We start from the raw sequence: 72,034 nt of genomic DNA, 5'->3' as shown, positions 1-72,034 counted from the left end.
GCAGGAGGTCGCAGGCGAAACCCAGTAAGAGAAGCAGCTATCTCTTGGCTTGGCCCCCAAACTCCCCAGATCTAACCCCTCCTGACTTCGTATGGGGTTTTGTTAAAGACATTGTCTATTCACAGAAACCCAGGAACATTGATGATCTGAGAGTAAAAATTACTCAAGGTTTTCAACAAATCATCCCTCTTATGTTACAACGGACATGGGCTGAATTGCATCACCGTTATGAGTTGTGCAGAGTGCGAAATGGGGGTCATGTTGAGCTCTGAGGAATCTCCCATCTTTTAGTGTTGTATGCACAAAAGTTTCAACAAATAAAGTTCAGAAGTCAATTTTTACTGTGTTTTTATTTTATCCATACCCAAACGGATCAACCTGTAATATCCAAATTGCAATTAAAACTGAAAAAATGATTACTGAAGATTTTGAGCAAATTGTTAGTTTGTATTATTTAATCTATTGGAATTATTCCGAAAAGGCTGAAATTCTTGGAAATACCTGCATCCAACTTCAGATCTCTGCAATTTTATAAACGTGTGCAATATTCCATCGTGTCCTTAAAAATATGAATATAACTAGTATGGCTACTCATCTTGTCAATTTGGTTGTCTCTATCTTTAGCAATTTTTTACGATCATAATAATATACAGGCTAGATCTCTAACAAAATGATTGTTCGGTTGTAAGCTCCTTGTCACTTCAGCATGATCTGAGATTGTCTCAGTAATTGGCGTGGTGTGAGGTTTTGAGTATTTTCACCGTGACCTAGACGTAGAGACATGCAGCGTTTCGGAGCTACAAGTCGGCTCCAGCATCAGGGAAGGCAGGGAAAGGGCAACGGGACACCTATCTGTTGGATCTATTATCAAGAGCTGGCCCAGTTCTGGAGAACAGATCTTGGTAACGGATGCAAAAGATAAATTGTCCCTTTCTCTATGTTCCCTGATGATGGAGACGACATGACGCTCCTAAACTTGCGTGTCTCTCCATCTAGGACACGGTGAAAATACCCCCCAAAAAATCTTGCATCACTTCTCGTTATTTCATTTGGTGAATTCCTAGTGAAATTTTTAAAGGAAGAGCGCATTACACGATTTACATATTCCCCTCTCCGCCATGAACACACCTACGAATGGCTGAAAGAGTTTTAATCAGCTTCTATACTAAAACTTTATACAGAAATAGGTCTCCGCCATGAACACACCTACGAATGGCTGAAAGAGTTTTAATCAGCTTCTACACTGCAGCTTTATACAGAAATACGTCGATAAAATTCAAATTTAATCAACACCAGTCGCCGATACGGCGGCCTTGCATTTTATTTTCCTCTTGGAAATAAGCTGTCACTCGTTTTGCGAGGTAACAATCAATGGTCGCAAAATTAATTAGGAAAATAAAGCAGACTACAAAATAACTTTTCGTCACTATTTACAATCCAAATAAAATACTTTAAACACTTAAAACAGTGTGAGGTGCCTCAGTGTCAAAATATTGCACTCGCGTTCGGAAGGTTTCGTATTCAAATTCCGAGATTGGCCAATCCGATCTTTTTTTTTTTTTTTGGTAGTTTCCTCGATGATAAAATAATTACAATAAACTAGTTACAAAATGTAAATGTCGAATTTCTTCTTGCTTCCACTACAAAGATGCAGATACCTGATGGTGGACGTGTATCATCAGTGGAGACTCGTGATATTTTTTTGTATGTAGGATATGAGATTGAAGACTGATGACCAAGACAGAAACTAATAATAATAATAATAATAATAATAATAATAATAATAATAATAATAATAATAATAATAATAATAATAATAATAATAATAACAGAGCATACGCAATTAATTTCTTGCTACAGTTAAATTCTTCTAAATGATCAAATACAACTTCAGATATTCTTTCGGCAGTCCTGTCATCTGAAAGTCCTGTTAATTCTTATTATAGCTTATTTTATTTATTTTTATGTAATTTTAGTTTTTATTCATTCTATTTTTTATATTATATCATTTTTAATTATTTATTATTTCGTTTATTCTGTTTCTTTAAAGTGACCAATGAACTGCATTTAAGGAGGCTACAAGGGTACTTGAAAATTCGTATTGTAGTCTTTGACAAGGTCTCCACCACCCAGAAAGAGTATTAGGATATACGGTCACATCCTCAAACGCGGTTAAAGTTAAGCCATACCCTGCTCTCCGCACCCTCTCCTGTCTGTAACTTCACTGCTAGAAAGAACCGTTTGCTGTAAGATATTTGGATGGTTCCTCGGAAAGTATTTCTAAGGTCTGAGATGTGCAGTGGCAACAACTCACGACAGAAAGTGGAAGTTTGAAGAAAATTATTACGTCGGGACGCATTAAGAATGTTTTTTTATCCTCAGAGGCACGAAATTAAACTGTAGGATCATCCTCATATCCTTTATGGAGGAATCGTCACTGTGTATCATATTTGCCACTAAATGGCAACAAGTAAAATGGAAATTCATTACCTTTCCCAAAAGACGGCCGTGGTATGACCACTTAATCAAAGCCACTACAATTACAACCATTTAAAATACCTTAATTTAAGTAATAATAAACCGGCAATTTCTCTTATGACAGCTGCGAGACCGATCACAAGATCACGGACCTCAGTTCCGAGTAGAACAATTTCGGAAGAAATGTTCCGATACGTCATTTCGGTGTGATCAGACTGAAAAGTAGCTCTGAATATATCAGTATTAGTAATAATAATAATAATAATAATAATAATAATAATAATAATAATAATAATAATAATAATAATAATAATAATAATAATAGTTATTTATGATACAAGTTCGTAAACGTCCTCTTTTTGGCACGAATGTAAAATTTGTGAAACGAGACGAAGCCAAGTTCCACGAGCACACGAGGGTAAAGAAAATAATTTTACGAATGTGTATCATACAATGTTTTTGGCACACATACATGCAAAATGCTGCTTTTCACAACACATTATTGGTTAGAAAGTACTTCTTTGCTGTACGCTACGACAAAAACATTATTACGATTAACTTCTCCGTACGAATACCACAAAGTTGTTATAGGAACATAATATAGTTATAAGTAGACGTACTATAAAGTGAATGTAATATTAGTAGGCCGCGACTTCTAGCCTACAAAAATATCAATACTCTGTGAGTTATTTAACAAGTTAATTAATATTCATATAGAATTTCCATGTAGTTGTGCCAAAAAAAAATATTGTACGTAACTAGTACGAAAGTGTTTTTCGAGCACTAGTTTCGAAATGTCTCACTCGTACATAAAAGTATCACTTTCTGTCCTAATTACGTAAATAACTGTTCTATGATAGCACAAATTTATATTAAATAAATATTTCAGAGATTATAAAATCACTATTTCATCGCCTTCTAAACTCAGAACCATTAAGAAATAAGTATCCATGGAATTACAGTCTCTTTTATTCATGATCACGATTTCATGGCCGTCTATATCGGCCATATGGTCAATATAGCGGTTAGGAAAATTTGAATGCTATATATTTTTATAGTGAGTACTACATATGTAGCTTCAGAATAATACGGGCTAAAAATGTAAATATGAATATTAAATAAGTTACTTATTTGTATTACGTGTAGACTAATATTTACGTCATGAATCATCGAAATAATTTAATTGCATTAATTTCTTATTGAATGAAGTTTGTACATTGAATATTGCATTTTATTTGGCAGTGTGTAAAAATTAATAGCAGTGCATGAAGTGATTAGCCTACTTACTTTTTTACGCACTAGTGTTTTAAAGGCTCACTTTACGCACCGATAACAGTGGATAAAATACAACTTTACGCACTATCGTAGAAAATGACAATAATTTATAATACGAACTCAGAACCGTTACCATATTCTGAAAGTATATTAGCCTATACGCAATTCTGATAGAATATATTATCCGATTTTAAATAGTATTGTAGAAATCGAATCAGAAACGTCTAAATCTCAAGTACGTTGAGAAGCCCTTGAATCATAATTCATCATAATGAGAGAAGATCTTGACATATGCATTAATTTTCTTCTGTTCGACACCTATAATAATTGTAGGCTATCTTCTAATTGCAGTAAAATACACTAAACTTTATATAAACAAAAAGACTTCCTTCTGTTTTTACTTGAACGTTAATTCATCAGAAAATCAATAACAAGAGCAAAAAGAAGCTTATCAGCTAATTGTTCCCACGTGGCACCTAATGTTTTTCTTTTTTATCACAATAATCACATAGGCCCAACATTAATGTAAGTTGGTCAGATATAAACATGCAATACAGCTAATTGTGACTAATGACACATTTACTGTAATGTTTTATCATTAGAAGTAATCCATTCATATTTGTTGTTAGAAATGAAATATACAGACACAAAATACTAAGGTAAAACATATTCAATATATTTACTTACTTACTTATGGCTTTTAAGGAACTCGGAAGTTCATTGCCGCCCCCACATAAGCCCGCCATCGGTCCCTATCCTGTGCAAGATTAATTCAGCCTCTATCATCATATCCCACTTCCCTTTGCTGTGGTCGTGCCAGAGAATCAGTCCCATTCCGAGGCTTATTTTGGGTTTTCGTAACAAGCTATTTTGTTTACGGTGATGGGTTGTTAGCCCTTCGGCCAACCCCCAAGCTAGAGGACCACCCCTTATCGGCTGCCCACGACTGCTTATTCAATATATTCGCAGCTACCCTCATAACTGGAGGCCGTCTTCTCTATCCGCAACCTGAGGACGCGCCATGTCGTGGTGATAGGGACCCACAATATATGGACACATATTCAATATAGTTTAACAATATTAATATTTAACGTTCTAGTGAACTGAATATACAATTTAGCTTTCTTTTACGCTTTTGAGCCCAAAAATATAAAATGAATGCTAAAATTGTTCTAAAGTACTCATATAATTTAACAAAAATATTATAAATAATTTTACTATGTAAAATTCTCTTTACATGGGATAGTTTTAGTGAAAGAAATTTCAATTTAGGTCAATTTGTAATGAAGTTAGGTCTATCCAGATTTTTATATTTTGTGTAGTATCGCAAATTATTTCCATGGTTTTTATTATTACAGTATCAAAAACTTTGCCATGGTATTTATTTGTGTAGTATCGCTAATTATTTCCATGGTTTTTATTATTATAGTATCGAAAAACATTGCCATGGTTTTTATTTGTATAGTATCCTAAATTATTTCCATGGTTTTTGTTATTATAGTATCGAAGAACATTGTCATGGTTTTTATTTGTGTAGTATCCCAAATTATTTCCATAGTTTTTATTATTACAGTATCGAAAAACATTTCCATGGTTTTTATTATTACAGTATCGAAAAACATTGTCATGGTTTTTATTATTACAGTACCGAGAAACATTGCCATGGTTTTTATTATTACAGTATCGAAAAACATTGCCATGGTTTTATTTGTGTAGTGTCGTAAATTATAAAACATTGTCATGGTTTTTATTATTACAGTATCGAAAAACATTGCCATGGTTTTATTCGTGTAGTGTCGTAAATTATAAAACATTGTCATGGTTTTTATTATTACAGTACCGAGAAACATTGCCATGGTTATTATTTGTGTAGTATCGCAAATTATTTCCATGGTTTTCATTATTACAGTATCGAAAAACATTTCCATGGTTTTTATTATTACAGTATCGAAAAACATTGTCATGGTTTTTATTATTACAGTATCGAAAAACATTGCCATGGTTTTATTTGTGTAGTGTCGTAAATTATAAAACATTGCCATGGTTTTTATTTGTGTAGTATAACAAATTATTTCCATGGTTTTTATTATTACAGTATCGAGAAACATTGCCATGGTTTTTATTTGTGTAGTATCGCAAATTATTTCCATGGTTTTTATTATTACAGTGCCGAAAAACATGCCATGGTTTTTATTTGTGTAGTATCGCAAATTATTTCCATGGTTTTTATTATTACAGTATTGAAAAACATTGCCATGGTTTTTATTTGTGTAGTATCGCAAATTATTTCCATGGTTTTTATTATTACAGTATTGAAAAACATGCCATGGTTTTTATTTGTGTAGTATCGCAAATTATTTCCATGGTTTTTATTATTACAGTATTGAAAAACATTGCCATGGTTTTTATTTGTGTAGTATCGCAAATTATTTCCATGGTTTTTATTATTACAGTGCCGAAAAACATGCCATGGTTTTTATTTGTGTAGTATCGCAAATTATTTCCATGGTTTTTATTATTACAGTATTGAAAAACATGCCATGGGTTTTATTTGTGTAGTATCGCAAATTATTTCCATGGTTTTTATTATTACAGTGCCGAAAAACATGCCATGGTTTTTATTTGTGTAGTATCGCAAATTATTTCCATGGTTTTTATTATTACAGTATTGAAAAACATTGCCATGGTTTTTATTTGTGTAGTATCGCAAATTATTTCCATGGTTTTTATTATTACAGTATTGAAAAACATGCCATGGTTTTTATTTGTGTAGTATCGCAAATTATTTCCATGGTTTTTATTATTACAGTATTGAAAAACATTGCCATGGTTTTTATTTGTGTAGTATCGCAAATTATTTCCATGGTTTTTATTATTACAGTATTGAAAAACATGCCATGGTTTTTATTTGTGTAGTATCGCAAATTATTTCCATGGTTTTTATTATTACAGTGCCGAAAAACATGCCATGGTTTTTATTTGTGTAGTATCGCAAATTATTTCCATGGTTTTTATTATTACAGTATTGAAAAACATTGCCATGGTTTTTATTTGTGTAGTATCGCAAATTATTTCCATGGTTTTTATTATTACAGTATTGAAAAACATGCCATGGTTTTTATTTGTGTAGTATCGCAAATTATTTCCATGGTTTTTATTATTACAGTATTGAAAAACATTGCCATGGTTTTTATTTGTGTAGTATCGCAAATTATTTCCATGGTTTTTATTATTACAGTGCCGAAAAACATGCCATGGTTTTTATTTGTGTAGTATCGCAAATTATTTCCATGGTTTTTATTATTACAGTATTGAAAAACATGCCATGGGTTTTATTTGTGTAGTATCGCAAATTATTTCCATGGTTTTTATTATTACAGTATCGTGAAACATAGCCATGGTTTTTATTTTTGTAATACAGCAAATTATTTCCCTGGTTTTTATTATTACAGTATCGATAAGCGTTGCCATGGTTTCTATTTGTGTAATATCGCAAATTATATGCATGGTTTTAATTCTTACAATATAACAAAACATTGCCATTGTTTTTATTTTTATTTCTGTAGTCTCAAATTATTTCCATGGTTTTTATTATTACAGTATCGAAAAACATTGCCATGGTTTTTATTTGTGTAGTATCGTAAATTATTTCCATGGTTATTATTATTACGGTATCGAAAAGCAGTGTCATGGTTTTTATTTGTGTAGCATCGCAAATTATAACTGTGGTTTTTATTATTACAGTATCGAAAAACATTATCATGGTTTTTATTTGTGTAATATCGCAAATTATTTCCATGGTTTTTATTATTACAGTATCACAATGTAATTTAAAATAATATAGTCATAATAGCAAATTACTTTTTCAGCATTAAATATATTGTATAAGTTAAGATTGAAAAACGCATGAGAGAACGTAATTTTGACTAAGATGGGCATAATAGCAAACTACGTGTAAGAATTAGATTAAATAAAAATAGTAGCATTATTTAATAAAAATAAGTATCGAAAAGAAAAGCTAAGGGTGTCAATAGCTAAATTAATAGTAGTATCATCAAACCAAAACAAATATATTTGCATGAATAATACCAAAGTATTGCTACTAACGAAGATATGAAAAACGCAAAAATTGTTGGTTGTAAATATTGTCATTGTAATTATAATTGATAAAAAAGCAATCCTGATAAAGAAATTAGTGTCGAACATGTAACAGTAAGATTTCCACTTGTCGTGTATGTTAACTGTTCGTGACTACAATGTAAATTTCTTTAAATGAACATTACAGCGTTGTTTTTCAATTTTTTATGTAATTGTACCCATTTCGCTTCCAAAATTTTTAAGTGTCCCCCACAGTAGATAATTTATCGTAAACTTAACAAGCTAATTTTGAAGTGTAATTACCATTACGAAAGTTATCATTACACAATCATTAAATCCATGTTACTTTTCTATTCTAATAGCCTAATTCAAGAAGCAACGCAATGAATACCAACTTATTAAAATGCGAATATGAAAGTAATATTATATTTATTTATAAATATAGGAAAAGTGTTTCAGTAATAATTATTATTACTTAAAAAACTACATAAAATGAAGTTTAGAACTTTGTATGGTGCGGTGTTAAAAATTAATTAAGGCGTTAAAAATGAAAGGGTAGTTATGAAAAAAGTTTATTTCATGCAAAACCTGAGCTCTTTTCGCGAAATAATGTGAACCATTCTCGGGTTAACAGTACTTATAGCTACAATTAAATAATAATAATAATAAAAATAAAATAATAATAATAATAATAAATAATAATAATAATAATAATAATAATAATAATAATAATTTTTATTTGAACGATAATAATGGTACACTTTTGGTTAGCGCTCCCGATGAAGCAAAAGCTTGCGGCCAGGAGTGGAGTTTACATTAAATAATTAAAAAGTAATATTACAAGTTTATAAATTTAAGCCTACACTAAAAAATTTAATTGTTTTTAAGTAATGAAATATATGTAAGCAAAAGTAAAGTGATGAATATCAAAATAATAATACAAGAAGTACAATGAAATTATATCAGGTAAAACACAGAAGAGTTGGTTAACTAGAAAGTACAAGGGGCGATGGCCGCTTTAAACAATAATAAAGTAAAGTGAAAAAGTATTAAATAATACAATTTTAAAATAAATATAAAATATTATACAATACTATATAATGGAGTAATATATTATATACATAGATGGTATTTTAGTTCTATTTCATTTATTGAATTTTGAAAGATTCATGACAAAATATATATATATATTTTTTTTTTTTCAAAAATAATTTTATCATTTTCTGGATTTAATTAGTTTCATACCTTACTTTTAATTTCAGTTAGGTGTGAAAAATCAGACTCACACAATATATATAGACGATATTCCGTTAAAATGATGCACTGGCAACAAAAGGTCTTAATTCCTAATGAATATACTATATTAACAATAACATGTGCAAAAAAAAAAACTGTACCTCTTCAGTCCTCTGCAAGTACCCCGGAAGTAAGTGTACCACTGGTTGAGAAGCACTGCATTAGAGCACAAAATAGTCCGCATAGTGTTTTTCCCCACTAAAATGCTGGTATAAAAGAAAACCGTGCTTATATGTGCGTTGTGTGAATAAACATTAACAGAAATAAATACCGGTAATGCTGAATCTGTTTAGAACTTTTCTTTCGTGAAGTGCTACAAAGTGCGAAAGCTACAGCGTAACACGAGGAGTATTGTTTGCAAAATGCTTTAGTCTTCACTTACTGTAGTCCTTCGTGCTGGGTGAGAATGGCAGTGGAGTTCTGTGCGCGATGCAGGAGTTTAGTGTTGATTGTGTCACTGGATACTATCATAGACCCCGACATTTGTTGTGTATTGATCACATGCCTACATACAGCTGACTTTATGCATGTCAGTCATAATCAGAGTGTGGGGGTTGAGGCATCACTTTTTAATGACCATCCTTACATTTATTCACATCTACTTTAACGAGTCACCTTGTACGTTAGGTGATTTGTTATTCTTTCAGAAGAAGAATAAGTTACGTCTCCGGGGTGTCTCATTGTACGTCTGTCTATCTAGGCAGCTAAGGTTCGCTGTTGTTAACGTGTCTGAGGTTAGGCTCTCACCACAGTCTAGTATATACAGTCACGAAGCTTCAGTTGTGAGGGTGAAATCTAAACAAAGAAATAGATTGCTGCATCTTGAAGATGATTTACGTGTTGGCTTGTCAATCATAAAGTCACGTATAGATAAACTCTGTGCAATCCACAAAGCGCAGGCTTCACATTATTTTAAATAGGTGAGTGTCCCGGTACTATTTCGCATTGTCTGTAATGAGGAGATAGTAGCGATCCTAGTGGTTAGCAACTACCTATAGATGCATATTTACTACGTATTGAGCTTCGTGACTGTATATACTAGACTGTGCTCTCACTCACAATGCGCCTTTCTCTTCGCATGCTACATTCAACCATTAGTGGGATTGTTGACGCTACTCGTCATGGTAACCACAGGGATCAATATTGAAGTGTCAGTAAATGGGACAGTTCCTACGCATGAAGGACTTCCTGAGTGATGACATATAATAGCACTCGGGTATAAATATAGTACTGGAATTTCTTACAGAAACTTGAATACTCGAAATAATTGATCATGCCACGCAAATTCTCATTCAGTTCAACATATTGTCCTAAATACAAGAAGAGTTCTCTTCAAGTGATAAAATGGATCTTCTAATTCATTCCATTTATGGTCTTCATTTAAGGGGTTACATATACCTTTCACTAATTAAAAACGTTTATGCTGTATAAATTTAAGTCTTCCATTTCCTTAAGCCTATTTTGATTAAATTTTATACGCTTAATGTGGTTCCCAACCGGTGTCTCGCGCAGCCCCATGGAGTGTGTCGCGAAATTTTGGAATTGAAAAATACATTTTATGCCATCCAGAAAGTCTCTTTGCAACGCACTTCTTATTTACAATGAAGTCTTTGATAAGATAATTTTGTTTTGAGACAAACTTTACCAATGAAATAGTGCCTGGCGATAATTCGAATGAATGTGAACAACTGAAACAATGCTTAGTAATTCGTTTATTCTTCCTACTTAGTAATAAGCGACGTTTAGAATCGTCAGAACAAATTGATCAGTTTCAGTATGTACGTGTGAGCGGGTGATAGTGCGACTAGGCTATTTTATCAAAAGTTCTTTATTTAGATTTTATCATTTACAAATGTTTAATTCGAAAAAGACAATCTGAATCAAATTCTGGGTTAAATGACAACAGTTCTAATTCAAATAATGTGAGAGAAAATAAAGACATTATTACAAAAACAACCCTTGTCAAAATTGCTATTTTTCAAGAGAAAATAAATAGAACAACACATGTCAGCTATTTCCGTACAACTAGTGTTTATCCTTGTGGCTATTGCACCTGACATGGGTAATTTTTGGAATCTATAAACATTTGAAATAGTAGCAAATGTGTCCTTAATTCAATTTCATTAAAAATGACTAGGACTGTTTTTGTAATGTCTTCAAATTCCCTTCAGAGTTCACAAAAACGCACCGCGTTTCGTAACTATAGTGATGAATACTTGCAATATGGTTTTACGTGGCATGGATATGAATATAAACAAAATCCCTAGTGTCTTATATGCGAAAATGTTTTTGTCAAATCAGTCGATGGTGCCGAATAAACTAAAAAGACATTTAGAACTGCCGTTTTCAACGCCATACTTATGTGAATTAGCATTTTCCACCATAAAAAATAGTGAAATCTAAACAAAGAAATAGATTGCTGCATCTTGAAGATGATTTACGTGTTGGCTTGTCAATCATAAAGTCACGTATAGATAAACTCTGTGCAATCCACAAAGCGCAGGCTTCACATTATTTTAAATAGGTGAGTTTTCGAAAACTATAACGAAGCACTACTTTTATTATTATTCATAAAAACAAATAAGTGTGCCCCGATATCTTGGGCGTTCAGTAAAGTGTGTCGTCAGTGGAAAAAAGTTGGGAACCACTGGCTTAATATACAGTATTTGCCTACATAAAAAGTTTTTGGAACTGTAAATTTTTAAAATCGTAATTTTACGATTCGTACCAAATTGCTATTAAAAATTACTGCCAAGATTATCAATATATTTTAGCTATTGTTATTACTATTTTTTTCGCCTTAAAGGTAACATTCATAATAACAACTCTAACTTATGGTTAGAATATCTGCACTGCAAGAGAATTAAAATAATTTTTCTTTATATATTTTAATTTAGTAGGAGGAAGAAGAATAAAGTGCCTAAGATTTACTGATAATATAGCGTTATTAGCAGAAGAGGAGAAGATACTAAAGGATATGCTACTGGAGCTAAATGACAGCTGTGAGCAGTATGGAATGAAGATAAATGTAAACAAGACGAAGACCATCGTCAAAGGCAGAAAATAAAAATAAAGAAGGTAAACTTGCGAATTCTAAATGACGCAGTAGAGCAAGTGGGCAGCTTCAAATACTTGGGGTGTACTATAAGCAGTAATATGAGCTGCTGCTAGGAAGTCAAAAGGGGGATAGCAATGGCCAAGGAAGCTTTTAATAGAAAAAAGAGCATCTTCTGTGGATCTCTGAAAAAAGAACTAAGGAAGAGACTAGTAAAGCGCTTTGTATGGAGTGTGAAATTGTATGGGGCAGAAACATGGACATTAAGATAAAGTGAAGAGAAGCGAATAGCGAATAGAAGATTTGAAATGTGGATATGGAGAAGAATGGAACCTCTGAAGTGGACAGACAGAATAAGAAATGAAGCTGTGTTGGCGAAGAAAGAATGATTCTGAAACTGATCAGGAAGAGGAAAAGGAATTGGTTAGGTCATTGGCTGAGAAGAAACTGCCTAATGAAGGATGCACTGGAAGGAATGGTGAACGAGAGAAGAGTTCGGGGCAGAAGAAGATATCAAATGATAGACGACATTAAGATATATGGATCATATGAGGAGACAGAGAGGAAGGCAGAAAATAGGAATCATTGGAGAAAGCTGGGTTTGGAGAACACTGAATGAATTAATATTTAAATTTTTAAGAAATCAGTGGCGTAGGCAGAATTTTGTGAAGAGGGGGTAATTATTATTATTATTATTATTATTATTATTGTTGTTGTTGTTGTTGTTAAATTGTTTACAATTCACATTTTCGGTATTTAAAATTTTGTATTATTATTATTATTATTATTATTATTATTATTATTATTATTATTATTATTATTATTATTAGTTGAGTTTTCTTAAGGGGATGTGAAACTAGTTCCGGGAAGAAAGTTCGCGACTGCATCGTCACACTGCGCAATGAAGAAATATTTGTCAATGTGAAATTTTCACTAACCTTGCGAGAATCGCTAAAATTGAGCTTTGCAGTTGCTTAGACATATTAAAGAACCCTAAACGATAATGTGAAGTTTATATTAAATATATGAACTGACAAATGCACAAAACTTTAAACGAATGTATCACAATAAAGTCAGAATTCAAATTAACAAACGGGTGAATACCGCTCTTAAAATGAGTTTAAAATCGACAATGCACAATATTTAACATCTGCACTGCAGAACTATCAAAACAAACTTTTCAATGTGCTTCACAACAAGTTAAATTTCATAAAGTATCAGCTTCATTTCACTACAAGTACTGGGCGGTAGGTTTCTATAATAAAGAGAGCATTGCTGAAATTCGAACATACCGCAGCACCAAGAACAGGCATTATACTGAAGGAGAAAGTAGATTTTGTTACTCTGACAGTGAAAAATTAGAGAAGGGGAGATGATTTGGATAAAAAAAGTAGCTACTTAAATCTGAATAAGTAACTTTTTAAAAAAATTCAAGGGGGAATTCAAACCCGTTAAACTCTCCTCTCCTTTCCGTACTTCCCTGATTTAGGCTATATGTATTTGTTTTTAATTTCTGTCAATGATAGGTTAAAGATTGAATTTCAGTTTGTTGATCTTACTAACAAAAAGTGTCATGCAAATTTTCATGTAATTATATTAAAATGTGGAATATATTATTTTAAAAGTTTTGAAAATACAGTTTTGAGAAATTGAGCGATAAAATTGCATATTGCTGGCTGGTACCGGGTATTATGTTTGCTTGGAAGAACATTTTAATGCATAACTTAGTCAATTTTATAGATACGGTATCTTAAAATTTCTTTCGTAGATATAAAGCTTAAATTGTCTAAGTTCCAGTTCATGTGTGGCACAATACATAGAACTTTAAGGAAGGAAACGAGGAAAGAAACAAAAATTAAGTTTTATAAAACAACTAGCCGTACCCGTGCGCTCCGCTGTACCCGTTAGAAATAAATATAAAGTAATTACATAATTAAAATAGAACATTTGATCCAGTGAAGATTCGTGTTTGATAGAAGGATAAATCGTTTAATATGTTACTTAATTTAAATTGTATTTAAATAATTAAAATGCTATCATTTTGGTCCAGAGACCACCCATTTGGTGTAATGACAATTCCTTTAACATGTTTCTTAATTTTTATTACATGCATCCATACTTTAATGAAGACTGACATATCCTTTAGATTTAATGTGTATACTTTATTTTACTTGCTATATGTTTCCATTGAATTATGGTAACTTAATTTTAACCCTTGTCTTGTACGTATTCAGTAAATGGCGCTTGGCCCACTATGGTTCTGAACCCTTCAAATAACTTAAATTATATAATATAATATAATATAATATAATATAATATAATATAATATAATATAATATAATATAATATAATATAATATAATATAACATAATATAATATAATATAATATAATATAATATAATATAATATAATATAATATAATATTATATAAAAATATGTTGATAACGGATGTACACCGATAAGTAAGTTTTTTATTTGTTATGGGAGCTTTTGAATCTCAGGAGGAACAAGTTTTATTTTACAACAGCGCAACATAGTCTGCTTAGTTCATTACCCAATTTTTTTGCATTGCATTTAATGCATATGTATTTTATGTATTTTAACACGATTCAATTGAGCATAGTTAAAATTTGGATTATAAAATAATGGAATGCTAAGCTAACATTTTATTACTGCATACTAAATCAATACATTCTTGTGGTTCGTTAATTCTCTGAGACAAACATTATTTTAAGAAATACAGGAAACGAATACACAGAATAGCCTATCAAGTATTTTAATCTTACCTGTCCTCAATTCACTCCGAAGTTACTGTAATAACATTATAGCATTATGTCCATAGAGAAACTATACTTTCCAATGGTGAAATAATAATTAATTACACAAATCGGTTAATTTAGCTTCCGATAATATTTCATACAAACACAGAAACATTCTCTGTAGGCTATGATTCATAGCTTTCGATTGTTGTTGACCAAGGCCCCTTATAGACGAATTCATTTGTTTATTTCATTACACCGCCTTAGATGGCAGTTATTTTAATTTTGAAACTCATTTATCTCATTAAATATCAGTCCTATCAAAATTTTTCAAAGAATAAAACTTATCGGAAATTATTTTTAAAGAAATTGTTGTTATGTAACATTTTTCACAAAAATCAATAATAAGCGAGATATTTCGATTTAATTCAGGCCCCCTTATAACCCCCCTTTTACCTTTCTAAATAATGTATTTTGAATGCCATATAACCTAAAATCTAAGTTACAACGAACTTAATTTATATTCCAATTTTCATCGAAATCGGTTCATCCATTATCGCGTGAAAAGGTAACAAACATACAGACAGACAGACATACAAACAAAAATTTCAAAAAAGCTATTTTCGGTTTCAGGGTGGTTAATTATATACCTATGTTAGGACCAATTATTTTTGGAAAATCGAAAATTACCAGAAAAATTTCGGCTACAGATTTATTATTAGTCTAGAGGACGGTACCCACAATATTATATGGAGCTAGAGATGAACAAAACTAACTGTCGCCCTCGCTCGCTGTATTCGCTGCATTTGTCTTTCGAGTGTCATCTCGTAATTCTCGGCGCTTCGAGTCTCGCTCATCATTCTCGAAATAGCATTTGGTCGGCGGCGTGGAAAGATTTCGTAATTTTGAATAACATACATCATTGAAATAAATAACATTATAATTGAGACAAAAAGACAAAACAGAACAGTATCTTAGTTACCAAAATGTTTTGGTTCTATTATATGATATTACCTATGATTATATAAATAGAAAAAAAAACAATTTATTCTCAAATAAATTTGTATTTCTAAGAAACATAAAAACATAACGTTAAATAAAGCGTTAATATTTTTTTACTTGAGATAGATTGTACACTTGATCCCAGACATACGAAAAAATTCTAGGCTTTTAATAAGGGCCTAGTAATTAAATAAAGATTGGAGAACGGATTATTATAGGTACACTGAAAGGTAAAGATGATGTTCCAAATAGGCTACTTGATTTATGTAATAGTTTCCAAAGTAGATAAAAGTTTAAAAGTTCAGTCTGGTATAAACAACTATGGCGATTCAAAATTGCTTCACGTTCGGGACTTCGGGAGTGATCAACTCTCGAAGTCTTGAAACGCTCACAAGCAGTCTTTACGTCAATGACGTGACGTATACAACATTGTCGTGCAGGTTTTCGGCTTTTCGGGCGCAGTTAGTCTCGCTTTCTCGATCGTTGTTCAACTCTAATGGTAGCGAAAGTTGGGTGCGGTACTAAAATAGAAAGAGAAAAGTAGCATACATGCAGTTTAAATGGAAGTTCCTGAGAGCTACCGTAATAAAGATGCACAAAATTAGATAAAATTACGAAAGAAGTAATATGGTAGGAAATGAAATCACATTTTGTTACACTATCTACACTTTTCGGTTTAAATATTGCGATTAGCGTACCAAGGATATAGCAATATTTAAATCAAGCAGAAAACGTATTCATAATAACTAGTTGTTTTACTGCCAAGTTGCTTCGTCTATGCGTTCATGATTTGTTCCTACAGTTTGATGCTTTCAAGATGACAAAGTCGGAGGATTTCACTGCTTTCTTTTTCGTTTATACAAAAATTCATTCATTTAGTGTTCTGCCCAAGGACATGTCTTTCACTGCAAACCTAGCTTTCTACAATCTTTCCTATTTTCTGCCTTCCTCTTCGTTTCCTCATATGATCCATATATCTTAATGTTGTCTATGATCTGATATCTTCTTCTACCCCGAACTCTGCTCCCGTTCACCATTCCTTCCAATGCATCCTTCATTAGGCAGTTTCTTCTCAGCCAGTGACCCAACTAATTCCTTTTCCTCTTTCTGATCAGTTTCGGCATCATTCTTTCTTCACTCACTCTTTCCAACACAGCTTCTTTTCTTATTCTGTCTGTCCATTTCACGCGTTCCATTCTTCTCCATATCCACATTTCAAATGCTTCTATTCGCTTCTCTTCACTTCGTCGTAATGTCAATGTTTCTGCCCCATATAATGCCACACTCCATACAAAGCACTTCACTAGTCTCTTTCTTAGCTATTTTTCCAGAGGTCCGCAGAAAATGCTCCTTTTCTATTAAAAGCTTCCTTTGCCATTGCTATCCTCCTTTTGACTTCCTGGCAGCAGTTCATGTTATTGTTTATAGTACACCCCAAGTATTTGAAACTGCCCACTTGTTCTACTGCCTCATTTAGAATTCGCAAGTTTATCTTCTGTATTTTTCTTCCTATGACCATGTTTTTCGTCTTATTTGCATTTATCTTCATCCCATACTGTTTACGGCTGCCATTTAGCTCCAGTAGCATATCCTCCAGTATCATTTCCTCTCTGCTAACAACATCATATCATCAGTAAATCTTATGCAATTTATTCTTCTTTCTCCTACTATCACTCCTCCTACTTTCTGAAAACAGTTCTTTACTAAATCCTCCAAGTAGATGTTGAACAGGTTAGATGATAAAGGACATCCTTGACGTACTCCTCTCCTAATTCCACTTCCTTCTGACATTTCTTCTCCTATCCTGACTTTGACCCGTTGTTTCATATGAAGATTACTGAACGGCCTTCTCTCTTTCCAATCCACAGCAATTTCCTTTAGAATCCCCATCAGTTTATTCCAATCCGCTCTGTCAAAAGCCTTTTCTAGTTCCACAAATATTACATATACTTCTTTATTCTTCTCTAGGTATCTTTCGCAGATTGTTCGTAGCAGTCCAATTACATCTCTCATACCTTTTCTCTTCCTGAAGCCAAACTGCTCTTCTTCCAACTGTTCTTTCATCTTAGAATATAAACGTCGATTCAGTATTCGCAAGAGAATCTTCGTCGAGTGCGATATTAGATTGATAGTCCTGAACTCCTTACCATTCTTAATAAATTATATCACAGTACAGCAGATATCAAGATTTTTCTTTGAAATCAGATTTTATTTCACTTCTATTTGTGCGTGTCGAATCTACAGGCATTATTATTTGAAGCAAAACAATGATGTAGACATGCTAAGATACATCATCAACTCTCTTACAAGTTTTATACACATAGATCTGCACGAGGTTAGTTTGAAGGGTGCTGCTCAATGGCTGCCTTTGCATAATTCTACACCAGACATCAACCATTCGGTGTGCATGTTAGTGTGTATAGTTTTGATTACATGACGGAGGTCTTGACCTACTGCTTAACTTCGGTTGGCCTTGGCACCTACTCGATTGTTGCAGTATTCAGTGGATCAATAAAATCAATACATTGATTGTTTCGGAGCCCTTTTACTATGGCAGTAATGAACGAGACATTATCACTTATTTCCTTTTACATGATGCCATATAATTACACAGCACTGTGTTGTATTATAGAACGAATTATAAAAGTTTCGATCAGGTACCTAAATCTTTTAACATCTACTTGAGTCATATATTAAACAATCCGTACTCCGCAGATTTTCTGTATCTCATGCTGGTAATGTATGTTAAGTGTAGGTAAATAGAACTCAGGAGCCCACTATAAATAAATTTTAGCTTTTTACGTAGCCATAGGCCAAGTTTTCAAACAGCAATGCCAAAGTTAATAAAGGTAATGGATGTTGCATGACTTTTCTTACTGTAGGCCCACAGCTTAACTATAAATTCAGCTGACACACAATTTGGTAATTTACAATGTTTTATGTTTTCTTTTTCTTTTCCTTTCTTCATACTGTTCATTCTGTCATACATTTTAAATGTTTAGCCCCTACGTTATCGGTACGAACGAAGTCTGAAACTTAATCAAAAGTAAAATGACAAAAGAACTTCGCAATTGACTGATGGCAGAAATTTATGAGATTTTACAATCATTTCAACTTCAAGCTTTAATCAACTGCTCTAAAACTGGATGCAACATATTGGCTTTATTAATCAGTCGTTAGTTACTAGATTAATAGGTTACAAAAGAGCTATATTTTCCAACGGTCTATGATCGGAATAAATGTAAAGTAATTACGCCAAATTTCGTACTGACACAGTTTTTGACTGGGCATGGGAAATTCGGGGAATACTTAAATAGATTCCATATTAAAGACGATGCAACTTGCATTTGTGGGGAGGAATCTCAAGATGTCAAACACGTATTATATGACTGTCCAGTCTTTTGCCGTGAAAGATACGAGTTTGAGTTGTTACTGTTATACATTTACCAAACCGTTAACCAATATACTTACCAACTCTAAATCATATAATTATTTCATGTCCTTCTTGAATAGAATATTCGTGAAACTGTAAAATGTTAAATTATTCTGGGGGAAAAAGCGTATTAGTTCTAATCAACTATTATAAAACTGTAAATCTTCAATTTCGCATACTATTGTATTATTGGTTTTTATTTATTTATTTATTTTTAATTATGTGTTTAATTTCCAATTTTGAGCCATTTCTTGTAATACCTCCTTATTGCCAATTGTTGTTAGTAAATAATGCATTTAATTCGTAAATTTCAAGTCATCTCTTAACATAGCTATTTATTGCTTTTAAAATAATGTGTTTAATAACTATTTTATTTATATATATTTCTTCCTCTAACCATTACAGGTTGCCATTAACAAAGAGAACCGTGATAGAATAAGTATAGAGTAATGTCTTGAGGCTTTATGAAACATATTTTGTTGTTACAGTGAAAAATAAATTGAAATAGATTGAAACACAAAATAATATACGAAATAACGTCAAGAAGATGTGAATTACAGTCATGGTCCCTTTGAATGATGCCTGAAAATAGCTATTAATCCTCTGCGTGTTTGTTTTTTTAAATAATGTGTTTAATGTGTAACTACAGTCAATGTATTGTTATTAGTATCTCTTTGTTGTTACCTATTGCTTTAAAAAGAATGTGTTTAATTTGTAATCTTAAGTAATTTTTTCTACTATTCCTTTACTGTACTGTTTACATTTGTTTTTTAATCTTTTGTATTGCCCCTACCATTATATATTGCCCTTCAAGAATTTCGGTATTCGTTAGTTGTAAGTCATTACTTATGTTATATTTTAATTATTGTAATTGTTCCTGAATCACGTATGTAACTTGTAACCGTAAATCATTGCTTGTGATATCTCTTTATTACTCTTAACTGTTTCATTGTTCATGAATTAAGTATTAATTTGAAAGTGAAAGTGAAACTTTGTTTTATTACTCTACTATCGGTTATCTTTTTAAGATCGTGATTTACTCTGAAACGGTTAGACATTCTTGTATACCTTTTATATTGATTACTCCTCAAACATCTCATTAATCTTTAACAGGAGCCATTCTTTCACTAATATGCATTCTTCTACATACGAGTAATTCATGTAGGCCTAAATTGTAACTGTGACCACTATTTTATGTTATCACTTTACTATTGTTTATGGTTTATAAAAATGTATTTTGATGCCAACTATAACCCTAATATACCTCAGGGTGAAATAGGGTTTATTAAATTGGATAATAAAAAATAGGTTACATTAGGTTAGGTTATGTTATATTAGGTTAGGTAGGTTAATCAAATGTATGAAAAAAGTGAAAATATATTGCAACTATTTAATACAATAACAAAAACATAGTAATTTGAAAAATCCTTATCCTAGTTATCTATAACTTCGGATTTCGAGATCTGACCACATGCTTGCAACCGGCTGAATAGATAAATAGATAGATTTATTCATTCCATAATATTCCTACATTTGCTTTATAGCATAGAATAAAGAACATGTACAATTCTTACGTTTAACACCATTAAACATTGAAAAGTTACATAAATAAGATAGGGGCTTGACTATTATTTGTGAACTCACTTTTAATATTTTACTTGTCATTTCATCATAACCCGAGGAATTTTTAGATTTTAATTGCTTTAGAATTGTAATTATTTCTCGTGGATTTGTTAGAAAAATTTGAATATTTGGGAAAGTTGTAGGAACAGATACTTTCAAACAATTGTTAACCTTATTATTATTATTATTATTATTATTATTATTATTATTATTATTATTATTATTATTATTATTATTATTATTATTATTATTATTATTATTATTCTGTGGGATATTTAGATTATCAGTTATTGAGAGAAAGTATTTGTTGAATACTCGTATGTTCGCAACTTCTGTTGTATCTGATGTTTTTATGTTATTTATTACAAGAGTGTAACTTTGTTCTTTACTTCTAAACTTTCCGCTTTCCATTTTATTTTGTTCCAAGTTGTTTTGATTTTATTATTCGAGGTATTAATATATAGTCTCTATAATAAAATTTCAAGCTCAATTGCGAGCAGTGAACTAAACAAAATTGAAAGTACAATGAAAAAATTGCTGTTACATCATATGCAATATACTGTATACAAATTAATGCCTTTAATTCTTACATAAGTTAGTGGTATAAATCTGTAGGACTTGTGGATGGAATATAGACTGCCATATATGATATATTACCAACCGCGGGTCCCCAGTGATCCGTGGAGCACAATTTGGGAACCACTGCTCTAGCCTGTTTAGTCTTTAGTGAATCATATGTAAGGCAGCAATGCCTGTTGGTTCATGGGAGTTATTTCATTGCCCTTCTGCCATCTTGTGGGCAAGGAATATGTGCAATTATGAGAAAAAGACATGTGCAATCTATTTTAAAATTAATTGGTGTCTTTCTATTAGCGTAGGCCTATTATTATTATTATTATTATTATTATTATTATTATTATTATTATTATTATTAGTATTATGTAATAATAATAATAATAATAATAATAATAATAATAATAATCCGTGGCACCACAGTCCATAAAGGGCCCAGACGACCAGTCGGCTGCTGGCCTCACGTTCACATGCCGAAGCAGAGGTGGACGATCATCCAACCAGAATGGAGGTATCGTGTGGTTAGCACGATGATCCCCCCAGCTGCTATAGCTGGCTTTCGAAATCGGATTTCATTACCTATCGTAGCTCCCCAAGTGCATCACGATGCTGGGTGGGCACCAGTCCCATACACTGGCCGAAATTTCATGAGAAAATTTATTCTCCCATTAGGACTCGAACCAGCGCGCATTCCGTTACGTGAGTCCTAGGCAGGATGCCTTAGACCAGTGATGTCAAAGCAAGCGCATTTTTCTGACCTTAACGTCGTGCACGAGCATTAAGCGCTAGGTATGATAGGAGGAATAAGCAGCCTGTTGGATTACGAAAACAGTGGTGCACAAATTTCAAACGGAACATGAAATTTTATGTCGTTATTTTTATATGGCTTCTTTCTGTTTGTTATTTTCTATATTGTCTGTAAAACAAAAGTACTAACACCTATTTCTTAGCCTAATATTGCAGTTGTGTTTTAAACGTTATTAACATAATAAAGAGTAAAGAAGGAATATTCACACAAATTCCATAATAACTACAACTATACTGTACTAAGTGAATTAAACACATCATTCATAAAGAAAGTGATATCCCAAAGAAAGACACTGAATATGACATGATAAGTTGAAATTGATATTGATGGTATCTTTAGCCTTATGAAAGTAATCAAAACAATATTATAGTACAAAGCAAAGTTGTCTAGGTATATGTTTTAACTGTAACTAATATTACATAATAAAACTCTTATCGCATTATGCTTTCAGGTGATATTGGTGCGCAGCTTTCTGTTATCAGTATATTAAATTATCTCGAAATCTGCTGAAGCTATAGAGCTGACGTTTTACCAACACATAGGCACATATCTTTTGTTTGTGATGTAAAAGTATTTGCTTTGTTAATTCATTTCCTTACAAACATTTTCCATGCGAATATTTTCAAACATTTTAATACACTATCTTCACTAATGCGTATTTACGATATATTAGATTTACGAAAACATTGTTTCAGTACCTGTAAGGCTACTAAACAAACATATCTAAAAATTTCACTTTTCTGTAAAAAAAAAAGTTGATAAAATATTCCTTTTGAATAAAAAAGCAAACTTGTGAAAAATGAACATTAAAATTAAAACTTACATTCTTATAATGCACTTATACTTCTCAGTCAAATCTAAAAATTAACATGGATACAGTTTTAATAAGTTCTCTTCCCTTTATCCATTGAATCAGTGCTGACCATCCCTGTATATAGCTCGACCAAGCGGCATATACTACCTCTTCCGTCTGTCTCTTTCCTTTCCGCTGTAAAGCGCTCAGGCTCTCCTGGGCTCTAAAGCGCGCGCTTGCTCCTATGGGCATCAGTTGACATCACTGCCTTAGATCATGATGCCACGACGCGGGATAGTATATACTTGTATGAAGAGAAAGAAGCATTTACTTAGTTTTCCTTAAGGTAATAAAATTGAGCATCTCAAATGACCTATGATCAGACACCATTCTAGGATCAGTGTAAAGAGAATTGAGTAAAATTATTCAAATTCTTAGAAAGAACGTAAATCTAGCTTTCAGGTATAGCTCCCTGTGAAGCAGACTTGAATAATTTCAAGGAAAAAATTGTTCCGCGGCCGGGTATCGATCCCAGGACCGTTCGCTTGACACATCAACGCTCTACCGACTGAGTTACCCAGGAACTACACCAGACACGTCTCAATTTTTCTTAGAAAGAACATTCAACCTAAATAAATCCTGAATTTCCTGTACCGGTAACCTATGACATCTAGAGTCATTATTATTTCCCATCTTACAAAATCATGACCCGACAAAATTGGTGCAGGCATTTTGCCTCATTAGAAGAATCAGTTAAAGTTTATTTAAAATGGCTCATAATGTACATATAAATTCATCTTGAGATGTAGTTACTTCGTCTACTGAGCTGTTACACAAAGCACAGTCAGTTAATAATATTCTATTTTTAATATATCTCAAAGCTGCCATCTAAGGAATAACATCAAATTCGAAACTACAATCCAAACCAATATTAAAAGTTAGAAAAATTACAAATATAATTAAAAAAATAAAAAGATCATACTGTTCCAGTGTGCTGTATCACATATTAAATTTCAAGATTATAAAACAAGGAAAGAAAGTAAGTAGACTACTATTAACATCTACCAAACTTCTCATAAACCATCGGAGATAAAATATGACAAATACTTAAGAAGCAAGTAGGGTTGCCAACATTTTTTGAGTAAAATACGGGAGACTAAGGAATCGTCAAAATTTCACATAGAAAATGGACACATTATCCAGTTCCGTTACTAAAAAACAACTTTATTCTGCACTTTGGCAGCTAGACTTAAACTTAGAATATTTTGAGACAGATTTTGCCTCGCGTAATAGTTGAAATCGACTGCAGTTTACAGTTATAATTTGTTTAGGTGCATCGTGTTCCTGTATAGAACATCTATCCAATTATTGTTCATGAGATGAAACACAAGGGCGCCCACAGGGGGTAGCCAGTAGTAGCAATTACTACCACTGAGATTTTTATTTTTATGCGTTTTTTTTTTATTTTCTCTACGTGCACGAAACATATTTTCTCAAACCCTCGGTAAACAATTCAATAAAAATGAGTGCTTTAAACTATGAATGCGTGCTCAAGGTAATTTATATTTCAGAACTGGCTATTTTTCATGTTCAATTTCCTCTCTTCTCGTCCATCCATTTCCTATAATTTTCTAACCATCTTGCTACCACTGAGATTGGATCCTGCGGGCGCCCTTGATGAAACACCCTCTTTGTATGAGCATTACTAACTACTTGGCATGTTTAGAGTTAAAACTCGCCAGTTTTTCCAAATTTGTAACATTAAAATGATTTTATTTTAAACGAGTGAGCAATAAAATTCATTTCTGGCAAGCATTACATTCTACAAAGACTGCACATTTTAATAGTTAGTGCATCTCAAAATTCATCACATAAATCATCATCATTCAAGGCAAAATCAAATATTTCGAATGAAAATTTTTACGTTATGCAAAAATAAGGGAGAAAATGCTTGAAGAGAAGAAAAATACGGTAGCTGGGAGTCTGTTAAAAATTAGGGTCAAATACGGGCGGGGGCGTAAACTGCACACACGTTTCAGGTATATGACCTAAAAGAAGGTAATTTACACACACCGATTTTTGATATGTAATCTGCACACGCAAATAACCCAGGTAATAAAAACAGGATATAAATTGCACACAGAGCTACAATGGCATATATTTATTTTGAACATACTCACTATTACAATAGTAACGTATGAACCAATATTTGTTATTGGTAGATGTATTTTGCTCGCTTAATGAATTCCACTCGGGGTATATGCCCCTCATTAAAATCTTTTATATTTCTCTCCATAGTTTCTTTCCTCCTTATGGAGCCCTTATTTTTAACTTTTGCAGCAGTGGATATCCCCTGAATGTTCACGTATGTGTCTATTTGAAATTCAATTAACCTATTTGTAAAAGTATAAATATCTGGATGAACAGAGCAAAATGTCTTATTGAATCTAATATGCAAATACGTACAGGCATTAATTAGTTACACGCTGCAAGCTTTCTGTTTTAGCTGCCCAGATTGAAGGAGGAAAGGTAGCGTCATCGTCCACATAGCAGTCTACTAAATAGTCACGAAAGTTATCTAGTCTTTCATCTTGTGGCTTAATGACCACTAAATCAGATACAAAATAGTCGCCAACCTCGTGTGAGTTTAAAAATGGTAGACTGAATACAAGTTCTAACCATCTGCCTATTTCAGAATTACGTTTATATTTATTTATGAAAGCATATTTTTCAATCTGACGAAGCCAAAATTGACTTAGGTGGCATGTACAGTACATCCAATGACATTGGCCTCACTCCATACAACGTTTATTGCAGCATGGATAGCACTTATAAACAACAACTGTGTTCAAGGGCCAATGCTTTATGTGGAACTGCTGCGTAACTCTCCGTCCAAGTCAGTCTAACTTATACAGTACAAAGTCCATTACAAGCTGCGTAAGTCAATTGTGCTTGTCACCCGTAACATTGGTTGACATTGCGTTCGATTTACATGTAATTTATTAAAAGAATAATCCGACTCATGCTGTGTGTATAATTTACATACGACGCCTACCACCTAGACTTTGTTGTGTGTGCAGATTACATACCACAAGTGTATAGCAAAGGTGTGGAAAATATATACCTGAAAAGTGTGTGTAATTTACTTCCGCCCAATACGGGAGATCCCGGGAAATACGGGAGAGTTGGTAACCCTAGAAGCAAGTCTTATATCAAAAAATGATTTACAGTATAATCACAGTCTAGTATATACAGTCACGAAGCTCGAGTTTATGAGGGTACTAGGAACAATAGACTGTGCAGGTACTATTTCGCATTGTCTGTAATGAAACGATAGTAGCGATCCTAGTAGCTAGCAACTATCTATGGATGCATATTTACTATTGAGCTTCGTGACTGTAAGTTATATACTAGACTATGGTATAATAACTGTGTAAGGGAAATCCAGATAAATCAAGAATAGAAAAGTAACAACATTCAGATTATAACGAGGACATCACTGTCTTGCCAGTGTAACTTGGAGTAAATATTTGTTCGCAGTACGTAACTGTTACATTACGTGTACGAAAGTCAACACTGCGATCAAATAGGGGCCATTTTGTCAACATGTGAAACTTTAACCAGGGCCAAGGATAGGAAAGTCGTGACAGTATTAAATTTGAATATCAGAATACGAGAGTTTAAAGCATAAGCCCGAGCTATCGTGGGGGGGGGGGAGTTTATACTTTACTTTGCTAAGTTTAGATTGTGTTTTCAACTAAGCCAAATTTAATAACCCCTCTCATAACAGGTACCGGTATTTAATAACTTTAATCAATTACATTAGTTACAAATGACTGCCGTGGACTTTCCTGAAGAGAGTGACCTATTAAAAGTTTCGTCATTAATCATTTAGTTGTATGTTATATTACAGGGTAACACCCACCTTATAAATTATAATGCCTTCAATATATACTGGTAACCAACATGGAAATTCTACCTAAAGCAAGTAAATCCCGAAAAGACAAAGTATATGATTATATTTCGTGACCAGAATATTTAAGAAATGGAAATATAAAAATTGGAGATTTATCCTTCGAAGAGGTGGAAAAATTCAAATATCTTGGAGCAACAGTAACAAATATAAATGACACTCGGGAGGAAATTAAACGCAGAATAAATATGGGAAATGCTTATTATTATTCGGTTGAGAAGCTTTTGCCATCTAGTCTGCTGTCAAAAAATCTTAAAGTTAGAATTTATAAAACAGTTATATTACCGGTTATTCTGTATGGTTGTGAAACTTGGACTCTCACTTTGAGAGAGGAATAGAGATTAAGGGTTTTTGAGAATAAGGTTCTTAGGAAAACATTTGGGGCTAAGAAGGATGAAGTTACAGGAGAATGGAGAAAGGAGGTATGAAGTTACAGGAGAATGGAGAAAGTTACACAACACAGAACTACACGCATTGTATTCTTCACCTAACATAATTAGGAATATTAAATCCAGACGTTTGAGATAGGTAGGGCATGTAGCACGTATGGACGAATCCAGAAATCCATATAGAGTGTTAGTCGTGAGGTCTGAAGGAAAAAACCTTTGGGGAGACCGAGACGTAGATGGGAGGATAATATTAAAATGAATCTGAGAGAGGTGGGTTATGATCATAGAGACTGGATTAATCTTGCACAGGATAGGGAACTGATGAAGGTCTTTGTGAGGGCGGCAATGAACCTGCGGGTTCCTTAAAAGCCATAAGTAAGTAAGTAAGTAAGTAACCAAAGTAGCCTCTGAGAACATGACATTAACAGACAATCAGACAGGCAGCAAGATACCTTTTTCTTTTAATATGAAAGTGAAGTAGAGATAAAATATAGTTCTATAGTTACTTCTGCTGGATTGAATTGTCATGAACTTGCATGACTAGATTATTGTGCACATAATTGAAATTAAGTAATTAACCTCCTGAGTGTTTACTGCTATGGAGTAACGGTGAGCGCGTCTGATTGTGAAAAGAGTGGGCCCCGGGTTCGAATTCTGGTTGGGACAAGTTTCCGGATTTTTTCCGGGGTTTTCCCTCAACCAAGTGAAGCAGAATTGCTGGGTAACTTTCGGCGTTGGACCTCGGACTCATTTCGCCATCATTAATATTCACATGTAGGGACTAATCATCATCTACACCATAGCCCGGGTTAATTCCACCGTGCGGCGTGCTGTACTTGTACAAGAGCACAGCCGTTCGGCTACCCAATCATCCACAGAATGGGAGTGATAAGCGAAGGCTGCAATGCAAGCTTTCACGTCCCTCCTCCGTACAAGAGAAAAAAAACCTCCTGAATCCTAAGAGTATAGTATACTATACTATACTAAATACTTCATATATGATTATGTGCAGAGACTCGAAGTGTAGTATACTATACCTGCATTTGTACCCTAACCTAACCTGCAGAATTTTTTCAGTATTTTTCCTCATTTCAGTGACTTCTTTTAAAGTGTAGGAATTATAATGAAGTTTAAAAATAAAACAACAATGTCTCGGGACTCAGGAGGTTATTAACGATTGTATCAATGATTAACCTCCCTACACTACATAATTTAATACCATACGTATTAAAAAAAATAGTGCGCTTTTTTAGCCTAGTTGCCCGGCGTCCCTTAATTTTTGACTGCACCGTTTACTATTTAGTTACCATGCCTAATTATTTTTTAGCTCATTTAAAATATTCCTAACCTCATTTCTTTATTCAGAGTGAAAAGGCCTTGTTTCATATTCATATAAGCATTATTAATATGTGTTTTTATTTTCTGTGGAAATGTGTGTTACTGTAAAACGAGTTCAGTTAAATATGTTGAATTAGCATGTAACTTCTCCATTTCATGTCATCTTCCCATAGCTCCATTTGATTAAACAGAATTTATACCCTGATTCTCCTTGCTCTAATAATACCCTGTATCCACCTGCCTCTGAACAGACTTAATCGACCTCCAGACCCACTGTGCTCCACCCAGAACCGCATTGGGAATGTAATATGTGTACAATACCAGCTTGTTTGTTTGTTTGATTATCTTTCCTTCCATCAAAATGGACTACAACGGCCACTGTTTAACTAGGCCAGTCAATAGCAATATGACATATGATAAATTGAGGCTAGATTATTAACATGTACGGTATATTCACACACGCCACCTTTACATAAGAAAACTCAATGTGCGTATAACAGTACTGAACTTGAAAATTAAATATTATAATTTTATTAATAATAAAACAAATTCGGTCATATATCTATGTAGTACAATACAGGGTTGTTTCCGATCTCTGATAAGAATTTGAATGATATCGTGTCCGTCAGGAGCCACAAGACAACTGAACTGCGGCGCGAGGTGACAAACCAGTAGTGAGTGATCTCATAGTCAGAGTGCACGGCGACTCACAGCAGAAAATCCCAAGACAATCGAGCCTTTTTGGGAGGGGTACATAACAACCCTTTCCGATACCAAGTAAAGTTAAGTTAAAATAAAAGAAGCCTGCAATAAACGAGGTTTCGTCATTTCCAAGAAAGGCAACTTCTGTGTACTTCATAAGATTGGTACAGCTTGAATGGAATTACGTGGTGCAGCGACTTGTGACGGGGGGGGGGTGGATTTGCTTGCTTTTTCCACTCTGGAATTGATCCCATCCGAGCTTTGCCAGTCTTATTAGGTAGGCTACACCATAGCCGTCTCTAGTCATGGCCCGGCCCACACTACGTGGCAACGTCGGATGACACGTTAGTTGCCGTCCTATCCTGTTGCTTAGCTGTTAAATGCGAGAAAAGCATAAGCTACATCGTTCTTCTATTTCAAAGGAAAAGTAATAACTTCCTGAATATTTAGGGAGTTCACTAAACATTATGTGATTCACCCTATTATTGTCAGTTATGATACACAATGTTTTGCAATCCACACACATGTATTTGTTTAAGTTATCTTTACATATTTCTGCTGCACCTGGCCCTGTAAGTTGTTTAACCGCAACAAGTCTTACCACCTTTTTAAAATTACCAAAATGCAGCTATGATTTAAAAAAGTTACCGATGCAACACTTTACGCGAGATCATATTCTGTTTTATTTGCAGCAACCCCAAACAATCGTCCATTTTTGTAGTCTAAGTTCCTTTTACTTGAATTTCATCTACTTGAATTTTCACAATTTTTTCGCTCTCTGGTTACTGCCTAACATGCTTTAAGAGCTGTCTATTCTCAGATATTGAAACGAGGAAAGTTATCGAGGGTGCGGCAATGACAAGATGTTCTTGAGTCTAGTCATATCGTAACACTTGGCATTCTGGATATGAATTAAAAAAGAGTTTACAATTATTGAGGATAGATCGTACTGTCACCCTGGGTGGTGCAATCGGTATAGTACTGGCCTTCTGTCCCCGAGGTTGCGGGTTCGATCCCGGCCCAGGTCGATGGCATTTAAGCGTGCTTAAATGCGACAGGCCCATGTCAGTAGACTTACTGTCATGTAAAAGAACTCCTGCTAGACAAAATTCCGGCATATCGCGACGCTGATATAACCTCGCCAGTTGCGAGCGTCGTTAAATAAAACATAATTTAATTTACATCGTACTTAGATTTTTCGTAAGTATAAGATCAAACTTATTACATAAAAGATCAAACTTTTTAAGCTGCTTTCATCACAGTTCCCATCCCATAGAACAGTAATTTTGTTATTAGTATCTTACGGAACGTAACAATCACAAAAATCTATTAGAGACGGAAGCTGAGCAAAGAATTTCTACAGTTAGAGGCTGTCATTCGGTAGACGTCCACCATTCATGTGCGTTTCCACACTAAAATCCCTGTTTATTCTAATGCTAACAGTTATTTTAGGAGCATTAGTTACGTCTAGTTCATACACTGTTCAACAAGAATCGTTTTTAAATAATGACCCGTTTTTTTAGATAGTTTCTTTGATACATTTTCCAAAAAAAAAAAATGGAAAAATGTTACACATGGTTTTTTCGTCTGTCTCCTTTCATCCTCCTTTCGGTTTGTCAATTTCTTCTCTCCTCTGTTGCGGATTTTTCCATTTGGTTCCACTCACTCTGCTTAGATAGGAAGGAGAATTTGGAAACATATTCGGAATTGCACCTTCACATAAAACTCAAGTCACTTTGCCTGAAAATGTTCCTTTCATACCACAGATCTATTGGTTGGCGATCAATCTGCCCGTGGAACCAAACGAATCCATTTACTGCGTATTTCGGGATCTTTAGAAAACGAAAACAACTTATAATATTAGTCTTCTGCTTTTATTGTCTTATCGTAGGTCCTTAAGCAGCTCGGCACTACACGTATTCATTCATGTCATGGTTATGAAAAGTTTGTTACCACAGACATAACAAAGGAAATATAGGCGCAAATCCACAAGCGAGGAGAGCGTCTTACACTGAAACACATGGCACATTGCTGGGCTGATAGAAAGGGCTGCGGCGTTGCCACATTTACCAGGGCCGGGCCATGACTAGAGAGGGATATGGCTACACGCAAGATGCCTTTCTTGGAAATAGGCTCCTATGATTTTCACGTAACTATACTTAGCATCGGAAAGGGTTGTTATGTACCCCTTCCAAAAAGGCTCGATTTTCTTGGGCATTGCTGCTGTGATACACGTGCACTCTGATTATGAAATCACTCACTACTGGTCTGTCACCTCTCGCCGCAATTCAGCTGTCGGTGTGATTCCTGACGCACATGACGTCATTCAAATTCGTTATCAGAGATCGGAAACAACCCTGTATAAAGTTGGCTTACTCTTAAAAGCACAAAAAAAGCAAAAACCGAAACAAAACAAAGCTTCTTTTCTAAAAGTTATCACTATTAAAAACATTTCTATTATTATTATTATTATTATTATTATTATTATTATTATTATTATTATTATTGTTATTGTTGTTGTTATTGTACTATCTTAGTTGTAATTCTTCTTACCTCGTGCCAGCAGATGTCCTGCAGTAACAATGTTATAAATTCATAAATATGGCTACAGTATAATCAGAAACTAGATTAAGACCTAGAAATATGATTGACGAAGTCATCATTAGTAAAAATCTATATGATGAATAAACTACAGTACTACTACTACTACTACTGCTGCTGCTGCTGCTACTACTACTACTACTACTACTGCTACTACTACTACTATAATACTACTACTACTACTTTAGTCATAATATTGTAGATGCTAAATATTCGATGTGATAAAGGTGACGCACAGTTTCTCTCCTTACACGTTTTATGGGTATGATTACCACAACAATATACTCGTAGTTCTTTATCACGTTACCTATTATATCCTGCTTGTATGAATATTCGATGGTGTTGGATAAAGGGAAATAAGTAATAAAAATTAGTTTTGAGTTAAATGAAAATTAAACATCAGACCCTTATTGCAAATAATTTTTTACACAAATAAAACACATCAAATGCTAGTATTCTTTTGTTTTTTGCATACCCAATTGTAGAATTGAACTTGGGAGCAAAACTACACTTGCACCAAAAATGACTTAACTCCCTTACCCGAGTTTATCAGTGGCGTGCCGTTGATGGAAGGCAAGGGAAGCATTGCTTCCCATGTTCATAAAGTGAAAAAGAAGAAACATTTTAATCGTGAGAACTATAAATTCTCTAATCTTAAAATGTCGCAAAATTCTTTCTCCGAACGCTGTCCTGGTCGAGGCAGAGTCGTTATTAATATTCTTAGCTTGAGTCGCCTATATTGGTCACTATAAATTCGTTTATTTCGTTCGATGATTTTGCTGCTAAAGAGAGGAGAATTGCTTGGTCTTCAAATAGTTGACTGCTGTCAGTTTTGTACTCTACATACAGTGTGATTCAGGATCTCAGCAACAAACTCTGGAAATCGATATATCTCGCAATGGGAATCATTTTTCGTAAAACAACCCATGTTCTCCGATGCCTCATGTAGGAGCTACGCGACATGGAAAAAGACAGGTTTTAATGACATTTATAGTTAATTATGAAGTGAATTATTCATTTATTTCTTCAAGTACTCTTGCGGACAAGTTACAAGTGTCCTATCATTTTGTTGCCCCGTTTGAATGGAGCGCTCTTTGGAACACGCTTTCGCTGCTCATGGAGGATGTACCCTTAGCGATATGAGAGGACATGATGTGACTCAACATAATGACCCAACGCACTTCAACCTGGTTGTACAAGCACATTGAACAACATCTACGGGAAGCAATGGATCGGGAGAGCCGGACCTGTTGTGTGGCCAGCGTCATCACCCGACTTCACGCCTTTCATCTTTTTTTTCTTTGGGACATGTGAAGGAATACACCATTCGAATTGACACCAAAGAGGAACCGACTATACGAATCTTAGCTGCTTTTGATCAAATTCTACACAGGCCGATTTATTGTTAATGTCACTAAAACCTGTCTTTGTTTCGATGTAACTTAGCTCCTCAACGAGGCATCAGAGAACATGGGTTGTTTTTGCGAAAAATAATCCTCTATCGATCCCCAAAGTTTTTTTTGCAGAGGTCCTGAATCATCCTGTATAAAAATTTGTATTATTGCTTCCTTCATATAAAATTACACTGCATGCCACTGATTTATTTCCATAAACTATCCATCATTCAAAATCATGCGCGACATTCCCATCTACTCTCTACATAACTCTACAGAGCCCTTGCAAGGTTCTGCCAATAGGGCCAGTGGGACCTGTGCCACACAAGAGGACAGGGTCGACTACTCCCTGACATAGGCTAATGTCAAAAGTGTCCTGTCCTGTTAATCAGAGATATATGACATACATATTGCATTTTATTATAAATGTCTTCGTTAGTGAGAAAAAAACATGACTGGAAAATGAAATATTTATTAAAAATGAAAATTATATACATTTATTTCTACAATAAAACTCACGCATTATTTTATTATCAAAACTTGAATAATCACAGATAGGAACATTATGAAATAACAACATGTCAACATACTACATATATTATTTATACAAAGTAATTTCTTCTGAAGCATTATTGTAATTATTTGTCAGTGGAGGAAATGTAGGGAAGAGGGGGGCAAAGTGAAATGGAGGGAAAAGTGAAAAATGTGAAATAACTCTCTGTTGGGTGCTGACATATGTAAGCCCACCTACTTATTAGACGAGGAGTTTAGAGAGCCTTCAATTTGTGTAGTTGTGTCGTTGGTAAGTGGTGTTTGGATTGTGCCAGAGCAAGAAGATTTTTTTCTATATTGCTGATGTAAGTTTCTAGCTGTTTTATTTTTGTATTAATAATGTACTAGTGACTCATATCTTGTGTTTGTTATATATATTACCTTAACTTACGTATTTTACTACACTGTGAAAGCTAAAACCATATTTTATATAAGATCAAGATGGTGATACACACTTTTATTTCTTAATCTTCTAAATTCCGGCCAAGATACTGAATTACCATAAATACTGTATTTGATTTCAAGAATTTATATAAAACCTCACTAATTTAGAGTAAGAATGTTTTGATAATTTTTTCAGATTTTTAGAATGTACGGAAATTATGTCTTCAAGTTATTACTTCTTCATACAACAATAATTATTACCTACCTCATAATTTATTACAATACAACAAATAGTTTAATGTAGTCTAGGTCCGCCATTAACCTCTAGTAGCCTAATAAACAGAATCGTACATGACAACTGCCAATCTGCGCCTCTATCATTCCCAGCATCTTGTAAAATTTTTCAAAGGTGATCTGCAGTTTAAATTAGCCATTAAACATTCAGCGATTATGAATACTGTAAAGCTAGCATGGCGATAGTCATAGCTAATTTAGTACGATGAAAGTGTGGGCTAACGTGAAGTCTATGAATACCGCTCTTAAGTTTTACTATACCTATTCATTTCCACAAGATTATGCATCCAACAATTTTCACTTTTTTGGAATATACACCAGGAACATATATTTTATAATGTTATTTTATTTCTTGTTACTTTTGACTTTATTGCTATAATGGAAGTAGAAGACTATACTATAATAAATTATTAAATTATGTACACATAAATATAAAATTAACAATAACTCTGTGCCATAGGCCTAATAGGTTTAATACTGTACTGCTGATTTCTTCAGGACGCACAAGAGTTCTGCTGGTAGTCTATTTTGAAGCCTCTGCCATTTGTATTACCATTTGTTCGAACAGGAATTACATAAGGACCAGTAGACGTATCTGAAAAATTAAAGAAACATCAACTTCATTCAGGGGGAAAGGAACTAGCCACCCTAACTTCATTATCTCCTGGCCTAGTTGCCTTATAAGTGGTATCTCGTTGGTATCACTTGTGAAGTTCAGACCTGTCTTCGAACAGCTGACTAAACTACAACAACTTCATTCATAATTGACATAATTTGCCTCATTGATCGAATCGTTACCTCATTAATTTGCCATTAAATAACTCACAGAGTCATACTGAGACGAAGACAATAATATTTAATGGTGATAAATACTTATCATAGCTTTCCCGGAAGAGAGTAAACTTGGGGTCCCCTGTCACAGGTTTAATGGCACGTAAATTAAATTCATTTTTGTCAAACTAATCTACAGGAATATAAAAATGTTGTTACTGACCATAATGGAAAATAAACAACCATTCAATCAACCAAACTCTTTATGTGATAGTAATTCTCAATGTTGCATATATTCGAAACAATATTGTTAGGAGTGTCATGCAACAGTGAAAATGTCCTTATTTATAACATTTTTGTGCAACCATTACATTATTTTTGTGAAATAGTGAAGGTGTAAAAATGTTAACATTAACGTCAAAATCTTAATCTTCATTTTTATTTAGGTAGCTAATTTAATGTCATTAAGCACAAATACACGCAATAGATGACATGAAAATATATACAAGTAAGGTACATAATATATACTATAATACATATGGAAATAAAATCAAATTAAATATAAAACTAACACACAAATTTGTAACACAGATTAACACTGTACAATAATTCTGCAGTGCTTGGGAAAAGTGACATAAGTCAGTTTCCACAAACCTTTTTTGATAATTTATTGACAACTTACACTGGTTTATGTCGATTTGATTTTTTTCTGTATGAATTATTGTAATGGGAGGAATATCTATGTATTTTTTTTCCAAGTGAACAGATGTTCCGTAAGTTGTCAATAAATTATCAAAAAAGGTTTGTGGAAACTGACTTATGTCACTTTTCCCGAGCACTACAGAATTATATAAAGTCAGGTTAACATGCACAAATAGAAAGCAAAATTTATATAACAAATTATTTCTTTTAGCATTAAAAATTTATCTATAGAATAAAAAGGATTTGAAACTAACCATTTATGGAGCCTTGATTTGAAAATACTCATATCTTATCTCTTTATATTCCCATTAAAATTGTTATAAAGTTTTGGTCCAAGATGTAAGTAACTATCCTGGGTTTTAGTCATTCTTAAAATGGTAGAGTTGCTTGATAAAAAGAAAAATATTTGTGTAGCATTTATTAATTGAACTTACAAACTTTTACGAGTTAAGACATGATAAAAGCCAAACAAAAAATTGAAAATAATGAATAAAGGAATGAAGTTCGAAAACAAACATGTAGTAGAAATTTTTATCGTTATGTTTAAAATACATACGTCATAATATCATATTATATGACATATTGTCAAATTAAGTTTAAAACCAGTTGCAGAATCTTGCATGCTACTGGCTAAATTTCAAAATATAGGGCCTATGTGTTCATTGTTACGGTAAAAATCGCATTTTTTTGTGGAAAGAACAAATAATTTCGTATTGGTATTTAATTATAAATTAATTTCAATCATCACAATAGAGCATGTACTATAATTATTATTAAACTCAAAAGTAATGTACAGGTACAAACATAATAAAATGGCTAATAAAATGCTGTATGCAACAGTCAGAGCCCTACATTGATATCAATATAATCACTATATTTTGGCTCAAATAGAAAATATAGATGGCCTACTTTACTTGACATAAAAGTGGGACTGTATAGCTTAATATTGATTAGTACTACATCAGTGTCAAGTACTGAACTACACATTACATCATGTACAAAATATTTTAAAAGTAAAGAAAAACCAGAAAATAATATCGGGATGCGGTTAGTGTTAAGAGTATTTAATAACAATCAAATAATAAAAGAAAAGCCAGCAATTTAAACAAAATGAGATTTATAATGCCTGAGTACCTAATGAAGATTCTACTTTATGAATCCAGGACATGATAAATGGTTAAAACAAAATATGGAAATACATTTTAAGTTAAAAAAAAAGTTGTTTAGAAAGTGTGAAGTATCCTGAATAAAAAAGAAAGAAACAAAAAATTAAAATAAAAGACATTACATACACTTGCGTGCTTGTGTGTATGAAATAAATAAAAAAAATCAGAGAAACTATAACGATGATCAGAAATTTGAAGGATGGACTGAAATTTCTGGAGAAAAAATGTACTGGTAATGGCTTTATCCTGAGAAAAAATGTATGAGCAGATTCTTGACACATGATGACAACGATGATGATGATGATGATGATGATGATGATGATGATGATGATGATGATAGATAGATAGATAGATAGATAGATAGATAGATAGATAGATAGATAGATAGATAGATAGATAGATAGATAGATAGATAGATAGATAGATAGATAGATAGATAGATAGATAGATAGATAGATAGATAGATAGATAGATAGATAGATTTATTCGTTCCATAATATTCTTACATTTGCTTTATAGCATAGAATAAAGAACATGTCCAATTCTTACGTTTAACAATAAAATGCAATACATATAAACTGCAAATACGAAATATGTACAGAATTAATACCTTAATAACAATATTTTATACAATGTAATATGTTTACCATTTAATAGTATTATAATATTTACACAGTACTGTGAAATGTCAAGAATTCATCTACAGAATAGAAAGTGTGAGATATTAAGTAATTTTTTAGTTTACCTTAAATAATGCAGGGTTTTGGCTATGATTCTTAATGTCTTAAGGAAGACTATTGAACATTTTTATCGCCATGTAACGTACTCCCCTTTGAAAGCATGATCAATTTGATGATGGCGTATGAAAATCATTCCTTCTGCGGGTATTTATACTATGTATGGCTGAGTTAGTTGGAAAATTTTCTTTATTACATAAGAGGAAATTTATTGTAGAGTATATGTATTGATTTGTTAAGGTTAGAAACTCTAATTTTTTTAAAAATAATCTACATGATTCTCTAGCCTTTGCTCCAACTATTATTCTAATGGCTCTTTTTTGTAATAAGAATATATTTTTACTATCTGCATAATTTCCCCAAAATATTATTCCGTAGGACATAATGGAATGAAAATAGGCAAAATATATTGTCTTTAAGATACTGCTGTTTAGAAATTGTTGTAACGACCTAATTGCGAAGCATGCTGAGCTAAGTTTGGGGGTTATTTCTTTGATATGATTTTTCCAATTTATTGTATTATTAATATGCAAACCAAGAAATTGGTTGATGATGATGATGATGATGACGACGATGATGATGATGATGATGATAATGATGATGATGATAAGTTTCAAAGAAAAAGTGTTAAAGTACAGTATTACTCTTTTTCATTCTCTATTGATTTATTAACTTTTTTTAACTTTTCTATTATGTTCTGAAATAGCACGGTATATAAGTGCATAGGTTAAGCTTCCCATATAATTTTGGAGAATAGACTATTTTGTAAATGTTTTATGTCGGTTGTCGTTTAATACAGAAAACAGATGACAAAAATGCAGGCTTATTGTTTTCTGAATTTTTATCCTAAGCATACAGCAAATGAATCTATGATTAATATTATTGTATTATTAAGATGATGATATCTCTTATATAGGAAGTGTAAAAAAAGAAGGAAGAAAGCAACGAATCATGGAGGCTATGGCCCATAGGAATTTTGGATAAAGAGATTGGGAAGATAGACAAGCATGGGAACTGGGTACCAGAAAGTAGCCACAGTTGCTGTGACACCAGGATATTATCATTTTATGGAAAAAGATCTAGCTCGAAGTCCACAAAAATTAACTTGCCAGTCACTGGATAATTTCTTGTGAAATCCAGCTGTACTGATGCGTCATTCAACCTTTCTCCACATAAGCGAATTCCATTGATAACAATGTAGTCGTCGGGGCAGTTGAAAACTTCTGCCCCTGCTTGTCCAGGTGGGAAGAGTGGCTGGCCATCTAGAATGTTACACACAATGAAAGAAGAGATAAATTTGTATCAAAAGAGAATTTAAAGTAATGCAAACATTTCTTAAGCTCTTACAGCACTCCTAACTACAGTCTTTTTTTTTTACCAGTAAGTATGCAATAATGACCTCAATTATCCTGTCCAAAATTATTTTATTTTATTTTATTTAGCTGTTAATTTTTTATTTCATTTCACGACTTTGAAAAAAAAAACGACAGCAGAGTGCTAATTGGGTGATGGTAATAAATTTGGAATGAAATGCTGAAATGTACGAGACAGTATTTGCTTACTGTTGTTACTTACCTAGTTGTTGCTTACCTAGTTCATAATATATTTTTAATAAAATTTAGTTCTTGTTTCAAATTCTTCTAGTGTTTGTCGAAGTGTGGCTAAATACACATTAACCATGACCATTGAATAAAAATGATTTTGGATTCAATGGGGAAGCAAACATAAAGTTGAAAATATGTCTGGGGTAAGGAAAACTATAGCCATTAATTTCAAACACGATTTCGAATATAGTTTTTGATTATGTAGAAATGTTCAATATCAACTTATCTTTAAGCCCATTTAGTGTCATGTAAAAGAGATTATTGTACGGTATATTTAAAAACTAAAATAATTTACTTTAACTGTAGGCCTTTTGTTGTTCAGATATAGTAGTAAAATGTTCATAAAGGAGTTTACTAATTTTTTAGTTGCAATTAATAGTTTGTCACTGCCATATAAATAAGAAACAAAGTCAACACTACTGTATATGAAACTTCAGTGTGGTGTTCTTAGTAACTCTCTTTCTTAATTTTCGAAACACTGAAATCACCAATTTTTCCATTTCTTTCCAAAATCCAAACATGTATTTACTTGTGAATAAATCTCTTTGCTTATTTTGCTTTTAATGCTTGATAAATTGAATCTTTAAAATTCCACTATTCTTAAGTTGTCTACAGACATTTTGATATTAAAATCACGAATTATTTCATATTACTTTATACAGTTTCTTGCAATTCATTTTCACTTATGCTGATGATTACATGATTTTTGCAAATAATTAAGCAGTAGAAATTACTTTTTTAAAAATGAATATTTTTTTATAGCCTAATTTATAATCATGTTTTTGTAATATACAGTGGTTTAGTTGGACAGGAATGCATCAAAACGCTGTTTTAGGAAATAAAAATGCATGCATGTTGGGAACATGAGGATGCCAAACTTGATATCCATAGGAGTCCATTTGGAATTGCTAATGTGATAAAGTGAGTTCCTATAAATATATATATTTTTTTCTTTTGGAATATGTATATATATCTTTCGTGTGTTAAATATTACAGTATCTGGTTAACTAGTTTCAGCCTGTTATGGGCCATCTTCCATTTTTTCCAACTAAATCACTGTGTGTTCGTGCATCTTGCTTGTGTGTGTATGTGTGTGTGTGTGTGTGGTGTGTTTGTGTGTGTGTGTTTGTGTGTGTGTGTGCGCGCGCGCACGGGGATGCTCATAATTATTTAAATATTTAATGTGTACCATATTGGGAATAATTTCCTTATAATTTTTAATATTAGAACTATTCAGTGATGCTATCTAAACATGAAAGAAAGTAAAGTACGGTGTAAATAGTTTTGCAAATACATTATTACTTTATAATAATAAAGGAAGTTACAAAGTCTGGACATTCATTTGGTTCAATTCTATGGAATAGCTTACTAGTACTGTTTGACTAAATTGTTAATTTTATTTATGTATTCTGGTAAGTACGAATATTATTTGCATAAGGTGTGCGAATTTATGACATACAGAAAGACTAACTCCAGGGTCTGAATTTATTAATTAATATGAAATTGGTTATAGAAATGTTAACAATTTTGTACCTGTATATTTCAGTATTGGCTGTACAGTACTCCATATTTAGCAGGAGATATAAATTGAAATAACCTTACGAAGTTTTGTAAGAACATAGTTAAGCTCATTGATGAGATACTTCTTCTATGAATTCTAATAGCATGTCATAGTTATGAACATGTTAAACACAACATCAAATCACTCTTAGGAAAGAAAAAAATATTATTTCAAACCTTGATCAACATTGGTTAGTTGGAAAGGATAGCCCATTCCATCTGGACCTGTGTTTGTATACGTAATTGAACAATATCCAGGTTCTTTGCGAATGCAAATGGCGTAGTTCAAATTATTCTGAAAATAAATGGAAAACATGATATCAGAATGGCATTATTCTTTGCATGTGTGTTAAAAAATGTCACTTTTGTTTACAAAAAATATAAACAACGTGCTGCAACTAAAGACATGGAAACTTAAAATTGTTTTACGTATACCTGAAACTTGTATTAGCACATGGTATTACAGACCTACACAATATCAGTACCTAGCTTCTTTAGCTTGTATAACTTATGCAATACACTATTTTTTTTTATATTACAGAATATCGCATACTGATATCAAAGATAAAACTTGCACGATATTAGGATGGACAATGAAGAACAACACTTCGAAACTAGTCAGCCAGGCAAATTCCTAAAAATTAACACAATAAAGGAGTTGAAATCACATAGGATGTTTAAGCACCACCATCAATTTTTTTAATGTGTCCATCATAACATAAGTGATCTACGATGCTTAATTATTGTCGTGAAGAATTACTATATCGTTTTTTAGGTGATCTTAACGCTTATTTCTGATCGCATTGTTCAACTTCACTGCCTCACAGGAGATGGTACCGTATCTGCTAACATTGATCGTGTAATCATGTTCCAGGAAGTCAATGAGAAGAGATTCCTGGTGGTTGAAAAGACTGAGTATATTATTTTTCTTGCTTTCAGTTGCGTTTTGAACTTCCTGGGTGATGAAAATAGATGCCAACATGCTTGCTTCCTGGCTCAAAATTGTGGTATCATGTATCACCATCCTTCATAGTGGTTTAACTTGTCCAAAATCCTCGACCCTAATCCTTCATAGCTAACTTTCCTAGACTACGATTCCCATACATAGAAACTATTTGCTAATGGATCTCTGCTAGTTACGATTACAAATATTATGGCATATTGTTCTTCTTTGGATATTTCCATTACCACTATAGTTATGTAAAGAAGGCATATTATGTATATGTAGGCCTACCATAGATTCATTTATCTCACCCTAGTGAATTAATTGGAAATAAACACAAAACACAGAAATTGCATTATTTGTAATATTAGTACTATGATCCCAGAAATCTATAGAGTGACTTGGCGCATATGGGGGTAGAGTCTATCTGTGCCGGAGTGTATTGCGGGCAGCATCAGCTCAAAGCCACTAAGGGGTAAGATGTTCGTAGCAGAAAGTTCAGATAGAAATGATCCCCTTCCTGCAAGCGATTGGTAGCTTCGTTCAACCAATGCCTCCCACCAGAGAGGTCATTGGTCCTAGTCCTCCCACATAGCCTACCACTTGCGTAGAGGTCTTATTTCGGTTTTCTACTCTATAGATTCCTGAGACGACCATAGAAACATTTTTACATTCTGTATCCTGACCTTCAAACTTCTGAGTATGTTGTTTAAATGTACCAATTAAAAGAATTAAATAAAAGAAATATAATTTTCTCTCCATACCATATAACCTGGTGTGACAGGCAGATTGTTGGCCTCCACTGACTGGTAGTTGAAAGACTCGATTGTACCTCTAACCCCTCTGTGGTATTGCAAGCAGTTCCTGGGGGCTTCAAGAGGACTTCCCTTTTTTATCTGTGTTATTTTTATTCTGAAGCTGCGAGGCAAATTGTTCCCATTTGTCAACATGTTCAACCGCAGTGGTCCAGAAGTGCTGTCCACATCCATGTACACTAAAAGAAGAAAAGAAAGACTACCGGTACTTTCAGAAATACCTAATGGAGTTCAAATTTTACACAATAAGTTATCCAGAACTGGACTGATAGATTAGCTTTCAAACTTTTACGAAGTGATATAAAATAAATCCACTTTCTCTTATATATACTTGGGTTGGATAAAAAGTATTGGCAACAGTTCGATATTTCTGACATGGCTTTATTCACAGAGGTACAACATTTACGTACCTTCTATATAGTCGTCCCCCTTATTTATTACCTTTGCCAAATGTTTGGAAGCCATCATACAACCATCAGCGCGTCCATCTTTGTTGATGTTCCGTATTGACTGCCCTAAAGCACGGATAAGTTCATCTTTGTATTGTACCGGATCCCTCGCAGTGGTTCTTTCACTTTGGTGAAAAGATCGTAATCGCATGGATCATATCGGGTGAATATGGTGGATGTTCCAGTAGTCCGCGTTTTCCGTCTGCCTTGGAGGTACAGCGTGGTGCAGTATTACCCCATCAATGTCATACGCGACAATGAACATCTCCTTCACAGCACTTTGTGTAGGGTGCACTTTCTTTGGACGAGGAGAACCGGGATGCTTCCATTCATTTGATTGGCATTTCAAGTTTGATTCATACGAGCGAGTCCAGGTTTCGTCCATAGCGACGATTCGTCCAAGAAAGTCGTCACCTTCCCTTTGGTACCAGTGCAACAAGGCCTTCCCGGAACGCTTTAACCCATCGTGCAACTGTGTGGTATGGCAACGCTGCATCGCCACATGCTTCACGCAGTCCCTGAAAACATTCTTGTGCACTATGACCGCGTGCCATTTCAATTTTGATCCAGGAACGTTGCTCTAGTTTTGTAAGGATGGTCTTAGGGCGCTCGCACTATCCCTATGAAAGTGAAAGTTCTACACACTGCAGTAGATTGATGGAGTACTGTTGCCTCTGGCTGCACTAACTCATCTAACAGTCCTTGTTCATGTCCGCACAGCTGGCAGCTCTCGAACGCACCATCGTCACGTGACAGCAATGTTGCCATTACTTTTTATCCAACCTATGTACACTTAGCGGCAAAAAGAATGGGCCGGCCGACAATTTCCAAGTTCCAGAGACATACATTGCGCATACTCGTCTCGTCAACGTCATAGTTCACTAGTTAACACATATTAAACGATTTAAATTTGCTGTATTTTGTTCAAGAGGCTAAATATATAATAAAATCGAATGGTGGGTTGATTCTAGATACATCAGGGCCCTTGAAGATAGAAATAATAATAAAATTGATAAATACAAAATCGACCGGAGTGAATATGAACAGGAAAACCATGTATTATGCAGAACTGATATAAACAGTTGCAGTAGCATAAGTTCTTACGGCATTGGTATATTGAAAAAGTTAGTAGTAGTAGCTCAAGGTTCGAATCTGCCCCAATCTTCTTTTTTTTTTATTACAAATTTGCCATCATATGTGTCTCACAAAGCTATAATTATGTGGCGATATATCTTAGAATATGCCCAAACTCTAACAATAATAAACCTCCCTCTCTCTTTCAAGCAATACTGCTATCTGTTTATATAACGTTCTGTCTCATTATGCTTGAAGATGGCACAGAAACAATTACTCATTGCCCTAGTTCGCATAGGTTATTCTGCATATGCTTCTCTCCAACAGTACTTCGATTGGAGAAATGTCATTTTCTCCGACCAGGTAATTGTCTCCAGTAACATTCTGTGTATGCTACTCTCCGACAGAACTTTGATTGGAGAAATGTCATTTTCTCCGACGAGGTAATTGTCTCCAATAGCAATGATAGTACTGCTCTAGTTTATTGTATGAATGACCACCGATACGCTTCGCGTGAGGGTCGCGTGTTTGGGGTGGATGTCATACGATGGGGCAGGACTTCTGGAACGCATCCATGGTCTGTTTACGGCAGAAGTCTACGAACACATTTTGGCAAATGTAATGATCCCTTCCGCCCAAAAACGATATCCAGAAGGAACACTTTTCTTCCAGCAGGATAATCATCCGATACACACTGCCAACCGGATTCAAAGATGGTTTACGAGGAGGCGTGATGTCGACCCAGTCGACTGGCCTCCAAATTCACCAGATATGAATCCAATTCAAAATTTGTGGGCTGCAGTCAAAAGGATCCTACGCTGTAATTTGGCAGAACAACCACCCGTTCGGACACCTGAGGAATTGTGGGACAGAGTTCTAGATGTAAGGGAGAAGATGGCCAAGAATTTAGACCTGTTCCATAATCTTGTGGACTCCATGCCGCGCAGAATGAGGGCAGATGTTGACGCAGGTGGTTTGTGGACGAGATGCTAGCCCCCACCACAACCTTGTTTTGTTAATATATTAACAAAGTGTTTGTTTTTGTTAATTTAATTATTTATTTGTGTTTGATATGCGTTCGTTTTTTTAGGTTGTGAAACAAGTATTTTTGTTTATACAGACCAGGTCTCACCTATTAATAGCCCACAGGTGATGGGCAATAATATTTTTACAAGGCAGGCATAACGAAGTTTGTTAACAAATGCCATTTCACATTTAAACTAATAAATTAAGTAAAAGTTAAAATAAAAAAAAATAATTTTATCATACCAGGAGGCGAACTCACAACCTCTGGCACGGATGTCAGACTTCTTTCCACTGGGCCACACACTGCTCGTAAGGTTTATTACATTATAGACGGATGACTTTCAATGAAGAGACACCACAGCAATGCCTTGCAGTGGGTTACGTTTACACGAGTGAACCGCGCGATAGAACTTAGCATTTCTATCGACCAAGAGTCGGCCCATTCTTTTTGCTGCTAAGTGTACATACATATTTGAATTATTATAGTAATATGGTCCTTATAAGAAAAACGACTATTTCATTTTCGTAGTTTATATTACATTAATATATTGTTAACTCACTGTGTTGTCCAGTATTGATGCCACAGATAATTGGAGCAATGCTGTTGGTGTTCTGTCCTGTCACTATGAACTGGTCATCAATACAAGTCCCATTTGTTGGTCCTCTCAGCTGTAGAGTATGCAAGACAGTAATATAAATTATTACGGTATATGCTTCAAATAAACAAATAATTCTTCGAACCTAAACATATAATTACACATAAAGGGGTGGATGTTACATACTGATGTATATTCAAATGAAATAACATCTCTTTCTTCTAAGGGATGTTTAAAAAATGGAAAAAAAAAACAACTTATGAAATTTTATACAACAAGAGTGTTTCCAGTTTAAAGTTACCGGCACTGGTAGGCCTTTCTCTCAAGACACTGCAGCTAGTTTAAAATCTCAAAAGGATGATGGGAATGGTAGAAAATTAAGACTGAATTACCAAGACGATGCTCCATTAAAAGAAAAAAATTAACAATGACCCTCAGTTCCGAAGAGTTTGATGTAAATACATAGAAACTTAGTGGTTAGGAATTAACACATGATTCTTTACAGAGTGACAAGCAAAAGAAGCAGCTCTCAAAAACATTCTGTAAATGCTGCAGTAAGGGCTACTTTCAATTACAATTCCAATTCAGAAGTCAATACATATGAAGCTTCTTAGTCAAAAAATTAACAATGACCGTCAGTTCCGAAGAGTTTGATGTAAATACATAGAAACTTAGTGGTTAGGAATTAACACATGATTCTTTACAGAGTGACAAGCAAAAGAAGCAGCCCTCAAAAACATTCTGTAAATGCTGCAGTAAGGGCTACTTTCAATTACAATTCCAATTCAGAAGTCAATACATATGAAGCTTCTTAGTCCAATAGACATTAGATCCTTGTTCATGTACTAGATAAGTTACATACTAAGAAAGGAATCATTACACTTGTACTCTATAAAAGGAAGCATTGTTAATTTACAAACAACACAGGAAACTATAGTTGAAAAGTTGAGGAATCATTACACTTGTGTTCCATACAAGGAAGCATTGTTAATTTACAAACAGCATAGGAAACTATAGTTGAAAAGTTGAGGAATCATTACACTTGTGTTCCATACAAGGAAGCATTGTTAATTTACAAACAGCATAGGAAACTATAGTTGAAAAGTTGAGGAATCATTACACTTGTGTTCCATACAAGGAAGCATTGTTAATTTACAAACAGCATAGGAAACTATAGTTGAAAAGTTGAGGAATCATTACACTTGTGTTCCATAAAAGGAAGTATTGTTAATTTACAAACAGCACAGGAAACTATAGTTGAAAAGTTGATAACAAGAATTCAAGAAATAAATTAAATAAATCTATACTAAAATATAAATAAATAGTGAATAGAAAGTTGAAAGGAAATATGGACAAAAGATCAATCCTAAACAAATATTTCATTTATATGTCTTGAAAATCAGCAGTTGTCGAACTGTGATATTACAATAGCACAACACCTATACAGAATGGGATGCATGGAAGACTCAAGTCGAACTTAGATCAATTCTAAACGAAAATAAAAATCAGCTACAACATACATTTTATTTATTATACTGGAAAGCACGAGAAAAAAAAATGTCTAAACCAAACAACTCTCATCACTATTGGACGACAACAAAATTGTACTGTATTTGTTTATTAGGAGTTTCCTCAATGCTGAAGTTTTTCTCGATTGAGAAAGACAAACAAAATTTACAAATACAAAATATTACAAATATAATTTGAAAAGAAAAATTTTTACTAAGAATGTTTTATTTTGATAGTCCAAAGTTCTCTAGAGCATCTTTTTCCAGGATTACAAGTTTTTGCATAACACATTATACCCCATCCATCTATACCTTCGGCGATTCTACTTTTTTTCTTCATTCGAAATACTGACAGTTAATAAAACATAAGCAGAAATGTTCATCTGAGAAATTTTACTGAGCAAACTAAATAAATTAGATTTAATTTTTTAATTCGCTATCCATTGTGTTTATAATAGCTCTTAATTTCAGTACATAATCCGCCTCATAATGAAAGGCACGAATGAAGAGAGAAACAACAGATTAGCAATATCAATATTTGTTAAATTTAAAATATACAACAGTAACATTTTTAGATAAAAACAATTAAGTAAACAAACTGAAATGTCATTAAAATTGCTGTGCAAACTCTAATCTATGAAAGTAAGGTAGACTATGTGTAGAAGGTAAAATACAATAATCAGAAATTCTATGTCTAATAAGTGTTCAAGGTTACTGAAGAATTTATAATTCTTTTTCATTTCTGAGTGTTTCATAATCTTACTTTCCTACATTTGCGTGACATTGTCTTATCACTCTTAATCGCTGTTCTGATATTTCAAGTAAAATGTCTTTCTTAATCTCAATTTTATTTTAATTTTTCAATTTTTAACTTTACCCTATGAAACTCTTGCAGAGCTTCATAAATAATTTCTGCAACTACCTGTAATAATATATTTTATCCATGACTGGTATCGGTATCGAAACTGGTCTTTATTTCGTACTTACCTAACTAAAGAATGGCTTTATTCACAGCAGTGAATTAAAAGTTTTTAACTCACAGCAGTGAATTTAATTCACTCTCTCCATGATAACCAAAGCATTAGCAACAATAAAATCCACACATTCATTCATTTATAACTTCTTCACAAACAACACATTACAAAGAAAAGACCTTACTTACTTACAAATGGCTTTTAAGCCGCTTAATGGCTTAAGGTTCATTGCTGCCTTCACATAAGCCCGCCATTGGTTCCTATCCTGAGCAAGATTAATCCAGTCTCTAGAATAATATCCCACCTACCTTAAATGCATTTTAATATTATCCTCCCATCTATGTCTCGGCCTCCCCAAAGGTCTTTTTCCCTCCAGCCTCCCAACTAACACTCTATATGCATTTCTGGATTCGCCCATGTGTGCTACATGCCCTGCTCATCTCAAACGTCTGGATTTAATATTCCTAATTGGCCAGGTGAAGAATAAAATGCGTGCAGTTCTGTGTTGTGTAACTTTCTCCATTCTCCTGTAACTTCATCCCTCTTAGCCTCAAATATTTTCCTAAGCTCTACAATTTACAATTAAATTTAGATATTGTACCAGTTATGGATAAAATATTGTATAGCACATGAGAGCAAACAAATTTTATGTGCTTGTAGAAATTATCAACTTCAGGCTTCACCTCGGGCTCTAAACTTTCCACTAGCAGATGAAATCCAACTTTACTCTCTTTCACTATAAATTGCTATTTCCTAATCTTGCTTCACTTTTCATGCTTTGAATCTATGCGCTACTGTACTTTTACAATCGAATTATTTATCAATAGCTTTGTTTTATGTAAAATATTTATAACCCAACTATATGGAGTATAAATGTTTAGGTCTATGGAGTATAAATATGTTGCATAAAACAAAGTTATTGACATACAATTAAATTGTAAAAATGTAGGCTACTTATTATGAAACTGGGACAATGGAGATTGAAAATGACATTCAATAATTGCAGAGCAATGAGATTGTTAAGCAGGTTACAAAAGAATTCAGAGGAAAAGAATCACTTCAAAGAAAGAAAGAAAAGAAAAGCTAATGGTATGATAATGAAATTAATTATATAACATCTGAAAGGAATGGCTGAATATAAATTTCCATAAGTAGTTACACAATTATTACAAAACAATATGGTATCGATATATAAGAAAATGATGAGTGCTGTAATAGGTCATATTGCTTTTATTCTTGAAGAGCAGAAGAAAAAGAAATAGAAAAGCAAACATTCTATAGGAACTTACTTCAAACATAAAGAAATCAAGTCGAATCTGTGAGATGTCGGAACTGGTCTTCTCAATTTGCAAGATGCAGGCAAGCATTTCTGATATTGGTGCAGGATATCCTGGGTTCACAAAATAGCTACAATTCTGTCGTGTTGTTTCACCACATGTCCTCTCAACTGTAAACATCGTAAAATATAGAAAGAAGAAAAAAAAGAAGAGGTGTTTTCTCACCATTTTTTACATACCTACCTATCTTTATATGAAAACTACTCACTATCTAGGTCATAGTCCCAATAAATATTTACATGCAATTGTTATTACTGTGATCAATTTTTTGATTCTTTGTTCGCTTCGACTTAAGATAATTGTTGTACATGTCATCTATCATGAGATTTCTGGGTCCTAAAACGCTAATAGCATCTCAGTATCTTCACTATTAATATTTAAACAATTACTTTATGCAGAATGTTATGTAGTATGGATTTTGTCTGTAATATTAATCATTAAATTTAATTATATACCATAGGCACTTACAGTAACAGCAAACGCCATATCCTCGTGCACAAGGTCCACTTGCGACACCTCCAAGGCTTTTGCATTCCAGATGATGATAGCATGTGCCATTTACTCCTTCTGCTGTCATGCAAGGCTCATTTGCGAACTGGATTATTGTGAAGAGACTCAGAACTAATAAAACCAAATACGACCACATATCAGCAAAATTTATTGATTTACAAAAATAATAATTATAACTTCCAGGACAGGCCTATAGGATAGTGTTTGCTGCTAATAAATTCAGCGGACTTGGGCTCAGTTACAGGCAGAGAGAGAACATTTATTTACTTTTCATGGCATAGGTACATGTATTTCTTTCCTTATGTCTTGTCATATGGTACTGACAACATAAAAAGAGACAGTGTTACTATCTCTAAGATAAATGTCGATAAATGTCTAAAAATGATTCAGAATCTGCACAAGACTGAAGATGAAATATGCAAAAATGCGGTGATGAAAATTATTTATGATTGATAATGACCAAAGATTTTGGTGATGAAGAAGAAAAAGAATTAATAATTAATTATAGTCGAGACGCTGTTATTCCCGGCATGACTCCTCCTCTTTGCTTACGTCTTAGGAAGTGAAGGCTCTATAAAGTCGTTCGCCATTTTTGTTCTTTTGTTGCCGAGCTACCAGACGAGGGATCTATTTGCCACACCGTTAAACATTATCATGTCGTAGCTCCTATGATAATAAATCAAACACACTGTAATTCAGCAAATAATTGGGCGGCAAATAACGTCCTCGTGTGCTTTCTGCGAACGCCAATGAAAGAGCCAAAATGGCGGGCGATTATATTAAGTATTTATCCATCCTTAGGAAATGCGTAACGTCTTCATCAGCGAATCACAAGACACACACGTTTAAATGTAACCGACCTGCAACGTGATTGGCTGTTGGAAATTAGAGCGACGGGACTATAGTTTGTGTGTGTGTGTGTGTGTATATATATATATATATATATATATCGAGATTGCGGGTTCGATCCCGGCTCAGGTCGATGGTATTTGTGTTTAAATGCGACAGGCTCATGTCAGCAGATTTACTGGCCTCTAAAATAACTCTTGCAGGACAAAATTCCAGCACACCGGCGACACTGATACAACCTCAGCAGTTGCGAACGTCGTTAAATAAACCATATGAGTACGATACGAGCATGACCTTGAGTTGACGGTGCGCATGCGTGAAGCGCGGGTGGAGGTATCGTACTCGTATACCCAATCGAACGAGACCACATTTATTTCAATCGTGTTATTAATCATGAAGTTATAGTGTCGGAATGGATCACCCTGCAAACATTACATCGCCATTTCCGTTCTGGTAGGCTACCACATGTATCAGTCCTAAATATTTTAAGTTATTTATTTAGTTGTAATATATTTTCTTTTGGTTTGATTATATTAACATTATCAATTTTACTTTTCTCATCAGAAGTAGTTGCTAAATTACTGTAAGTTGGTTTACGAGACCATTGCTTGTGCTTCATAATTTTAAGAGATGTTATGACACTGTGTAAAACAAAATGAATGATTTATAACATAGGTACAAATACTTGTTATGTAGTTACAGTTAGCCTCAAGGTCGTTACACAAAGTACGTATTCATAATATCAAACATATATATATATATATATATATATATATATATATATATAATAGGACCTGAAGGTGACGAAATGTCGGAAAAGTTAGACCAATAAACGTATCATTTTAAGTAAGTTAAGATCATTTTTTTAGGTCATCCTACAAATAAATAAGTTATAACTGAATTTATTGGCAAATATATTAATAAATGATGAGGTATGTATTGATTACTAATAGAGTATAATATAACTAAATACAAGTAATATTAGTTTTCGATGCGGCAGTTACTCTCTCTCTCTCTCTCTCTCTCGGAAAAACCCAGGTTTTTCCAACCGTTTGATGAATGCCAGGTAATCTATGCGAATCCTCGGCTTCATCTCGCCAAATACCATCTCTCTATTACCAATCTCATCGACTCTAAATAACCTAGTAGCGTCATTAAATAACCAACTCAATATATTATATATATATATATATATATATATATATATATATATATATATATGTTAACTGTTATGCTTTATTTAACGACGCTCACAACTGCCGAGGTTATATCAGCGTCGCCAGTGTACCAGAATTTTGTCCATAGGAGTTCCTTTACATGCCAGTAAATATAATGACATGAGCCTGTCGCATTTAAGTACACTTAAATGCCATCGACCTGGTCCGGGATCGAACTCGCAACCTCAGGCATAAAAGGCCAGCTCTATACCAACTCCGCCAACCAGGGTTACAGGGTGGAAGTGAAATAAACTTGCGGATTGAAAGGGACGAAATAGTAAATGAATAGTAAACCTACATTACATTTTGTGATTAAATGCACTTTAAACTTTAAACTTAAACTTCTCCCTCCATATCTACACTGACATTTTTTTGTTTAAATTTAATTCAATTAAAGTAAGTAGACTGGAATGTTTTGAAATGAAAGCCCGGTATATTGCATCTTCGTGACACCGAATTTTTATAGGCTGGGTAAATAAGAGAATTTTTAAACTTTTAAGGTCATCAATGTCTGTTTTTATTTCTATCTCTTTCTTTTTCTGACTTCTATCTTCAATTTAATACGTTGTGGGACAGTTAGGTGCATATTTCATGAAGCTCTTGATGAGATAAAGCCAGTATGAGAACACAAACACGAATGAGTTATGACGAGAAATATCAGGGTTGTCCATCCGTGAAGTTTTAAGTTTGCCTTGTATCCATGACACAATTGCAAGTGAACCACGCATAGATGAATGTTCAGTGTCTATGTCGTAGTATTGGATTTTCAAATCATATGCAAATATATGACAATATGTTTCGTTATAAAGGAAATCACTATACTTTATTAATAAATTGATTTTACCTTGATAAAAAAAGAACCTTCAGATTAAGTGGGTAGTGAAGAACCCTAAAACAACAGCATAGAGAAAACCTTCAACTTCTGAAATAGAATACAGGCATAGATAACACAAAACACATTTTCAGTTTTCTGTTAAACTATGAGTGTTAGTGGAATTTAGTTAATAAGCTATGCTGCGTAGAGAAAGAAATGGATGGAGTCCAAGCAATCTCGCTTTTGGCTATACTGAATAAATCCAAGGTGCGAATTAAGATTTCAAATGAGGGGCGGATAGAATCCTAGATAGAGAATACTATACATAAAATTATTATTATCCTCATTTGATGTGGCTCAAAGCTTGGTCGCACTGAGTTGCTTGTCTTGTATCTTGATCATAATAATAATTATATCTATGAGCAGGCTTAAGTAAGACGTGTAGTTCCTAAATTATTGATTGTTGTCAGCTTTCCGGTGATGATAGGCCTAATACATCAATATTATTATTTTCTTTCCTTACCGGTACCGGTACTTTATACTTTATAAAATACATATATTCGTATTAAAACAATTATATTTTGTGAGGGGGAATAGAAGTTATCCCTCTCAGGGATGTAAATATAAATTTATGAGAGGGGGATAACTTTCCAATAGGGGAGAAATTCCCCTCATTTCCCCCGTTAATTCGCACCCTGTAATCTCAGACTTAGCAAAGGGCGACTGGAAGACTATTTCAAGAGATAATTAATAGGCCTAATATTCTGTGTCTGAAAAGAATTGTGATGGGTTAATTGATAAGACTCCAAACCTGGAGGAAACTCATGCACAAAATGGAAGTCTACCACGAAAATCCCAAATACGTTATAGTCTTTCTGGGCTGGAAGATGAAAACGTCTGGTTATTAGTGATAAATTGCCCATCAGAATATATTGTTTAGTGTCATACCTATATCCTAGTCCACCGCTGTGGAGTAATGCTCAGCGCATCTGACCTTGAAATGAGCGGGCCCAGGTTTAAATCCTGGTTGGGACAAGTTACCTGGATGAGGTTTTTTCCGGGGTTTTACCTCAAGCAATTGAAGCAGAATTGCTGGGTAACTTTCGACATTGGAGCTCGGACTCATTTCGCAGTCATTAATTCACATATCATCATCGTCATCATCATCATCATCCATACTATATCCCGAATTCAGTTCACAGTGTAGCGTGCTGTACTTGAACAAGAACGTGGCCGTTTGGCTACCCAATCATTCACAGAATAGGAGTGGTAAGCACAATAAGCCTCAGGCTGCAGTGTAAGTCTTCGGGTCCTCCCTCCGTACAAGAGAGAGAGAGAGAGAAATCATGTATTCGTGACAGATAACACTGAAAGGCATTATAAGTTTCTGAAATGAAAGTTCAAGGACTGTTTAATACATTTTTAAAGAGAGAGAGTAACAGTCACATCGAAAACTAATATCACCTGTATTTAGTTATATTATACTCTATTAGTAATCAATACATACTTCATCATTTATTAATATATTTGCCAGTAAGTTCAGTTATAACTTATCTATTTATTGGGTGACCTAAAAAACGATCACACTTAAAATGATACGTTTATTGGTCTAACTTTTCCGACATTTGGTCACCTTCAGGCCCTATTACATATGAACACATACTTTGTGTAACAACCTTGAGGCTAACTGTAACTACATAACAAATATTTGTATGTATGTTGTAAATCATTCATTTTCTTTTATACAGTGTCATAACATCTCTTAAAATTATAGGAAAGCACAAACAATGGTCTCGTAAACCAACGTACAGTAATTTAGCAACTATTTCTGATGAGAAAAGTCAAATTCATAATGTTAATATAATCAAACCAAAAGAAATTATATTACAACCAAATAAATAACTTAAATTATTTAGGACTGATATTTGTGGTACCCTACCAGGACGGAAATGGCGATGTAATGTTTGCAGGGTGATCCATTCCGACACTACAGCTTCATAACTAATAAATAACACAATTGAAATAAATGTGGTCTCGTTCGATTGGGTATACGACTACGATGCGAGCGTGACCTTGAGGTGACGCTGCGCATGTGTGAAGCGCAGGTGGGGCCCGTGGCATCTAGCGGCCATTTTAGGCGTAAGCGAAAATTTACGGGAAGTATAGGCCTATCTCGCGAGCGAGAGCACTGATTTTGCTAATAAACTAAAGATTTTGTGACTATGCCTTCAATAACAGACCGACACATGTGCTACCAGGACGGAAATGGCGATATAATTTCTGCAGGGTGATCCATTCCGATACCGGTACTATAACTTCGTGATTAACAGCACGATTGAAATAAATGTGGTCTCGTTCGCTCGGGTACAGCGGTATACGAATACGATGCGAGCATGACCCTGAGTTGACACTTCGCATGCGTGAGGCGTGGGTGGGAGCCTGCAGCGACTGTCGGCCATTATGGATATGGACAGAAATTTCCGGGCAGTATATTTCGCGATTCTGATGCGCTAGCGAACTGATTATGTTGCTAAATGAAAGATCTCGTCTAGATCTGTCGATTTAAGCGAGACGCATCCACGTAAAACCTACAGCCGTGTCCCCGACATAGCCACATCCCGATTTTTTCTGTGTCAGGAGTTCTGAAACCGTGTATTTCCGCGAAAATATCGAAATAGATTTTTAGCAATATCACAATATTTTCTGTAAAGAGAAAGTAAAATATGTGTGAAATAGCTTGAATTTATACGTCGATAGCAGAATGTAGATATTTCATATTTAGTTTATTCAATAGGCTGAAACTTGTTTCAATTACACAGCCGAATGTAGATTTTATATATGTATATATTAGAAGATTGGCATATCATTTTATTAAAAACGTGCTGGTAATTAATAGAAAAACAAAAATAAATTTAATAAAACATTAACTTTTTTGTATGCATCTGAAGTTTGACTAGTGTAATATGTAGCTAGTCGGCGATGTATGCAATGGAGGGGGAAAGGAACTGGTCACAATACCTATTATCTTCTGGCCTAGTTGCCTCATAAGTGGTGCCTTCTTGGTATCACTTATGAGGTCCAGACCTGTCTTCGGACAGTTGACTAAACAACAACAAAACACTAACCTGGTGTGACACCCCATAGAGGATTAAAGCCGATCTACCAAGAGCTGGCCTCACCTCCACATGTCTCAGCAAAATGAACGATCATCCAACCAGTGGTTAGCACAATAATCTAGCCTTATAGCTGGTTTTCAGAACCGGGTGTTCGCTACCTACTGTAATTCCCCAAAATCATGCCCTATACACTGACCGAGATTTCATGAGAAAATGTTTAGTAATTGTTTTTTTTACATCATATTTAATCAAAACAACAACAATAATGATGATAATAATAGACCCTAATAATAATAATAATAATAATAATAATAATAATAATAATACTAACAATGTAATAAGTAAACAATTGTTGAAATATAGGCATACTAATGAGAAGAATGAAATTGCTTCCTTCCCTTCCCACCAAACTGAGGTTCAAAATTAGTACACTATATTATCAAAATTACAGCAAAGTGCGAATGCGAAGCTATTGGGGTGCCACAAACGAACTTTTTCGCAACTCAACTCGACAGTCGGAATGTATAGCGCGTATTCTGAAATTTTAAAGAATATGAAAATATAAAATTTATTCTTAGATCGCGGGTCATAGTTTTCTGACCCCTGCTCTAGAATATGCCATTAGTAAAGTTCAGGAAAACAGACAGAGTTTGGAACTGAAAGGGATTACATCAGCTGCTTGTTTATGCGGATGATTTGAATATATTAGGAGAAAATCCGCACACGATTAGGGAAAACACGGGAATTTTACTTGAAGCAAGTAAGGAGATAGGTTTAGAAGTAAATCCCGAAAAAACAAAGTATATGATTATGCCTCGTGACTAGAATATAGTACCCTACGAAATAGAAATATAAAAATTTGAAATTTATCCTTTGAAGAGCTGGAAATGTTCAATTATCTTGGAGCAACAGTAATAAATATAAATTACACTCGAGAGGAAATTAAACGCAGAATAAATGTGGGAAATGCCTGTTATTATTCGGTTAAAAAGCTTTTATCATCAGATAATGAAAGAGTGATGGAACGGAGAAAAATTCTCTCCGGCGCCGGGATTTGAACCCGGGTTTTTCAGTTCTACGTGCACCGTCGGATCCCGGCCAAACAGTCACTCATCTGAGTGCACCTCAACACATGTATGGACTTCGGTCCTGCGTTCATAGACATCTATGACGTAGTGCAGAGGGCGGCCACTAGAGGGAACCCAAGAGATGGAGCTTAATCTGAGACGATTCTAAACGGCATCGGGGTTGTATCCGGCGTGGCTTAGTGGACAAAGCATCAGCACGTAGAGCTGAAAACCCGGGTTCAAATCCCGGTGCCGGAGAGAATTTTTCTCCGTTCCATCACTCTTTCATGATGTGATGACGCAGAATATCTGCATGGAAATATCATATGTACTTCGGTACATCAAAATATATATATATATATATATATATATATATATATATATATATATTTTATCATCAGGTCTGCTTTCAAAAAAATTAAAGTTAGAATTTATATAACAGTTATATTACCGGTTGTTCGGTATGGTTGTGAAACTTGGACTCTCACTTTGAGAAAGGGACAGAGGTGTTTGAGAATAAGATGCTTAGAAAAATATTTGGGTGTAAGAGGAATGAAGTTACAGGAGAATGGAGAAAGTTACACAACGCAGAACTGCACGCATTGTATTGTTTACCTAACAAAATTAGGAACATTAAATCCAGACGTTTGAGATGGGCAGGGCATGTAGCACGTATGGGCGAATCTAGGAATAAATATAAAGTGTTAGTTGGAAGACCTGAGGGAAAATACCTTTGGGGAGACCGAGACGTAGATGGGAGGACAATATTAAAATGGATTTGAGGGAGATGGGATATGATGGTAGGAACTGGATTAATCCTGCCCAGGATAGGGACCGATGGAGGGCTTATGTGAGGGTGGCAATGAACCTCCGGGTTCTTTAAAAGCCATTTGTAAGTATATAATGTTTAAAGCACAATTTCCTTCGGAGGGGAAGTAAAGTCAGAGGTACCGTGTTGTATATTTACGACAAATAAATTAGCTATATCCTTGCTTGAAAAGGTCCAGAAGATTTATGGAAGGCTCGAGCTTCGGCTTTCTATTCTGGTCATCTGGGTTTGAATCCCGGTAAGTTAAAATGGAATTTGTGATGAACAAAGACTGTGTTCGGTGAAAAGTCTTCAGGAGTACTCTCGTTTCCGCAAGAGGTATTCCTTCATTGTTAGAGTGATCTGATTTTGAAAATAAAAAACCGAGACATCCTTCTATGATAATAAATTGCCAAATAAATTAGCCGTAGATAATAAATTCAACCCTACTTTACTCGTATTTCATGCGATCGCAAATAAAGCTGCTTTTATTAAAAAGTTCCTAACAATGAAGGAAGTAATAATATTTCATTACTTTACAAGTAAAAGTGCCTTCTTTTGTTGCAAATGTTAACTCTTCTTTTCCCGTTCTTTTTGTTGGTGTCACTGATGTCTGCTGTGAAACTGAAAATATGGAGTTACACTCTACTGTCTCTTCCCAATTCAATTTCTGAATGTATGGGAAATCTTGTTATGTTGAAGTTTATCATTGAATGGATACTTTTTGGCATATTGATGAAAACTCATAATTATTCTCACAAAATATACTGTAAGTAAGGAGCACATGTTACCAAGACAAAGCACCAAATGATCGAACCAGAAAATGAAAACTATAATATGTTCGCAGACTTTCGTCAGTTATATTCTTCCACTCTGATTGCCGGAAATAGGATAGCCAACATATAAACGTGTTATTTACGTTCAAATGTAAATTATTTTAACTCAATCTTATTTTTAATAATCAAGAAAGTGTTGACCTTCCGGAGAAGGTATACGTGTAAATTCGGCGAAATCCAACTACTTTCATAATGAGCGAGGGATCGATTTTAAAAACCGAAACATTTTTGCGCCCCGAAAAAGTTTTTCGAGACACTGGAACAAAGAATCCTAAACTGGGACTGTCCCGCTAAAACAAGAACATGTGGTCACCCTGACCATTACTCTATTAATAATCACGATCATCATACTGGTGCAATGTAGATCACTCTTCCCATTGTGCCATTCTGCCATTGTGTACCCAGGGCGACGCCCAGGCTGTAAAGAGTATACATTTACGGCACGCCCCTCCTGGAGGGGAATGAGACAATTATATACATTTTATTACGTAAATAAAGTAGGCTGCCCGCCATTATTGGGGAGGGGGACAAACTGTTCAGCGCTTCATTAAATCCCTTGCCTTAGGCTGCTATTACACTATCAAAGTTCTTTGACAAAGAATATGATAAAATATTTTATCAAAGATCTTTGATAAAAGATAGGATTTGGAGTATATTACCCTAAAAAAAGCTTTTATAAAATATTATATCAAAGATAACCTAAAATTAGGAACAAAAGCTCACCTAACACTTGTTTCATAACTATTAACACGTGTTCTGAGGATTTATTAATACTAATATTTATACGTTAAATTTATGGTTTGTTGATACTAATATTTCCGCGTTAAGTTTATAACACCATGAATGAAAAACAGTATTATGCTTGTTTGGCTACAATTATTACAATTATTAGGCCTACATAAGCATTTTACTGAAAAAGAAACGCCTATGGGTTAAACCGTGGATTGCAAAACGTGATAAGAGAGGTACCTATCCATCAGAACTTATTGAAATAACTACAATGCGAGGACTTGAAAACTTACACAAATTATTATTATATTATACAAATTATTTATTTACAACACTTAATATCCTTCACACTCCGGTTTCAGAATTTTTGTGGTAGCAAGGGTCCAGTTATATTTGCGATCCACCATATTTGTTTCAAGGTATAGAAACTTTTATAAGAGAAAACACATTACACTGTCATATATTTGATAATACAGAAGAGTCTCGTTAATCCGAACTAATTGGGACCAAGACCTATTCGGAATACAAGATTTTCGGATTAACCGAAATATTTCCTGTAATACAATGCATGCTATTCGCGAGCGCCGAGAGACGGTGGTGGGAGTACCCTGTTGCTATTTTTAGAACCACAACCAACAGGTTCACTTCATTACGACAACAGAAAATTATTGACTTTATGAGCATGACAGATGTGTAAATTATGTACAGAAAACACTAATTGTTGTAAGTACCCTTGAATGTGCTAGTTTCATAATTTTTAAAGTAAAAGAAATTGAGTGAATTTATACATTTTTTCTTTTCGCTACTTTGCACTATTACAATCAATTTAGTTTTTTCTTAAAATAATTTTGATAGGATTAATGAGATTTTCGGATTAGCGTAGTTCAGATTAAAGAGACTCTACTGTATAGGTATATTTTATAAAAGATCTTTGTCAAAGAACTTTGATAGTGTAATAGCAGCCTTACGGACAGACATCGACAACATCTCGAGTAAGACTGTGGACACGTTACAGTGTATAAAGAAGATACAAAATTGAAATATGAGGGATGGCACAATATGTAAGACAGCAGTGCATCTGGGGCTAAATAACGAAAGGCTATCGAAATAAAAACTAAGTATCTCCATATGATTGTCACACCAATTCTCCGTTGTTTTTGTCTTTAAAGATAATAGAGATTATAATGAAGAATAGTTTGTTAGGCGAACCATTATTCGGACGCCTGATGAGTAAGAGACTTCTGTTCCAATGCAATTTGTGTTGAAAAAATCTGGTGCTTTTAAGAAAAAGATTTTCTGGGAGTATTCCTGTTTTCCTTACGATAATTCCACTATTTCTCTAAAATATAAAATAATCATTATAACCAACACTGCAGCATAGTATTATCTTTTTTTCAAGAAGACCAAAGTGATACAATGAAAACCACAATGAAACAAGTAATGACTGCAATTCCTATAGCTAGTTCCGACGCATGAGTTGGTACAGCATACAAAATTATCCAGCATAAGTGAAATCAAAGATGTATGAAAAAGATACGGGAATTGAGAATTCGAGTCCCTTTCTAAATTCCTTCATCACCAGAGAGACTATATAGGGTGGAAGTGATGTAACTTTGCAGATTGTCGGCCTGAGTGGCGCAGTCGGTAGAAGCTGGCCTTCTATGCCCGAGGTTGCAGGTTCGATCCCGGCTCAGATCGATGACATTTAAATGTGCTTAAATGCGACAGGTTCATATCAGTAGATTTACTGGCATGTAAAAGAACTCCTGCGAGACAAAATTCCGGCATACCGGTGACGTTGATATAATCTCTGCAGTTGCGAGCGTCGTTAAATAAAAACATAATTTAATTTAATTTTGTAGATTGAAGGGGACTATAGAATACATTAATATAAATAAAATAAACCTATTATAGTTTTTCAATTAAGTGCATGGTTAATTAGGAAATTAGACTGGAAGGCTGCTTAGTTAGGCAACAACTCATCGCTTGGAACAGGCCTACACAAACACGAACTCAAATCTGATTAGCAGCATTCCGTCCCTTCATAATACTGCAGTAGGATTCCCAGTCTTTCTAATGGAAAGAAATAACTATATGTCGAGGGTTCAGAATGACAAGGTTCTATCTAGTGTTCAGTAAATTTTACAGGACAGCGTTTTAAAAGTTTGGTTGTTAGTAAAATCAATGCAGATAAGAACCTTTTCAAACTAACTTTATCACGAACAATAATTGAGATATCAACATATAATTTATATGGTAGATAGCTGTGAAGTAGCAGAATTCAATGCAACAAAAATCTCAATTTTGCTAAAAAAATGTCAGATAGAATCTTGTCATTCTGAGCCCGCGAAGTATTAGGTCTAATTTTTTTATTTAATTTGCAAGAAACCGTCAATTTTATTTAAAAACTGCAAAGGAATAAATAATTACTTATCACTCAGTTTCTCTAATAACAGTAAAAATCAGAACTGTACGGATAGTACTTACCGAGTAAAACAATGTTAATATTTAAGGGAAAATTAATTTTTCTGAGAAAAGTATTCATTTGGGACTAATATGGTATTACAATTTTTTTGTTGTAGACTATACAAGGAATTTTTGTTTAGTCAACTGTCCGAAGACAAGTCTGAACCTCACAAGTAACACCAACAAGGCATTACTCATGAGACAACTAGGTCAGGAGATAATGGGGTAGGGTGGCCAGTTCCTTTCCTCCTCCAACGCATACATCGCCGATTAGCTACATATTCCACTAATCAGACTTCAGATGCCTACAAAAAATTTTTCTTCCTCTGACACATATCGTCAAGTGATATGTACTGCCAGATAATAGGTGTACATATCAGCCAGAACCTCAATCAGAGGTAATACAAGGAATAAGCTTTTAATATCTGCATAATTATTTTCCTTCCATCCTGTAGATCACACTACTCACAAATTTTATATGTTTATTGTAACTATCTTCTAATGTTTAATACAATAAGTACTGAGTAATCTGTTTACACAAATTATCTCACAGATTTTACGACTGATTTCCTGACGCACTAAGATTTATATTGATTTTGTGAGGGTACGTACCATTGTTTTTCAACCAGTGATACGCGTACCCCTGGAAGTACTTTGAGAGGACTGAAGGAGAACAATATTTTGTTCATGATATTGCTAATATCGTATATCCATTAGGGAATAAGACTTTATGCGTAGCTTTGGCGCAAGTTCTTTCCTTTACCTAAACTCATTTGAGTTCTTTCAGTTTTTAACATCTGACTGAAAAGAAAAATATGGTACGAAACTGTTTAAGCTCGGAAAAGACTTACTAGTAATTTTAGTTACAGATAAAGTTAAACCAAGAATGAATCAGATTAATTAATGAAAACAGGCTCAGGTTTCTCACTATGTAAACATTTTTTAACCAACCTTACATTTTCTTTAAGCCCTAATTAATGTTTAACACAATACAGTGTTTCAGCAAGGCTCTGAACTTCAGTTTATGTAAATTAAAAAGTAGTAAATACTAAACCACTTTTCTTGTATTTTTAATAAATAAAATCAATTACTTATTTTCATTTTTTATATGTTGGTATTCATTGCGTTAATCCCTGCATTACTACAAAAATAATACGATTGTGTTAATGATTCTATAATAGTAACTTTCATAATAACTGGAAAATTAAAATTAGCTTGTTATTTATGATGTTTACTATTGGAATACTAAAAATATTGGAAGCGTAAGGGGCTATGTTTACAGAAAGGTTGACAAACACTGGTATAGACTATCATATCGTGCTTTTGTTGGAATCCCCTCATATGAAATTATAAATCATGCGTAAGACGATTCAAATTATAACTTAAATATAAAACAGCCTGTAGTGAAGTTCACGTAAGATTATTTCCTAAGAAGCTAATATGGCAGTCATTTCAATCTTGCTATCACCACACCAGTTAAAGTCGCAATGCTATGTACTAAAACAATAATACTATTTATTTACTATTCATTGATTAATTGACTGACTTAATAACGGTTAGCGTGTCTGGCCGCGAAACCAGGTGGCCCGGGTTCGAATCCCGGTCGGGACAAGTTACCTGGTTGAGGTTTTTCCGAGGTTTTCCCTCAACCCAATATGAGCAAATGCTGGGTAACTATCGGTGCTGGACCCCGGATTCATTTCACCGACATTATCATCTTCATCTCATTCAGGCGCTATATAACCTGAGATGTTGATACAGCGTCGTAAAATAACCTACTTAAAAACGACTGACTTATCTAATATTAAAATGTATATTGTCTAGAAACATGGAATTATTGGTTTGACTACACAGTTTTCGATTCATAGGACCTAACCTAAAAATGTATTTTGTTTGATCGCGTGAAATGATTAGTACGAACTCCAAAAACCTGATAACACTTTAAAATGTATGTTGTTCATTTAATAATGATTGCTATATTGTCTATTAATATTATTAATTATTAATTACGCTCAAATTTAAAAAAAAACTTTCGTTTCATGAATGTTAGCAGCTTCTTAAAAGGCAAACGATGCTTTCAACATTACAGTTTGAAAGTAATTGCTAGTTGCAGTATTTGTCAGTACCAAAACTCGAAAATTCAACCTGACAACTAAAAAATCACTATAATAAACTAGCATATGCAATAATAAGGATAAAAAAGTTAAGCTCCGCCCTTACAGTATAAAGTAAAAAGTTGTAACTCACATTTGGCGAGTTTCTTCTGCACGAGACTCCTGGCAAAGTCCCCAAATGTCCTGGACTGGTCTGGAGGCTTTTTATATCGCACAATCCTGTGCAAGCGCACAACTCGCGTACCGTTGGGCAGTGTATAGTTGACAATGGCTGTTGGAGGACTAGTGGCCACCCTCGTCCCGGTCCTCAGTGGATGATTGCCATAATACACGTGCTCGCCGTCCGTCGAGACTTGCCACTCACTTCTCACAGGCTCGCCATCCCCGGCGGAATCCTCATCATACACTCTGACAGGATGATGCGGTGTGCTAGGCACATAGTCACTGTGCCAAATCGTACCACTTGGATGAATTGCTTCTTCCTGTTGTGTCAGTTCTGTCTGCCATGTATCGTAATGGTGATTGTGTGACGTATGTTCTTCACTCACCAGTTCTGGTTCATTTATTAACTTCACAGGCGCGTATTTATTGTACCAATTCACATCAAAATGGTGTCCTGCATCGTATCCCCCCTGCACACTTTCTGCTTCTATTTTACTTCGCATAGCACGTTGTAATTCCGCAATATCATCGTCACTGAGCCATATTTCGTCTTTCAACATAACAGAATCATTATTGCGATAGTTAGATTGCTGTTTATATGCTTTAATGTCTTCTCTTTCATTCTCATTTATCCTCAAGTCAGAGCCATTTGGTATAGTTACGTCCCTGAAACGTTGCCTGGAGTTATAGTTATATTTATTTTCAATACCATTTGTATTATTGTGGCCAGTTTCTCTTATACCAATATCATAAACCCGTGCGAAATTCCTATACGAGTTTCTAGGGAAGTCATACCTGAGTTCTCTTTTAAATCCCTGTGTATTTACGAGGGCTGTGTTACCCATAAACGTGACAGATCCACTAGCAGCTTGTTGTCTCCCAAAGTCATCGAATGTATGCAAGTCTGCGTTTGTACCATGATTTCTGAAGTCAATTAGTTTGTTTCCTTTCGGGTGTTGGTTCTCTGCATTTTCACTCGATTTCTCATATAGTTCTGTTATCTTAGAGCCATCGTTTTCATATTGGATCCCATGTAAACTAGGGTTTCTTCTATGGAACTCCACTCTGTCGGAATAATTTTTGTGGTCAATGATGTCTGAACTGAAATATTTTCTCCGGTGCATTATGTTATGTAACTCAGGAGGGTTAATTCCATCGTATTCCGACCCGTTTCTCCATGTGCTATTTTTATTGTCTCGCCTTCTGGTATCATCATACATATTACTTGCATTATATCCTCTTTGAATGGCTACATCTGCACTTGAAACTCCTGACACAGAATCACTTCTGTGGTTAGTCACGCTCTTGAATTCATGTGCACCGTATCTTGATTGACGTGAACCATTATTACTCCAACGATCATAAACATGTTTTAAGTCGTACTTATTCTGATTATCACGCGTTGTATATCCGAAATTAATACCTGAAATACCAAATACAGAATCACGTCGACGGTTGGCTGTAGTATGTGGATAATTTGTACCATGTTCTGATGCTTGTGAGTTAGCACTTTCTCCAGAAGCTAAATTATACATATTATGATTTTCTGTGTCCTTGGGTCTCCTGTCTATATTTGAAAGGCCATACTCTGAATAACTTGCACCGTACCTTGCTATTAGCGAGTCATCATTGTTTTTCCTAAAATATAAATCGTAGACATTTTTATTTTCAGGAACACCATATCTCGTATTAAAATCAGAATCGTTTTGTTGATTGTTCATGTCCTTTGAATAATTTGCACCACGCTGTGATATAAGTGAATCATTTTTACTTTTCTTAAAATTTAGACCTAAATTGTATGTGTTTTGTTTTTCGGGATTACCATGATTCATATTCATAACAGAGTCACCGCGATGAGTGTTTATGCTTTCAGAGGAACTTGCACCGTGTTTTGGCGTTTGTTGATATGACAGTCTATCCTCGTCTGATCCATAATCTCTTGTGAAACTGTCTGAAACATTTTCTAACGAAGCACGTCCGTCAGTTAGATTATTCTTTCCTTGCTCATTCAGCAATGTGTATTCACTCTTGCTCTCGAAATGTTTCTGTAACCCCGCTTCAGAATTATTTCTTCTTTCACCAGCGTCGATGTCTCCTACCGGCGTGGCAGTGTTAAACCTATTATTTTGATTGTACGTCCAAGAACGAACATTGTTACTGGGATATAACAAAGGTGGTGAAAACGTAAATTTTGACTCTGGTACCCAATATCTAGGGTGCCAGTACTCCTGGAGTTGAACAATTTTCATCATCCTAGTAGCAATGAATAACAACAGCATTGCTTTTACTGAAATCTTCATATCGCCGGTAGGATTAGTAAATTAGTCCATGTAATGCAATAGCAAAATGTGTTTGCGTGCATTTGACTTACAGATTTTCTGACAGATGGTATACTGACGAAATATCATAATGTCATAATGATGTCAACACTACTTCTCCTATAGGTTTCCAATGGAAGAAAGTATATAAACCCATCATCAATAGAGGAAGTTTCACTAGAAAATAAAAAATTGCTGAAAATCTCGAGTTCGGTTTCAGACTTAAGTAAAGAATATCCTAATAGGTTTTCGTGGTTTTCTACTCTGTGAAAACCTTAGTATTATTAAAAGCGAAATATACACACGCTAGTATAAATTAATCACACGAATTAATTTCAATTTGCTTTTACAGCTTTAATTATACAAATGTGAACTGCACTGTAAACTGAGTTACATTTCATAAGACGAAACTGGTTCACACAAGACGCCTGTAAGAAAGTATGGCTGTTATGTGACGCCCATGGTTCACAGAAGTCACTAGCACTAACACCAACACTGTCACTGACACTGAAGAACAGAGCGGGAGGCGACTTGTGAGCTCTATGGAAGCCGGGCGTACACTTCCGAAGACCGTGGTAGACGCGCTGTGAATTTGTAGAGTGGCTATGTCGGTCATGTAACGCTGAGCGAGCATGTGTCCCTCATACGGCTTTACAGAATTCGCATCTACATACCTGAAAATGATAACTCAACTTTTTAAACACATTTGCACCTCTACAGACCTGCTATTTTAAACATATTCAGTATGCGGTCCATGAATGTCCCAGATTCAGGACGTGTGACCTTTTGAATTTATATAAAATGATACAAAATGTAAAAAAATTAAATAAAAACATAAATTCTGCCCGTCAGTTAGGGGGTTCCAGGAAAAATTTAGGCATCTGCAAAATTTTATCTCTGTCCATCTATCTCCTCTTTTGCGGACTGATTGTCTGTATGGGTTGAAAGTAGATTTAATAGTAGTCTGGCCTATATAAAATGAATTTTCTCAACATTTTTATCGTCACAAAGCCATATCCACCGTCTAGGTTTTTGTTTTAAAGGGTCTTGACGGATATTTTAACGGACTGAGATACACGAAGTCTTTACTGTAGACATATACCATACCCTCAAACTACCACCTAATTTTCGTTGTCCAGACCCATTGACATTGACGCTAAGGTCAGATTGTGATAGAAATCAATAGAATCGAAGAATATAATTGTAAGGACATATAGATAATATAGTAAAAGAGCATTCTCGCGTTCATATGAAAGATATGGTGTTTGTAGGAGCAATCTATGTGAACTCCAAGTCTATTGCAACTAGCCTCATTCTGAGAAACATCATTCCGCTAAATTTTGAAGGGAGAAAATCGAAAAGAAGGGATTTTGCTAATACAATATTATTTGCGGACAACCAAGTGATCTCTGCAGATAGAAAAGAGCACTTTGTACAGAGCATTATGTAACTGAAATATAATTGCATATACTGTACGTCCAGAAAGGGAATGACCTAATAAATGGATGGAAAATAATGATGATGATGATGATGATAATAATAATAATAATAATAATAATAATAATAATAATAATAATAATAATAAAGCTTACTTACTATTTACGGCTTTTAGAGAACCCGGAGGTTCATTGCCGCCCTCACATAAGGCCGCCATCGGTCCCTATCCTGTGCAAGATTAATCCAGTCTGTATCATCATAGCCCACCTCCCTCAAATCCATTTTAATATTATCCTCCCATCTGCGTCTCGGCCTCCCCAAAAGTCTTTTTCCTTCCGGTCTCCCAACTAACACTCTATATCCATTTCTGGATTCGCCCATATGTGCTACATGCCCTGCCCATCTCAAACGTCTGGATTTAATGTTCCTAATTATGTCAGGTGAAAAATACAAGGCGTGCAGTTCTGCGTTGTGTAATTTTCTCCATTCTCCTGTAACTTCATCCCTGTTAGCCCAAAATATTTTCCTAAGCACCTTATTCCCAAAAACCCTTAACCTCTGTTCCTCTCTCAAAGTGAGAGTCCAAGTTTCACAGCTATACAGAACGACCGGTAATATAACTATTTTATAAATTCTAACTTTGAGCTTTTTTTTGAGAGCAGACTGAATGACAAAAGTTTCTCAACCGAATAATAAGAGCCATTTCCCATATTTATTCTACGTTTAATTTATTCCCGAGTGTCATTTATATTTGTTACTGTTGCTCCAAGATATTTGAATTTTTCCACCTTTTTAAGGGATAAATTTCCAATTTTATAGTTCCATTTCGTACAATGTTTTGGTCACGAGACATAATCATATACTTTGTCTTTACTTGCTTCAAATAAAATTTACGTATTTTCACTAATTATAATTTGTGGATTTTTTCCTAACATATTCACGTCATCCACACAGACAAGCAGCTGATGTAACCCGTTCAATTCCAAACCCTCTCTGTTATTCTGGACTTTCCTAATGGCGCATTAAGGTCTGGGTATCATTTTACATGAGGTAAATTTATTAATAGCGCCTGTAGCTATATTTAATTAATTGTTATTATATATTTGTGACTTATGCTTTCAGTAAAACACGGTTTTCATCTTTAAGCAAGTTTCCGCTAAGAATTCTACAAAATGCTAAATGTGAAATTTATAGACACTATGAAGTGTTAATAGCGTTTATTCCAAAATTGTGTAGAATTCACCACAGCTAACTAGGCTATTAACGGTATCATAACCTGAACTACACACCTTCAAAGCTTGATAATTATATATCTATAGATGCACTTCTATCATTTTTTCGAATAATTTATACATTACCTGCCAATTAAAGCTTCGCACAGCTTACATAAGTAAGTTCAGGCGTGAAACTGCGCAGTTTGGTAAATGAGAGTTTGAATGAAAGCAGCGACCCGGCAAGACAGGGTAACGCCTCTGCGTGTGTATCAAAATCGCATTAAATGTTTGATGTGACCCGGGATGAAAAGAGGGCAGGTGAGATATACAGCGACCTGAACACGAAGCAGCATTACGTCATTCTACATGCCGATCGCAATAAAAACTCTTTCCCACCTTCTCATTGAAGGGTACATTTAACTGCTACAGATGATGACAATGCATCTTATAATTTTTTTTTTTTTTGTGGGGGGAGGAGACAGATCAAAATTAAAAATCTAAGGTGCGATCACCGCTTCGTAATATAGTACACTAAAAAGTAATTCATACAAAACAAACAGCTTGTATTATTAGAATAGAATACCTAACACAACTGAGCGCTACATGTGATGGAATGAAATTTAAATTTAAACAATTTATCTTGAACATTCCAATTTATATTTACAGGCCTTATAGTGCACACCACAGAACAACAAAATAATAGAAGTGCACGGCGCATGTTACCGACAAGGAATCAGAGAACAATTGGTGCGCTCCTGATGGTCTGGCTGTGAAGCTTAACATTTGAGCATTTGAGCGATAAATTGGTGATTTTGTTAATCAAATTATAAAGATTGTTAAAGATGAATGTTATTATTTTTGTGTGTTTATGTTATTTAATTAAGATAATAAGTAAACATTTCAATAGAACAAGTATAAATAAAATATTAGTTGTTCTAATGAAATTTTCACTTATTTTCTTAATTAAATCACATAAACATACAAACGACTCATAAAATAGTCATAAGACTCTTGTCTCAAAAGAAATATGGCGGCTATTTTGTTGTTCTGTGCGGCTTAGTATTGTATACGAGATATATCTTGTATACAACGGTATTTCCCACTAGCATCCAATCAGAAAATTCCATTGAAACGTTTAGAGCTTTTGGTAATCGGACAACAAAACAACGGCCTGCTGTGTCTTGCTACCGGAAACTCCTCTCTTAGTTTCACACCCCTGGTGTACACCCACAAAAACGACAAGTGGACGGAGATATGCAACAATAGACTATGCGACAATTTGAAAAAATTGAGATATTTGCACAAATCTGTTGTTGGCTGGATAATTTAACTAAAAAAATCAAGAATGCGATATCTGCACTCTCCTGCCATTTATAAGCAAAAATTCGTTTACTGAATAAAATTAGTTAAATTATTTTACTTTGCAATATTAAGTCAACTGCTGGTTTGTTATTTAAAAAATCGGTGAGTCTTTTTTTATTACTTGTAACAGTATGAATGTTACAATAATTCTCGCATAAAATATTTAATAAATAACCAAATTTCCTTCAATGACGAATATCTCGAAAACACGTTTTTGTCGGTTGGTCTCTTATTGCTTAAGTCCGTCCAAGTAATATTGGATATTGGTAGCAAAAAAAAAAAAAAAGGAAAATAACTTAGGATGAAGTGAAGAAAGAGTTTGCTTTCTTAACTGACGATGCACGAAGGGAGCTGGTCTAGGAACGAATAGGGTTGCCTAGCTGAGGGTTAGCGCAATAGATTTTCTAGGTCACAATACTTGGTCATAGTGCTTTCCTCGGAAAAATTCAATTCTATTGACATTTAGGCCAGATTTTTAATTTAATTTATTTTGAAGCAAACTTTATAACATATAAAATTAAACATAAGATATCACAAGTAGTTTGTCTTGTTTTATAATTCGGTTTATAATGATACGAATTTGTAGAATTTTGAAATGATATAAGCGAGATGATCCAGTTCAGTAGAAATATGGCAAAACTGCTAATTAAAGCGAACAGTATTGGGTATATTATATTTGATTAAATGTTTGTAGGAATTACAAACTATATTTTAAAATATACTGCACACAATCTGGCATCATACGAGTATCTTAATTCTTATTTCCGACAAACTTTAATAAAAACAGTGACTTCAATACGTTCTGTGTTGTTTTATGGCTGTTTGTAATAACTTCTACATTCTATAATATGGCTGGTAGTTTCGAACATGAAAATGTACGTCTTCAATATTTAAACGTGAGCATTGTTAACAACATTGAGTTACGCTGTGAAG

At 34.1% G+C, this 72,034-nt stretch overlaps 1 protein-coding gene across 1 annotated transcript; it reads right to left on the bottom strand.

Annotated features, from left to right (window-relative positions):
- Positions 1-35,314: 35,314 nt before the first annotated feature.
- Positions 35,315-50,728, bottom strand: LOC138702261 (uncharacterized). Its single transcript, XM_069829845.1, has 7 exons — positions 50,551-50,728; positions 50,035-50,192; positions 46,228-46,336; positions 43,068-43,297; positions 41,538-41,655; positions 39,306-39,458; positions 35,315-35,415 (listed from the first exon to the last, which is right to left on the bottom strand). The coding sequence occupies exons 1-7, from the start codon at positions 50,726-50,728 to the stop codon at positions 35,315-35,317; spliced, it is 1,047 nt and encodes a 348-aa protein (XP_069685946.1).
- Positions 50,729-72,034: the final 21,306 nt, after the last annotated feature.

Source organism: Periplaneta americana, chromosome 6 (genome assembly GCF_040183065.1).
Source record: "Periplaneta americana isolate PAMFEO1 chromosome 6, P.americana_PAMFEO1_priV1, whole genome shotgun sequence".
Lineage (NCBI taxonomy): Eukaryota > Metazoa > Arthropoda > Insecta > Blattodea > Blattidae > Periplaneta > Periplaneta americana.
Note: the sequence above shows the minus strand (reverse complement) of the source record. Positions and strands in the feature narration are given on the sequence as shown.

What these genes read in the sequence shown, in the direction of transcription:
- LOC138702261 (XM_069829845.1), bottom strand. Translation starts at nt 50,728, where the DNA reads ATGTGGTCGTATTTGGTTTTATTAGTTCTGAGTCTCTTCACAATAATC. An exon ending in CTGTCACACCAGGTTATATG is followed by an intron (nt 41,656 to 43,067) that starts GTATGGAGAGAA and finishes ATTTATTTTCAG; the next exon opens with AATAATTTGAACTACGCCAT. An exon ending in AAGAAATTATCCAGTGACTG is followed by an intron (nt 35,416 to 39,305) that starts GCAAGTTAATTT and finishes TTAATTTTTCAG; the next exon opens with ATACGTCTACTGGTCCTTAT.